A 72,089-nucleotide genomic window follows, 5' to 3' on the forward strand; every position below is an offset into this window, starting at 1 on the left:
TTGCATACATTAGTTGATCCCTTACCTTCTGTGCTGGAAAAGCTCAGCTAAGGCTTGGGAGAGTATTGCTCACTTGTTCCTACTCATATTTCTTTCTTGCCAAGGTAATGATTTCCTCTTGCTCAAGTGAAAATAATACAAATGGTCTTGGAAATAAACAAGATTAAAATTCTTGAGAGTAACATTTTCCCTCTTCATTAAAAAAGCTTTCTAGCAAATGTATATAATCTCTATTTTATTTATTTCTTAATTTATTAAATATTGAGGTGCCCATTAATGGTCAAATAACTTTGATCAAAGACTGGATTACCAAACAGAAACACAATAAATTTCCCAGTAGGTATATTTGAAAAGCTAATCAAGTTGTGTTCCTTATGAATATGTCTTGGGCATGGGGTGTGTATCAATGACTTGGCTGACAGGATTGAAATTATGGTTGTTAAATTACCAGATGCAACCATAGATGAGGATGGATCTTGTATCACTATTTCATTAAAATATTAAAAGTTGCTTATATGAGTAAAACAATATATTACAATTAAACATAAGAACTAAAACTATAGTTAAAAAGAACAGAATCAAGTTATTCCTAACCAAAATAATAATGTCATTGTCACTTAGTTTAAAAGGTAAAATTAGTTTCCAGGAGCCAAGATGGGGGAGTGAAAAGGTAGTCGCTCTCACTCTCCCCTATCAGCCTCTGAAAACCCAGAAAATATCACCCCAGAAAAAGAAAAAAAAACCTTGGAACACCTGAACTAGAAGAAAGACAGGGAGCAGCAGTGCAGCAGCCCAGCAAAAGGGGTCTCCCAGTGCCTCAGCAAAAGTAAGGGAGGCAGAACTACAAGGGGCCCCAGGCAGATAAATACCCTGTGGCATTCATCTGAAAGGAGGTAAAGAAAACAAGCAAAAGGCTTATTAAAGCCCCAGCCTTGCTGATTCCAACCCAACACGAGGTGAGCGGTCAGAGCCCTGCAGCCTCCAATTGTGAAGAAATCCTGAAGTCCAGGTGGTAGAGCAGGCAAACAGCAACACCTGGACATCCTGGTGCCTCAGTGAAGGGGGGGTAAACCGGTAGAACCTAGCTCAGAAAACCACCAGGTGCCTCGGCACTCCACTGCAAAGGAATCTCCCAGTGCATTAGCAGAAAGGAGGGAGACAACACTACAGGGCGCCCCAGGCAGATAAACACCCTGCAGCACCCATCTAAAAGGAGCTGAAGAAAGCTAAAGGAAAGGAAAAGCAGGCAGCCTAGAATTGCCTGAAAGTTACACCCTTGTTGATTCTAGCCCAACATGAGGTAAGCTGCCAGAAACCTGCAGCCTCCAATTGCTAGCATAAGAGGCCCCAGCATGCAAAGCCAGTGACCAAGACCTAGGCTCCCAACAGAAGAAGCTTGGGTCAGTACCATCTGTTCCCCAGCAGGAGACCTCAATCTCTTTAAAGGTCAGGGAATAAAGAAACACCATGAGTAAAAAGAAATCTACCATAGATTCATATTATGAGAAGAGTGAAGATCAAGACAGAAATTCTGAAGAGAACAACATTGTCAACAAACCCACATCTGCCACAACAAAAGGGAATATGAACTGGTCTGAAGCCCAAAAAGCCTTCATAGAAGAGTTCAAGGAGGATTTTAATAGTCAAATGAGAGAGGTAGAAGAGTCCTTCAAAAATGCAATTGGCCAAGTGGAAAAAAAAATACACTGAAGAAAACAAGTCCCTAAAAAACACAATTGGCCAATTGAAGAAGGAAGGACAAAAACTAACAGAAGAGTACACTGAAGAAAACAAGTCCCTAAAAACCAAAATTGGCCAGTTGAAGAAGGAAGTACAAAAACTAACAGAAGAAAACAATCTGTTAAAAACTAGAATTGGACAAATGGAAACTAATGTCTCTATGAGAGAGGAAGAATCAGTCAAATAGAAGCAAAAAAATGAAAAAATAGGTGAAAATGTAAAATACCCCATCAGTAAAACAACTGACCTGGAAAATCAACTCTGGAGAGATAATTTAAAAATTATTGGACTACCTGAAAATCATGATGAAAAAAAGAGCCTGGACAGTATCTTTCAGGAAATCATAAAGGAAAACTGCCTGGAAGTCCTAGAACCAGAAGGAAAAATAACCATAGAAAGAATCCACTGATCACCACATGAAAGAGATTCCAAATTGACAACACCAAGGTACGTAATAGCAAAATTCCAAAATTACCAGATGAAAGAGAAGGTGCTGCAAGCAGCCAGAAAGAAAGAATTTATATATCATGTAACCACACTCAGGATTACACAGGACCTTGTAGCTTCTACATTAAAAGACCACAGGGCATGGAACATGATATTTTGTAAGGCAAAGGAGCTTGGAATGCAGCCAAGGATCAATTACCAAGCAAAAATGAGCATCATTTTTCAAGGGAGGAGGTGGATATTCAATGAAATAGGAGACTTCCAAACTTTCCTGAGAAATAGACCAGATCTGAACAAAAAATTTGGTCTTCAAGCACAGGACTCAAGAAGGACTTAGAAAGGTAAATGGGACAGAAGGATATAATATGTTGTTAATGGGGGGGGGGGCTGTTTAACCCCCTACAAGAGAATATGAGGCTTGCAGCCCTTGAGAACTGCATTGTTATTACACCTTGTTAAAGGAGTATACATAAAGAGGGTGGATATTAATTGACTTTGATGTAATGATTAAAAAAAAATCTAATCAAGTGGGTTAAATGGATCCAAATAAGTGGATCAATATGATCTTAGAAAATGTACTGAGAAAGGAGAAGGCAGACAAGGGTAAATTACATTACCGGAAAAGACACAAAATCCTATTACAGCAGAGGGAAAGAAGGGAGGGGGGAGCATTGTTTGAACCTTACTCTCATCAGATTTGGCTCAAGAAGGGCATAATATAATCAGTTAGGTATAGAAATCTAACTTGCCCTACAGGCAGTATGAGGGAAAAGGGGAAAGAAAAGGGAGGGGGAAGAAGGGAGGGAAGAAGCAGTAAGACTAAAGGGGAAGAAAAGGGAAAGGGATAATAAAAGGGGAAGGGACTGAAGGAGGCGGTGATCAAAAGCAAAACACTAGTGGAGGGGGGAACGGAAAAAGGAGAAAGGAAAGCATAAATGGGGAGGAAAGGATGGAGAAAAAGACACAGATAATAATCATAACTGTGAATGTGAATGGGATGAACTCTCCCATAAAAAGGAAACAGATTGCAAAATGGATTAAAAACCATAATCCTACAATATGTTGTTTACAGGAAACACATTTGAAAAAGAGTGACACATACAGGGTAAAGGTAAAAGGCTGGAGCAGAATATATTATCCTTCAGCTGAAATTAAAAAAGCAGGGGTAGCAATCCTGATCTCAGACAAAGCAAAAGCAAAAAATAATATAAAAGAAATAAGGAAGGAACTACATCCTGCTAAAAGGCACCATAGACAATGAAGTAATATCATTACTAAACATATATGCAACAAATGGTATAGCATCCAAATTCTTACAGGAGAAGCTCAGGGAGTTACAGGAAGAAATAGACAGCAAAACTATACTAGTGGGGGACCTGAACCTCCCCATCTTGTCCCTAGATAAGTCTAAACACAAAATAAACAAGAAAGAAGTTAAGGAGTTGAATAGAACATTAGAAAAGTTAGGTAAGATAGACCTCTGGAGAAAACTGAATGGGGATAGAAAGGAATATACTTTTTTCTCATCAGTACATGGCACATACACAAAAATTGACCATGTACTAGGGCATGAAAACCTCACAATCTAATACAGAAAGACAGAAATATTAAATGCATCCTTTTCAGATCATGACGCAATGAAAATTATATGTATTAAAGGGCCATGGAAAGATAGACTAAAAAATAATTGGAAATTAAATAATTTAATCCTAAGAAATGATTGGGTCAAACAACAAATTATAGAAACAATCAATAATTTTTACCTTCTGTTGAGTTCTGTTTCATCTTTTTGATGGTTCCTCCTATTGGTTTTAATTTTTACTTATAACTTCACTAATGTGAAAATATGCTTAATAGGTATGTCAATGCAAAGCCTATATCAAATTGTGTGCCATCTTGGGGAGGGTGGGGGGAGGAAGCAAGAGAAAAATTTTCAACTCAAAAGCATATGGAAGTGATTGTTGATAAATCAAAATAAATTAATAATTTTTTTTAAAAAAAGGTAAAATTAGCCCTTACTATATCTCCATTCCCTTCATACCTGTTAAAACCTCACTATGCTTTCTGCACTGAAATCCTCAGAATCCTTACTCATAGGTCTATATGTCTTCCCCTCAGAGTCCTGCTGGTGACTGTGTATCTTTTTAGCTACAATTTCATTGGTAAATAGTAAGAATGATATTTATATTAATGTGCAATGCCCATCACTTGACAGCTACTCACTTCCTTTGATCTGAGAAACAAAATGGAAGATTGTTAGTAGAACAAAGTAAATGGCCTTAGGTCACAGCAAAGAATATGATTAGAGAGAAAGGGGGCATAGTAAGACTTTATAGCACTCACTGTTGAAAGTGACTTTCTGGGCAGAGCCAAGATGGTGGAGTAAAAGCAGTGATTTGCTTGAGCTCTCCCCTAAACCCCTCCAAAACCTTGTAAAAAATGGCTCAAAACAAATTCTAAGGCAGCAGAACCCACAAAAAGACAGTAAAACAAATTTCCAGCCCAAGATTACCTAGATGGTTGATTGGAAAAGTATATCATGCTGGGCAAGGAGAAAAATGTAGTTTGGTGTGAGTGCACAGGCAAAACAGGCCTCAGTAAACCTGGAACAGCCCTCAGAGGACTTAATCACATACAGCTGTGGCAGTTTACAGACTTCTCAACCCACAAATGCCAAAGACAACTTAGAAGGTCAGTAGAAAAAGTCTGTGAGTGCACTGAGAGAGAAGCTCAGTCCCAGCCCCAGTTCTGGCATGCACTCCAAGGTGGTGGCTGCTTCCAGAACTTCTGGCCCACACACTAAGAGGGAATTGAGTGGATGATTAGAGGTGGATTGCAGGTATCTCTCTGCTGGTGCAGGGTTCTCTTCCTTTGCCTGGGCTCGGATCTGGGTCACAGTTTTGAGTGGTAGTACTGGGGAAGAAGGAGTGCTGGTGTGGTGGAGCTTGTAGTGATGGTGAAGAAGAATTCCTCCTCACAGTTTCAAGGCAGAAAAGAGTGCTTGTGGTCACTCATAGACTAGAACACAGGCCAGGAAAGGAGTAAAGACCTCACCCCTTATCATACCACCTTGGAGGAAATGAAAATTTATAGGCCTCTACAAGTATCTCTGAAAACAGCTACACAAAACCCCTGAAGTTTGGGACAGTACATTCTCCACACTAGAAGCAGACCCCTACCTTAACAAAGCATTTATAACTCAAGTAATTGGCTAGGATAATGAGCAAACCTTGCAAAAACAGTCATACCATAGAATATTTCTTTGGTGACAAAGAAGATGGAAACATAGAACCAGAAGAAGACAATGCAGTTAAAGCTCCTATATCCAAAGCTTCCAAGAAAAATATGAATTGGTCCCAGGCCTTGGAAGAGCTCAAAAAGAATTCTGAGAAGCAAATAAGAGAAGTAAAGGAAAAACTGGGAAGAGAAATGAGAGTGATGCAAGAAAATCATGAAAAGCAAGTCAACAGGTTGGTAAAGGAGACCCAAAAAATACTGAAGAAAATATCACCTTAAAAAATAGCCTAATCCAAATGGCAAAAGAGGTCCAAAAAGCCAATGAGGAGAATGTCTTCAAAAATGAAATTGTCCAAATCAAAAAGGAAATCCAAAAGCATACTGAAGAAAATACTTCCTTAAAAATTAGAATGCAGCATTTGGAAGCTAGTGACTTTATGAGAAATCAAGACACTGTTAAAAAAAACAGAAGAATGAAAAATAGAAAACAATGTGAAATATCTCATTGGAAAAACAACTGAACTGGACAATTGATCCAGGATAGATGATTTAAAAATTATTGGACTATCTGAAAACCATGATCAGAAAAGGAACCTAGACATCATCTTTCAAGAAATTATCCATTAAAACTACCCTGATATTTTAGAAACAGAGGGTAAAATAAAAATTGAAAGAATTCACCAATCACCTCCTGAAAGATCACCTCCCCAAAGGAAAACTCCTAGGAATATTGTAGCTAAATTCTAGAGCTCCCAGGTCAAGGAGAAAATATTGCTAACAGCCAGAAAGAAACAATTGAAGTATTGCAGAAACACAATCAGGATAACACAAGATTTAGCAGCTTCTACATTAAGGGACCTTAGGGCTTCAAATATAATACTATGGTGGTCAAAGGAGATAGGATTATAGCCAAGAATCACCTACCCAGAAAAACTGAGTATAATCTTTCAGTGGAAAAAATGGATATTCATTGAAAGAGAGGATTTTCAAGAATTCTTTTTTTTTTCAAGGGGTGGGAAGACAAATTTATTGTTCTGGAATTGAAGGCTGTGCAAATCATAAAGCGCCATATAAATATTAGCTGCATCATCATCATTGTTACCTCACTCTCCTTATCTTTTCCCACAGGTCTCAAGTAGAAACAGTCCAAAGACAAGTGAATATAGGATTGAGTTGTTTGTATGTTTTTAATTTTTATGCTCTGTGGACATTTCCTCCTCCCCTTCCCCTGCAATACCAGTCTTTCTGAATATTTTAAACTTGTTTATCGTATGCTCTGAAAATGTCTATCAATCCTCTTTTTCCATTTTGGAGAGGAAGTGCTCATCTTTGTATGGCTGACTTGGGATCAGGAGTTCAGTGTTTTGTTAACATCATCCAGGTCCTTATTTAGATACCTTCTGGATCTGTGATCCATTTACTATGACAAAAGTATACATTAAGACTGGTATGTAGGTGCAAATTGCTCTGCAGGTGTTCTTCCTGTGAAGTTTTTACTTCAAAATATCAATCAGAATCTTAACACATTCAGTATCAGCTTTCTCCTGTAGAGCTTCAGACTTGGTGTATTTAGACTGAAGGAGAAAACAAGGTAATTTGAAGTGTGGTATCAATTCATTGATTTAATTTGATCTCTCAAAGCTTTCAGTCTCGATGCTTCCTTGGTCACAGCAAGAATTTTACATTTAGTAATGGAATACTATTGTGCCATAAGAAATGATGAGCAGGAAGATTTCAGAAAAACCTGTACTTACATCAACTGATGGTGAGGGAAGTGAGAATAATGAGGAGAACATTGTACACAGTAACAACAACATTGTGGGATGATCAACTTTGATAAATTTAGCTCCTTTCAGCAATACAGTGATCTAAGACAATTCCAAAAGACTCATTATGGAATATGTTAACCACATCCACAGAAAGAACTATAAAGTCTGAATGCAAATTGAATCACACTATTTTCTCTTTTTTGTTTCTTTTTCCCTTCTCATGGTTTTCCCCTTTTGTTCTGATTCTAATTCTTTCACAATATGATTAATGTGGAAATATGTTTAATATGATTATACATATATAGCCTATATCAATTGCTTGCCATATTGGGGAGGGGAGAAGAAAGGGAGGGAGGGAGAAAAAAGTCTGGAACTCAAAATCTTATAAAAGTGAATTTTGAAAATAAGTAAATATGTGTGTGTGTGTGTGTGTGTGTGTGTGTGTGTGTGTGTAAATAATATTACATTTATTGAATCCAAGATATTTTGGAGTTGCTGGAGTAGAGAGTAAATGTGTTATGAAGGTTAAAAAAAGGCACGATAAAACAATGGAATGGGTAAGTATGAAGAATAGAAAGTGATACTAAAGTTGAGTTGGGATGATTGGGTTTTTTTTATTATTTACTTCTGATTACACCCATTCCCAATCTGCCCTCCTCTCAATTATCCCCCTGCTCTTGTTCCCTTTTCCCCCTATTTTCATATTTTCCATATCCAAATGAATGTGTAAGTTATTCCCTCCTTAAGCCAAATCCTATGAGAATAAGATTCACTCATTCCCTCTTACCTTCCCCCATTTCCCCTCCACTGTAATAGTCTTTTTTTTTTGTTTTTTTTCTTTGTGAGACTATTAACCCCATTCTACCTCTCCTTTTCTTCTTCTCTGACTATAATCCTCCCTCATCCCTTAATTTTATTCTCCAGATAATACCCCTTAACCTTCAACTCACCCTGTGCCATCTATCTATCTATATATAAATACATATAATTGTTTTTCCTCCAACTACCTTAATGCTGACAAAGGTATCATGAGTTATAAATATCATCTTTCCATGCAGGAATGTAAACAATTCAATCTTAATAAGTCTCTTATGATTTCTCTTTCCTGTTTACCTCTTCATGTTCCACTTGAGTACTGTATTTGAAAGTCAAATTTTCTATTCAGCTCTGGTCTTTTCATCAGGAATGCTTGTACATCCTCTATTTCACTGAATGTCCATTTTTCCCCTGAAGGATTATACTCAGTTTTTCTGGGTAGGTGATTCTTGGTTGTAATCCTGTCTCCTTTGCCCTCTGGAATATTATATTCCATGCCCTGTGGTCCTTTAATGTAGAAGCTGCTAAATCTTGTGTTATCCTGATTGTGTTTCCACAGTACGTGAACTGTTTCCTTCTGGCAGCGTGTAATATTTTCTCCTTGACCTGGGAACTCTGGAATTTGGTTATAATATTCCTAGGGGTTTTCCTTTGGGGATCTCTTTCAGGAGAGATCTGTGGATTCTTTCAATTTCTATTTTGCCCTCTGGTTCTAATATATCAGGGCAGGTTTCCTTGATAATTTCTTGAAAGATGATGTCTAGGCTCTTTTTTTGATCATGGCTTTCAGATAGTCCAATAATTTTTAAATTCTCTGTCCTGGATCTATTTTCCAGGTCAGTTGTTTTTCCAATGAGATACTTCACATTATTTTCTAATTTTTCATTCTTTTGGATTTGTTCTATCGTGTTGTGATTTCTCATAAAGTTACCAGCTTCCAATTGCTCTATTCTAATTTTTAAGGAAGTATTTTCTTCAGTAATCTTTTGGACTTCATTTTCCATTTGGCCAATTTTTCTTTTTAGGGCATTCTTCTCATTGACTTTTTGGAACTCTTTTGCCATTTGGTTTAGTCTATTTTTTAAGGTGTTATTTTCTTCAGTATTTTTTTTTGGTCTCCTTTAGCAAGCTGTTGACCTGTTTTTCACTATTTTCTTGCATCACTCTCATTTCTCTTCCCAGTTTTTCCTCTACTTCCCTTACTTGCTTCTCAAAATCCCTTCTGAGCTCTTCCAAGGCCTGGGACTGATTCATATTTTTCTTGAAGGCTTTGGATGTAGGAGCTTTGACTTTGTTGTCTTCTTTTGGTTGTGTTTTGATCTTCTTTTTTACCAAAGTAAGATTCTATGATCTGACTCTTTTTTGTGCTGCTTTCTCATAATCCTGGCCAATTACTTGAGTTTTAAACTCTCTGTTAAGGTAAGAGTCTGCTTCCAATGTGGAGAATGTACTATCCCAAGCTTCAGGAGTTTGTACAGCTGTTTTCAGAGATACTTGTAGGGACCTATAAATTTTCAGTTCTTCCAAGGCGGTATGATAAGGGGCAAGGTGTTTATTCCTTTCCTGGCCTGTGACCACAAGTATTCCTTTCTGTCCTGAAACAGTGAGGAGGGGTTCCTCTTCACAGTCACTACAAGCTCCATCATGCCAGCTTTCTTCCTCACCCCAGCACCGCCACCCAGAATTGTGACCCAGATGCAAACACGGGCAAAGCAAGAGATTCCTGCCTCAACACTGGCAAAGAGATCCCTGCAATCCCTCTCTGATGAGCCACTGGATTCCCCCTCAGTCTGTGGGCTGGAAGCTCAGGAAGCAGCTGCCCCTCCACAAGGCCACGCTCTTGTGGAATGGAGCTGAGACCCTGCCTTCCTCTCTCATCACCGACAGCAACAGACTTTTCCCACTGACCTTCTAAGTTGTCTTTGGCATGCATGGATTGAGGAATCTGGAAACCTCCACAGCTGCCCAAGATTCAGTCTTCTGAGGTCTGCTCCAGGCCAGCCAGACTACACTCCACTCCCAGCCCTGCACAATGTACCTTTCTGACCAATCATCCAGGTTGCCTTGGGCTGGAAATTTGTTTCACTCTGTCTTTTTATGGGTTCTGCTACTTCAGAATTGGTTTAGAGCCATTTTGAGGAGTATTTGGAGGGGTTTGGGGGAGAGCTCAAGCAAGTCACTGCTTTCACTCTGCCATCTTGGCTCTGCCCCCCTCAAGCATTCTTGGTGAAAAGACTAAAGCTGAATAGAAAATTTTACTTTCAAATATGAGACTCAAGAGAAACATGAACATTTAAATAGGAAAGAGAAATCATAAGGGACTTATTAAGGTTGAACTGTTTATATTCCTGAATGGAAAGATGATATTTGTAAACCATGAGACCTTTGTCAGTACTAAGGTAGTTGGAGGGAAAAATTATGTTAGTATGTAGATAGAGAGATAGATAGATAGATAGGTAGGTAGGTAGATAGATAGATAGATAGATAGATAGATAGATAGATAGATAGATAGATAGATAGATAGATGATAGATGGATAGATAGATAGATAGATGGCACAGGGTGAGTTGAAGATGAAAGGGTGATATATGGAGAATAAAATGAAGAGGTGACAGGATTATACTGGGAAAAGGAGAAATGGAAAGATAAAATGGGGTAAATTATTTCATATAAAACAGACAAGGAAAGGTCTTTACAATGGAGGGGAAACAAGGGAAGGTGGGAGGGAATAAGTGAATCTTATTCTATTGGATTTGGCTTAAGGCGGTAATAACATACATTCAGTTGGGTATGAAAATCTGTCTTACACTATAGGAAAATAGGGGAAAAAGAGCAAAAGAGAGGAGGGAGATGATAGAGGGGAGGGCAGATTGCAGGAGGGGGTAATTAGAAGCAAATGCTTCTCAGGAGGGACAAGGTCAAAAGACAGAACAGAATAAATGGGGGACAGGATAGGATTAAGGGAAATATACTTAGTTTTTCACAATATGACTACTATGGAAGTGTTTTGCATGACTACACAGGTATAACCTGTATTGAGTTGCTTGCCTTCTCAATGAGGGTGAGTGTGGAGGAAGGAAAGGAGACAACTTGGAATCCAAAGTTTTAAAAACACATGTTAAAAAAATGTTTTCACATGCAACTGGGAAATAAGATATACACAAAATGGGGTACAGAAATCTACAGTAAAATTAATGGGGAAGGGGATAAGAGAAAGGAGGAGAGATAGAAGGGAGGACAGATTAAAGGTGGGGGTATTCAGAATGTATGCCATCTTGGGGTAGGGGGAGGGACAAGATGGGGAGAAAACTTGGAATTCAAAATACTGTCAAAATGAATGTTTAAAACTAAAATAAATAAATTAAAAGGTGAAAAAAAAAACAAAGAAAATAGTGCCTTCCCCCTGAAACTACAAAGAAAGGAAGGAAGGAAGGAAGAAAGAAAGGAAGGAAGGAAGGAAGAAAGAAAGAAAGAAAAGAAAGAAAGAAAGAAAGAAAGAAAGAAAGAAAGAAAGAAAGAAAGAAAGAAAGAAAGAAGGAAAGAAAGAAGGAAAGAAAGAAAGGAAGAAATAAACTGGCTTTCCATGCTATATACCTTTCTATATGTTAGACTGGCTATTGCCAGATGAAGTGTGAGTTTTCCTCTGAGGACTATGTAAGAGAGGGTAGAAGCACCAACATTTTTGATTTTGAATTCAGATCAGATGCCTCATTCTATTCTTCTATGCTATGAGTCAGGGCCTCTGACTCCCGAGTCTACTTCTGCACCTAATGACAAGTCCTATAGGAAGTATGAATTTGACGTCCTTAGTGTCTGACATCTTACGTAAACTATTCTTATGCTACTTTACTTTCTCAAGGGAGAACTCAGGACTGTATATAAATATGTAGACATACATACATACATATCTATGTGTATATATGCATGTGTGTATGTATTTATGTATGTATGTATATGTATGTATGTATTTCTTGGAATTCCTAGATCCAAATCAAACCTATGTCTCAGGGAAATTTGGGGTATAGGGAATATAGGGGACTGATGGTTTTGTATCCAGTTGTTAGATATTAATGGTTTATTATTATGCACTGTATTCTTATTAAATAGAGTTTATTGATTGATGCTATGCAAAAATAAAGATGCTGTATATAGCATTCTAACATTTGTGTCTGCTTTCACTGAGCATCAACCTCAATATGTCAGTGTTACATTATTAACGTTCACTGAAATTCAACATTTTCTAAAAATGGCAGTGATAGGTAGTAAGTGTGGGATGATTGTCAAGTTCTGATTGGGTAGATACATAAAACTGCATAATCTTGACCACTAAATGGTTCTGTCATATAGTAAAATATTGGTGTGAGGGATAGAAGTTTGCTGATTCTCTCATAAACCAAGAAAAAAAAAAAAGCATGACATTTATTAAATGTTGTATCCTACTAGAAAATGTGCAAACTGCTAAGGTGCTCATGGAATACCCCAAAAAAGTAACTGTCAGTACCACCTGGTGTTTAAATGAGGGTCTTATTGAGGATCAAATTTATGTATGCATTTGTGTGTGTATTTTTTTCCTTCTCAAAGCTTCCTGAGAGAAGCTAACAAGTCTTACTAAAATTATATATATTTTCCTAAAATTTTATTTTAAAGAAAACTCTGCAATTGAAAACAAAATTATCATATTGATACTTTTTTGTGAAGCACTTAGCACAGTGTCTGACATATAGTATATACCATATGAATGTTAACTACTATTTTTAATACATATTTCACCATGGTTTTCCACTTCTCTCCATTTTGAACTCCTTCCTATGTGACAAAGGAAAACAAATAAATAAAAAACATCTTATAGAAATCATATCTGTCAATGAATGCTATATTATTTCCTAGTAGTTTTCCACCTTTTTGCAGTAATTTCTACCTACATCTGAGCTTCATTATTGTGAGCTTAATGTTCTCTAAGGAAGTCACGTGTATCTGTGGGAAGCTATCAGCATCAGATGATCCAAAATGTGCTTATAAATGACAATATTTTCATAGAATTCGGAGCCTCTAGGTGTTAAATTGAATTTCTTTATTTTACAGATAAGGAAAATTAGTCTCAGTTTGGGTTAAGTGAACTATCCATTGCTAGTAAGTTAAATAGCCTCAATAAAAATTTCAGTTTTATGACTGACAGTCTTTGTTCTTTCTCATTCTATATTGAAGAAACTTATTCAATCATATTGTGAAAAGAGATGTCAGGCATCACATATAGTCATAAGGTTAAGATACTTTTGTGTGGTAGACTTCAGAAATCTTATCATGTAAGTTGCCAATTAACTGAACTACATCATGGAGCTGCCTCTGAGAAGCTAATCAGTGTTTTGAGGATGAAGGTATTCTAGCTTAGTTTAAGTATGCACACACACACACACACACACACACATACACACACACACACAAATGAACATTACAGATATCTTGAAAGGTAGAGCTAATACAGAGGAAACAGGTGTGGGTAGAGGACAGATAACCCTGCAACCTTACTCTCATCTGGGTTGAAGAGGAAACAAAGTACATATGTATGCATGTGTGTGTATGTACGTATATATATGTGTGTGTGTGTATCCTTTGAGGAGGGTGGGGAGGGACTTTTGAAAGGGTGCACAGAAGAAGATTAAGAGGATGGGGGAGAAGATAAGGGAGGGAATTTTAGAGAGTTGAGTATAATAAGGAATAAGAAGGTAAGGGGAAAAGATAAGGTAACAGGGATAAGGTAAAAAGAGAGGGAGAGAAGGAAAATAATGAATAAAAATAAGTTGGCGGGAAGTTCACAAATAGTAATTAGAACATTTTTCAAATCTATGAGAACACAAGTCATTCCTCAATTGATAAATGGTCAAAGATATGAACAGGCAGTTTTCCAATGAAGAAATTAAAACAAGTTATAGCTGTATAATTTATTTTCTAAATCATCACTGATTAGAGAAATAAAGATTAAAACAACCTTGAGATATCATTTACATCTACCAGATTGGTTAACATGATAGAAGGGGAAAGTGAAACATGATGGAGATGATGTGGAAAAATTGGGACACTAATTCATTGCTTGAGGAATTGTAAAATGATCAGAGATTTTGCAGAACAATCTGTAATTATGTCCAAAGAGTTAATAAACTATATATACTTTTAGACCCAGCAATACGATTCCTTGGTATTTTTCTAAAGTTGATTACAGAAAAAGGAAAAGAACCTATATATTCTAAAATGTTAATAGCAGCTCTCTTTATGGTGGCAAAGAACTGGAAATTGCAGGGATGTCCATTAATTGGGGAATGGCTGAACAGGTTGTGCTATATTGTTATGATGGAACACTACTCTGCTATTAGAAATTATGAACTCAATGATTTTAGAAAAACATGGAAAGAATTGCATGAAATAATGAAGACTGAAAAGAGCAGAATCAGTAGAACATTGTATGTGCTAACAAGATTTTTTTTCCTTTTTCCCTCTTAATAGTATTTTACTTTTTCCAATTACACGCAAATATAGTTTTCAAAATTCACTTTTACAAACTTTGAGTTCCAAAATTTTTCTCCCTCCCCCTTCCCCTCCTCATAACCCAAGACAGCAAGAAATGTGATATAAACTATAGAAATACAATCATATTGAACACATTTCCACATCAGTCTGTTGTGAAAGAAGAATCATAACAAAAGGAAAATACCAATGAGAAAGAAAAAGAGAGAGAGAGAGAGAGGAGAGAGAGAGAGAGAGAGAGAGAGAAAGAAGAGAGAGAGAGAGAGAGAGAGAGAGAGAAAATAGTGTATTTCAACGTGATTTAAGACTCCATAGTTCTTTCTCTGGATGTGGATAGTATTTTCCATCATGAGTATTCCGGAATTGTCTTACATCATTGTATTGCTGAGAAGAGCTAAGTCTTTCAGAGTTGGTCATCGCACAATGTTCCTGCTACCATGTACAATGTTCTTGTGATTCTGTTCAATTCACTAAGCATGTAAGGCTTTCCAGATTTTTTTGAAATCAGCCTGTTCATCATTTCTTACAGCACAATAGTATTCCATCACATTCATATACTACAGCTTGTTGATCCATTCACCAACTGATGGGCATCCCCTCAATTTCCAATTTACCACCACAAAAATGCTCCTATAAACATTTTTCTACATTTTCTACATTCTATAAACATTTTTCCCCTTTTTTATGATCTCTTTGGGATATACACCTAGAAGTGGTATCACTCGATAAAAGGGCATGTACAATTTATAGCCCTTTGGGCATAGTTCCAAATTGATCTCCAGAATGGTTGCATGAGTTCCCAATGCCACCAACAATGCATTAGTGTTCCAATTTTCCCACATCCTCTCCAACATTTATCATTTTTCTTTTTTGTCATATTAGTCATTCTGATAAGTGTGAGGTGGTAACTCACAGTTGTTTTAATTTGCATTTCACTAATCAAAAGTGGTTCATAGCATTTTTTCACATGAATATAGGTACCTTAATTTCTTCATCTGAAAACTGCTTGTTCATACCTTTTGACCATTTATCAATCGGGGGATGACTTGTATTCTTATAAATATGATTCACCTCTCTATATATATTTAAACATGAGCCCTGTAATAGAGACACTGTAAAAATTGTATTCCAGCTTTTTGCCTCCTTTCTAATCTTGGTTGCATTGGATTTGATTGTACACAAACATTTTAAGTTAATGTAATCAAAATTATCCATTTTGCATTTCATAATGTTCTCTGTCTCCTGTTTGGTCATGAATTCTGTTCTCCACAAATCTGACAGGTAAACTATTCCTTGCTCTCCCAGTATAATTATAGTATTAGCCTTTATATCTAAATCATGAGCCCATTTTGACCTTATCTTGGTATATGATGTAAGATGTTGGTTTCTGCCATACTATTTCAAGTTTTCCCAACAATTTTTGTGAAATAGTGAGTTCTTATCCCAAAATCTGGGGTCTTTGGGTTTATCAAATAGTAGATTACTATAATCATTGACTACTGTGTCTCACATACCTAACCTATTCCACTGATCCACCACTCTACTTTTTAGTCAGTACCAAGTAGTTTTGATGATCACTGCTTTAAATACAGTTTCATATCTGGTCTGGTTAGGACACCTTTCCCTTGCATTTCTTTTCATTAATTTTCTTGATATTCTGGACCTTTTATTCTTCCAGATGAATTGTCATTTTTATTATATTATCTTGGCCTACCCATGAGCAACTGATATTTTTCCACTTATTTAGATCTGACTTTACCTGTGTGAAAATTGTTTTTTAATTGTGTTCATATGCTTCTTAGATTTGTCTTGAAAGGTAGACTCCCAAATATTTTATATTGTCTACAGTTACTTTAAGTGAAATTTCTCCTTCTATTTCTTGCTGCTAGCCTTTGTTGGTAATACATAGAAATGCTGATGATTGATGTGAGTTTATTTTACATTCTACAACTTTGCTAAAGTTGTTAATTGCTTCATATATATATATATATATATATATATATGTATGTATATTTATTCATTTATTCATTTATTTATTTATCTATTTATTTATTTATTCATTCATTTATTTATTTATTTATTTATTTGTTTGTTTGTTTGTTTGTTTTAGGTGATTCTCTAGGATCCTGTAAGTATCCAATCACATCATCTACAAAGAATAATAGCTTTGTTTTCTCATTGCCTATTCTAATTACATCAATTTATTTTTCTTCTCTCTCTACTGAAGCTAACTTTTTTTACTACAGTATTGAATAACAATGGTGATAATTGACATCCTTGTTTCATCCATGATCTTACTGGGAATGCTTCTATCTTTTCCCTATTTCATATAATGCTTAGTGATTTTTTAGATATGTGGTACTCGTCATTACAAGGAAAACTCCATTTATTCCTATGCTCTCTAGTGTTCTTAATAGATATACATATTTAATAGATATACATATAATATATGTATTATTATATTAAATACAATATGTAAATATATGACGTAATTACACATAATGTTGTATAGTATAGTATAACATAATATATATTATATGTAATATAATAAATAATACTGTATTTTTTCAAAAACTGTATCTCTTGAGAGAATCGTATGATTTCTCTTAGTTTTGTTATTGATATGATCAATTATGCTGATAATTTACCTAATATTGAACCAGCCCTGCATTCCTGCTATAAATATCACCTGGTTATAGTGTATTATCCTTGTGACAACTTGCTGTAATCTCTTTGCTAATATTTTATTAAAATGTTTTTTGTAACAATATTCATTAGAGAAACTGGTCTCTAATTTTTTTTCTCTGTTTTGGTTCTTCCTGGTGTAGGTATCAACACTATATTTGTATCATAGAAAGAATTTGGTAGGACTCCTTCTTTGCCTATTTTCACAAATAGTTTATATAGTATTAGAATTAATTGTTCTTTAACTGCTTAGTAGAATTCACTTGTAAATCAGTCTGACCCTGATGATTTCTTTCTTAGGGTTTTCACTGGTAGTTTGTTCAATTTCTTTTTCTGAAATGTGGTTATTTAAGTATTTTATTTCCTACTCTGTTAATCTGGGCAATTTATATTTTTGTAACTTTTCATGCATTTCACTTAGATTGTCAGATTTATTGCCATACATTTGAGCAAAGTGACTCCCAATTATTTCTTTGATTTATTCTTCATTGGTGGTAAAGTCACCCTTTTCATTTTTGAAACCAATAATTTGCTTTTCTTCTTTAATTTTTAATTAAATTAACTAAATATTCATCTTTTCCCCCCTTTTTCATAAAACCAGCTTTTAATTTTATTTATTAGCTCAATATTTTTCTTGATTTCTATTTTATTAATCTCTCCTTAGGTTTTCAGAATTTCTATTATGGTATTTAATTGGGGATTTTAAAGTTTTTTATTTGCATGTTCAATTCATTGATCTCCTCTTTCTCTGTTTCATTCATGTAAGCATTTAAACATACAAAATTTCCCCTAACAACTTTTCTGGCTGAATTCAATAAGCTTTGGTATGTTTCTCATTATTGTCATTCTCTTTGTTTGAAGTTATTGATTGCTTCTATGATCACCTTTTTGAGTCATTCATTCTTTAGGATTAGATTACATAGTTTCCAGTTAATTTTTAGTCTATCTTTCCATGGCTCTTTATTACATGTAGTTTTTATTGCATCATTATCTGAAAAGGATGCATTTAATATTTCTGCCTTTCCGCATTGGATTGTCAGGTTTTTTTGCTCTAATGGTCAATTTTTGTGTAGGTGCCATGAGAAAAAGTATATTACTTTGTTTCCTCATTCAGTTTTCTCTAGAGGTCTACCATAGCTAACTTTTTTCTAAAATTATATTTAACTCCTTAATTTCTTTCTTGTTTATTTTATGGTTAGATTTATCTAGTTTTAAGAGTGGGAGGTTTAGTTCCCCCACTAGTATAAATTTGCTGTCTATTTCTTCCTGTAACTCCCAACTTCTCCTCTAAGAATTTGGACACTATGCCACTTGGTGCATATGCATTCAGTGTTGATATTACTTCATTGTCTATTGTACTTTTTTTTTTGCAAGATGTAGTTTCCTTCTTTATTTTTCAATATGATCTATTTTTGCATTTGCTTTGTCTGAGATCAGGATTGCTGCCCCTGGGTTTTTTTGTTTTGTTTTGTTTTTGTTATTGTTGTTGTTGTTGTTGTTGTTTTGCTTTAGCTGAAGCACAGTATATTCTCCTCCAGCCTTTTGCCTTTACTCTGTGTGTATCTCTCTGCTTCAAATATGTTTCTTGCAAACAACATATTGTAGTGTTCTCATTTTTAATCTACTCTGCTATCCATTTCTGTTTTATAGAAGTACTCATTCCATTCACATTCATAGTTATGATTCTGTCTGTGTCTTTTTATCCATCCTATTAACCTCCCCCATTTATACTTTCCTCTCTTCTTTCAACCTTTCCCTCCTCACTAGTGTTATGCTTCTAACCACCATCTCCCTCAATCTGCCTTCCCTTCTAATAGCCTCCCTCCCTTTTCTTTTCCCTTTCCCGTACTATTTCTGCTCTCCCTTCTGCCCTTCCTTCTCTCCACCCCTCTCTTTTCTTTCCCCATTTCTCCTACTACTTCCCTATAGAGTAAGATAGATTTCTATACACAACTGAATGCGCATGTTTTTATGTTCCCCTTTGAGCCAAATCCAATAAGTAAGGTTTTCAAACAATGCTCATCCCCATTTTTTCCTCTCTACTGTAATAGGTCTTTGTATCTCTTCATGTGATGTAATTTACCCTATTCTGCCGTTCCCCTATCCACTTATCCTAATACAATCCTTTCTACACTCCTTAATTATTTTTTTTACCACCACCTCAAAGTCAATATATACCCACACCCTCTTTCTTTGTATATCCTTTCTAACTTCCTTAATAAATATATAATTATCAAGAGTAACAAGTATCTTCCCATGTAGGGATGCAAATAGTTTACCCATATTGAATCACATTTTTTTCTTTCCTGTTTACTTTTTTATCCTTCTTTTGAGACTTATATTTGAAGATAAAATTTTTTTGTTTAGCTCTTTTTTAAAAAAAATTCAAGAATGACTGAAAGTACTCTATTTCATTGAGTGACCATCTTTTCCTATGAAAAATTTTGCTCAATTTTGCTGGGTAGTTGATTCTTGGCTGTAATCTAAGCTACTTTGCCTTCTGGAATATCATATTCCAAGCCCTCTGATTCTTTAATATAACAGCTGCTAAGTCCTGTGTAATCCTGATTGTGGTTACATGGTATTTAAATTGTTTCTTTCTGGTGGCTTGCACTATTTTCTCCTTGAACTGATAATTCTGGAATTTGGTGTCAATATTATTGGAGTTTTCAATTTGGGTTCTCTTTCAGGAGGTGGAGGGTGGATTCTTTCAAAGATTCTGGTTCTAAGATATCAGAGCACTTTTGCTTGATTGTTTCTTGAAAGATTATATCCAGTCTCTTTTTTTGATCATTGCTTTCAGGCAGTTGAATGATTCTTAAATTGTATCTTCTGGATCTATTTTCCAGCTCAGTTTTTTTTCCCAATGATGTATTTTACATTTTCTTCTATTATTACCCTTTTTATTATGTTTTGACTGATTCTTGATGTCTCATAGATTCATTAGCTTCCACTTGCCCAATTCTAATTTTTAAGGAATTATTTTCTTCAATTAACTATTGTAACTCCTTTTCCATCTGGCCAGTTCTACATTTTAAGGAATTGTTTTCTTCAGTGGATTCACCCCTCCCTTTTTGTCTTTTGCATTTTTCAAGAAATTATTTTCTTCAGTCAATTTTTCCTCCTTTTTCAAGCTGTTGACTCTCCCTTGCATACCTCTCATTTCTAATTTTTCTTCTACCTCTCTTATTTGACTTAAAATCTTTCTTGAACTCTTCTAAGAAAATTTTGGGGCTATATATCAACTCATATTCCCCTTTAAGTTTTCAGATGTAGGTATATTGACAATGCTGTCTTCTTCTGATTTTGTGATTTGATTTTCTTTGTCACCATAGTAACTTTCTATGGTCAATGTTTTTGCTTCTTGCTCAATTTTTGCCTATTTTATGGCTTTTAAAGTTAAGCTTTCTTGCCAGAGCACAAAGAGTATGGTCCCAACCTTTTTGTGCTGGGAATCAGGGGCTTGAGCACTGGCTTTTGTGTACTGGGGCCTCAGGTTCTGTTGGTGAGAGGATGTAGGGGTCTGACAGCTTTCCTGATGCTCAGCTGGGGTCCTAGTGGTAGTGTCTGGAATATGCTGAAGCCAGGAGGAGTTTTTCTGCATTTCCCAGGGGCTATACTGGAGCACATACAGTTCTGTTCCCTGGAGGATGCTTGCCCACCCTGGGTTGCACTGAAGCATTTGGATGTCCAGCAGCTGGAGGACACCTGCCCGCCCAAGGCAACTCTGAAGCATATGTTGATTCTCAGAGCTGAAGTCTTCTAGTTTCCCACCTATTCCAAGGCACATTGTGGGGGGCAGTCTTGGGGTCAGTGTTTGCCACACTGGGGCTCAGACTCTCCCACTGGTTTGCTGAGGGGCTTGCTGCTGGCTTGCTTGGATAGTTCCTGGCCTCAACTATGCTCCTTTTTTATCCAAGTGATATGGATCTTTCTTTCCAATCCTTCAAGTCTCCATAGATAAAATTATGCTCCACCCTTTCTCTCCACTGGATCCATTCTTCCAGAATTTGTTCTGGAAGTGATTTTATTGTTGTTTGAACATGAATGTGGGAGATATCCAGCAATTTACTGTTTCCTCTGCCCTTCTGGCTCCCAGAAGTCCCTTAGCAATATTGTGTTAAGAATGACTTTGGGTAAATAATTTATTTTGTATATCATAAATACCCAAGTTAATTATAAAGAACATGTGATGAAAGACATTATCTACATCCAGAGAAAGAAGTGATAGATAGAAATATGCATAGAATAAGTTTATACACACACACACACACACACACACACACACACATATGATTTTGTGTCACATGGTATCCATCTCTAGGGCAAGGGGAGAAGGGAAGGCAAAAAAAGAAAAAAATTACAAAATAATTTTGTTGCATGTTGGAAAGGAATAGCAGGCTGTGCATCATTGTAGACTTGCAGTTTCATGTAAAATTGTCTTTTTTATTGTACTGTGTTATGAAAATGCTTATTTTATTCCATACATTAAAAGTGAACTTAAAAAAGAGATGTCATTGTGAACCTCAACTAAAGGAATAAAATTATCACTAAATGAAAAGTGATAAATGGATATAAGGGAAAATAAACAAGAATTGAATTTTTGGGTAGAAGAGGTGTAGTCCTTTTTTATCTCTCTCTCTCTCTCTCTCTTCTCTCTCTCTCTCTCTCTCTCTCTCTCTCTCTCTCTCTCTCTCTCTCTCTTTTATAGAATCTTTAGCTTCTCTCAAAGTACAAAAGATTCTTTTGCCTAATCCTCTCCAAGTACAAAACAATCATTCTCCTTCCCTCTTGAAATTATTTTTGAATAATTTTATATGTACCTTGATTTACTTGTCTATTTGCATTATTTACCTCTAGTACAAAAGTGATCTTGAGGACAAGGATTGTTTTACTGTTCTCTTTATAGCTATCACAGCTAGCAACATTCTTTACACATAGTAGATGCTGAATAAATATGGGTTGACTTGCATTGAATTGAATACCAATAATAGTAGGAATTCTAGTTCGAAAGGGTAGCAAGAAAAAATAAATGTGATCATACCAAGATATTTTCAAATGTGTCCAGAAAAATCCAAATGTTAGATTCTACTCAATGTTTGGGTTAGCAATGGAAAGCCAAATGTTGCCATTTTAAGAATACTTGTTTGCTTCAGCTGATTTTGGGTGTTATTTAAAATTCAGGAAGCAAAACAGGAACTGATACCTAGTAGTGACACATTGAGAAGAAACTGATTTTTTTAAAAAAGCTTATTAAACACTAACAAGTTTTAAATACTGCTTTACCAGTTTGATGAAGTAACTGACATCTCACCTTCCTTCTGTAAGTGACAAGCCACCTTTTTTCTTCTTTTTGATAAAGTATTTTGACTCATCTTTGCATCTGTAGTGACTTTAAGATCTAAGAAAGAAAAAAAAGCTAGATAAATTCTCTGTTTAAATTCAGTTTAATTGAAAACAATTTATAGATCAAAACAAGGAAATGAAGCAAAATCGATTTTGAGGAGAAGACAGAAAGGTGGGTGGAAGAGTTGTAGGTAATTCATAAAAAAAGACATCAATAATTAAAGAAAAATTCTAGTCATATGGCATTACACTGGAATACTGCATTTCTAATATGTGCTTGTATTGATTCACTGTGGGAGCTAGGTGACACAGTAGGTAGAGTGCATGACTGGGAGTCAGGGAGAATCATCTCCATGAGTTCAAATCCAGCCTCAGACACTTACTAGCTTTGTGACCCTGGACAAGTCACTTAATCTTGTTTGTCTCTGTTTCCTTATCTGTAAATCAGCTGGAGAAGGAAATGGCAAGCCACTCCAGTATCTTTGCCAAGAAAAACCTAAATGGGGTCATGAAGAGCCATATATGACTGAAAATGTCTGAACAATAATGATTTCACCAGATACGGATTTTTAAGAGTGTTTGATTGAAGAATCAGAAGATTTGAGATTAACTCCCAGCTCAAATATATGTTTTTGCTTGTTTACAGAATGCAGAATTAGGGAAAATAGGTAAAAATTGCAATGAAGGAAAGACTTTGCAAAAACTAGGTCTATTAAATATTGGACTAGACTTCCCTAGTTAGTGAGTTCTCTTTCATTAGAGGTCTTTCCAAAAGAGCTCCTTAACTACTTGTTGAGTTTGTTTTGAGAACAATTTTTTCAGGCTTGGTTGAAAATGAATGGCCATTGAGGTCTCTCCTGTCTCTAAGATTATTTTAAATATAGCTTACTATAGATGTCTGTCCTCATTAATGTTAGGGGGAACAACATGTTTAGAAGGCAGAAACTCAGGACACCATGTGCTCTATAATAAAGTGGAAATGACATTTAAAGGGAGGTAGTGAGAGGAGTGGCTCAGCTTGACCAAATTTTGAGAGAAGTCTATACTGTGCATAAATTTAAAGGCATTTCAGGATCAGTTTTCAAAATATCTCAAAGATGTGAAGATTCCAAAAGAATGGAAAGTATTACAAAAGGTCTTCTCAAAAATATTGGTAGAGAATATCTCTGATGTAAAACAAAGATCAACTTCCACTTCTGGGAGCCACGATGGTGGAGTAAGAGGTGAGTCTGTTTTACCTTCCCTCATCAACCCCTGAAAGCCCAGAAAATATCACCCCAGGAAAAACCCTGGAACAACTGAACCAGAAGAAATATGGGGTACAGCAGTCCAGTAGCCAAGATAGCTTGAGGAATTAACTGGAAAGGCCCCTCTTACCTTGGGGGAAGGGGAGTTTTACAGAATGGGAGGCATCCCAGCAAGCTAGTGGAAAGCCCACCTCAGCATACCAGGAGGAGATCCTGAAGCGCAAGTGGTGGAGCAGGCAAACGCCAACACCTGGACCCCTGAGTGCCTCATTGAGTGTGGGGGAACTGGTGGAAACCAGCTCAGAAAACCACCAGTTTCCTAGGTATACTACAGCAACTGGCTCTCCCAACACTTCAGTGAAACTAAGGGAAGCGGTGCTCTAAGCGGCCCCAGATGGATAAACACCCTATACATCCATCTGAAAGGAGCTAAAGAAAGCAAAAGGAAGGAAAATCCTGGGTGAGCAGGAAATCTCCAGAAGCCACATTACCCAGTCCTACCCCTGATTCCAGCCCAAACCAGGTAAGCTGCCAGAACCCTACAGCCTCCCACAGCCAACATTGGAGGGCCCAGCACAAAAAGCCATTGACTAGGCCCTAGGCTCCCAACACAAGAAGCTTGGGTCATTACCCTCTGCTCCCCAGCAGGAGAACTCAATCTCTTTAAAGGCCAGGAAATAAGGAATTACCATGATCAAAAAGAAACGTATGATAGATTTTATTATGGGAAGAGTGAAGATCAAGGCAGAAATTCTGAAGAGGACAACATTGTCAACAAACCCACATTTGGAACCTCAAAAAGGAATATAAACTGTTCTGAAACCCAAAAAGCATTCTTAGAAGAGCTCAAGGAGGATTTTAAAAGTCAAATGAGAGAGGTAGAAGAAAAAATTAGGAAAAGAAATGAGAGGTATGCAAGAGAAAGTCAATAGCTTGGAAAAGGAAAGACAAAAATTAACTGTACAAAGCAAGTCCTTAAAAAATACAATTGGCCAACTGGGAAAAAAAGTACACTGAAGAAAACAAGTCCCTAAAAAATCCAATTGGCCAAATGTGGAAGGAGTTACAAAATCTAATAGAAGAAAGCAATTTGTTAAAAATTAGAATTGAGCAAATGGAAGCTAATGACTCTATGAGAGAGCAAGAATCCAACAAAAACAAAAGAATGAAAAAATAGATGAAAATGTAAAATACCTCATTGGTAAAACAACTGACCTGGAAAATAGATCCAGGAGAGACAAATTAAAAATTATTGGCCCACCTGAAAATCACAATGAAAAAAAGAGCCTGGACAGTATCTTTCAGGAAATCATAAAGGAAAACTGCCCTGAGGTCCTAGAACTAGAAGATAAAATAGCCATAGAAAGAATCCAACAATCACCTCCTGAAAGAGATCCCAAATTGAAAACATTAAGGAATATCATAGCTAAATTCCAAAATTATCAGGTCAAAGAGAAAATACTGTAAGCAGCCAGAAAGAAACAATTTAAATATTATGGAACCACAGTCAGGATTACACAGGACCTTGCAGCTTCTACATTAAAAGACTGTAGGGTGTAGAATATGATATTCCATAATGCAAAGGAACTTGGATTCCAACCAAGGATCAAATGCCCAGTGAAAATGAGCATGAACTTTCAGGGGAGGAGATGGATATTCAATGAAATAGGATACTTCTATACCTTTCTGATAAAAGGACCAGAGCTCGGGGCAGCTAGGTGGTGCTGTGTATAGAGCACCCACCCTGGATTCAGGAGGACCTGAGTTTAAATCTGGTCTCACACACAGAACACTTACTAGCTGTGTGACCCTAGGCAAATCACTTAACCCCATTGCCTAATGCCCCCCCCAAAAAAAGACCAGAGCTTAACAGAAAATTTGATCTTCAAATACGAGGCACAAGAGACATAAAAAGGTAAACAGGACAGAAAGAAACAACATGTTATTAATAAGGACAAACTGTTTACATCCCTACAAGGGAAGAACACACTTGAGAACTGTATTGTTATTATACCATGTTAAAGGGGTATACATAAAGGGGGTGGGTATAAATTGATTTTGATGTAATGATGAAAAAAATCTAATCAAGTGGGTTAAATGTATTCAAGTAAGTGAATTAATCTGATCTAACTAAGAAGATGTACTGAGAGAAGAGGAAAGGAGGAGGCAGACAAAGGTAAATTACATCACAGGATAAGGCACAAAAAACTTATTCCAGCAGAGGGAAAGATGGGAGGGAGATGAGCATTGTTTGAACCTTACTCTCATCAAATTTGGCTCAAGAAGGGAATAACATAATCAGTTAGGTATAGAAATCTAACTTGCCATATAGTCAGTAGGAAGGAAAAGGGGAAAGAAAAGGAGGGGGCTAATAGAAGGGAGGTGGGACTGAGGGAGGAGGTGGTCAAAAGCAAATCATTAGTGAGGAGGGAAAAAGAGAAAAAAAGCAGAAATGGGGGGAAAAGGATGGAGAGAAAAACACAGATAGTAATCATAATTGTGAATGTGATATATGAATGTAATGGAATACTATTGTGCTATAAGAAATAATGAACAGGCAGACCTCAGATAAACCTGGAAAGATGTGTATGGTTAAATGCTGAGTGAAGTGAGCAGAACCAGGAGAATGTTGTACATAGTAACAGCCACATTGTGCAATAACTAATGTTGATAGACTTAACCCCTCTCAGAAATACAAGTATCTAAGACATCTCCAAATGCCTCATGATGAAAAATGCTATCTACATCCAAAAAAGAACTATGGAGTTTGAATGCAGATCGAAGCATACTATTTGATATTTTTTTCTTCTGTTGTGTTTTGTTTCCTCTTTCTGGTGGTTCCTTCTATGAGTTCTAATTCTTACTTACAGCATCACTAATGTGAAAATATGTTTAACAAGAATGTATATGTATAGCCTATATTAGATTGCACACTGTCTTGGGGAGGGAGGTAGAGAAGGAGGGGGAGAAAAATTTAAAACTCAAAAGCTTATGGAAGTGATTGTTGATAAATTACAATGAAATTTAAAAAATCAATATTTTTAATGACAATAACAAGTGATGTTAAATAGATGTGAGTTCTGTAATACCACATTCCCTGAAGAATTAAAGTTGAGGGTAATCCAAAATGAAGAATTTCTAGGTGATGTAATTAGTCTGCAACACATCCATCAAGACATGAGTTTGAGAATACAGTAATGGATGTCATCACAGTTAGATATGAAACCTGTTTTCAGGGGAAAATATGGGTTGTTAGCTCTTTGAAAGGAAACTCCATCCAGGTGTTTAATTTACTTCCTAGTTTGATTATCCTTTAAAAATTTTGGTGGACTTCTGGGAATGGACCAAGATGGTAGCGAAAACTCTCAGATGAGTTCTCCTAATATTCTCTTCCAAATAACTTTAAAATAAAGCCTCAAATTGAATTCTGGAGTGGCAGTCAACAAAAGGTGATAGTGAGACATTCTTCTAGCCTGAGAAAACAGGTTAGAAAGAGAGATCTGAAACAGCAGTGGTGGGACCAGGTGGTGGTGACAGAAGCAGTAGCAGCTTTGTAATGGGACCTGACAATGGGTGAAAATGAAAACAGCAGCATAAAAAAGCCTGAAGCTTGAAACAGTCCTGCTTCCACTCCCCCCACCCTTGGTCATGTCAGGAACAGAGTGCAACTTTAACATAAAGTTCAAAGTGAATAAATAGGGTGGAAAAATGAGTAAACACAAAAAAAAATAATGTGCCATAAGAAGCTACTATGGTAATGGGGAAGATTAAGACAAATCCAGAAGAAAAAAGATAACTAAAAGCCAGAAACAAAGCCTTAAAGCCTTAAAGAAAAATGTGAATTTGACACCAGCCCAACAAGAATTCTTTAAGAAATAAAAATGATTTTCAAAATCAATTAAAAATGGTAGAGTAAGTAATTAGGTAAAGAAAAGAAAGGAAGAAAATTTTTTGGCAATATAAGTACTGGTTCAGTCATAGATGTTGATGAGAAATAATACTCAATTTCCCTAATAAATTCTTCAGTAGAACAGTAAAAGAAAATGCGGAAGTAAGGCCACAGTTGGGTAAGATCTGCCTATTCAATCTTCTTAGCTAACTTGGTATTCTCAATTTTCTTGTCACCAGTATCAGTGCATATGATAAGCTACACATTCACACACCTTTTAACTACTCCTTTTCATGATTCATGAGAATAATTTCTCATGGTCTGAAGAAGGGAACTGCAGATATGGCAGATTTCAGGTCCTGCCACAGTCCAGTTGTGGCCAAGAGATGATTGCCACCTCTTCCTTCTTCTCTTCTTATTCCATTCAAAATTCTCCAAACTTCTGCCATTGTGAAAACCATTGTCCCTTTTGTCTGAGAACCATTCTGATAGTGTCCTGTCTTCTCAAACTGGAAAGAATTACAATTGTTAGCGGCAGTTATGCAAGAAATCATAAAGCAATTAATTCTCTAAATTAGCCTTGTGCTGGACTATCATACCTCTCTCCTTAGAAATGATATCAATAATTTCCTGACTGATATAGTTTTTAGAGCCTTTAGTCTCATTTTCATAAAAATTGACTTACACAAGTTAAAATTCACTGTCATACCATAATATTCTGTGACAATGCCTATTATTTTATATGCTTTAACTAAGGTTTCAAAAATACAAAACAAAAGACGATAGCAATCATGATCTCAGACAAAGCAAAAGCAAAAATGCTTATAATTAAAAGAGATAATCAGGGAAACTATATTTTGATAAAAAGTTACTATAAACAATGAAGTAATGCCAACAGTAAGCAAATATGCACCAAATGACATAGCATCCAAATTCTTAAATGAAAAGTTAAATGAGTTACAGGAGGAAATAAGCAGTAAAACTATGCTAGTGGGAGATCTCAACTTTCCCCTCTGAGAACTAGATAAATTTAAGGAAAAAAAATCAACAAGTTAAGATGTGAAAAGAATTACAGAAAAGTTAGATATGATAGACTCCTGAGGAAAAAAAAATGAATGGGAATAGAAAGGATTATACCTTTTTCTCATCTGTATATGGCACCTTCACAAAAAAAAAGACCATTATTAGGACATTAAAACTTCCTAACCAAATACAGAAAAGCAGAAATATTAAATGCATCCTTTTCACATCACAATGCAATAAAAATTACATTCAATAAAGGTCCAAAAAGACAGACTAAAATTAATTGGAAACTAAATAATCTAATCCTAAAGAATTAATGGGTTAAAGAATAAATCATAGAAATTATCAATAATTTCATTAAAGAGAATGATAACAATGTGGCAAGATGCAAAGTTTATGGGATTCAGCCAAATCAGTACTTACAGGAAAAGTTATATCTCAAAACATTTACATCAATAAAAAAGAGAATAAGCAAATGAATGAATTGGACATGCAACTAAAAAACTTAGAAAAAAAAAAATAAATCCTCAATTAAACACCAAATTAAAAATCTTAAAAAATCAAAAGAGAGATTAATACAATAGAAGAAGATGAGCATATAAATAAAACTAGGAACTGTTCTATGAAAAAATAAAATAGATAAACTATTGGTTAATTCAATTAAAAAAAAAGAAAGAAGGAAACCAAATTTCCAATCTCAAAAATGAAAATTTTTTAAAAAGTGAATTCATTATCAGTGAAGATGAAGTTAGTACATTTATTAGGAGATATTTTGCCCAATAAATCTGACAATCTGAGTGAAGTGGATGACTATTTCCAAAAATACAAATTGCCCAGGGTAACAGAAAAGAAAATTGAATAAATAACCCCATCTTAGAGAAATAAATTGAATGAGCCATCAATGAAAATTCCCTAAGAAAAATTCCCAGCACCAGCTGGATTCACAAATGAATCCTACAAAACATTTGAAGAACAATTAATTGCAATACTATATAAACTCTCTGAAAACATAAGCAAATAAAGAGTTCTATAAAATTCCATTTGCAACACAAATATGGCGCTGATACCTAAACCAGGAAGAGCTAAAACACAGAAAAAACAAGACGAAACAACATAAAACCATAGAACAATTCCCTTAATGAATATTGATGCAAAATTTTTAAATAAAATTCTAGCAAGGATCTTACAGCAACATATCTCATGGATCATATACTATGAGCAGGTGGAATGTATATGAAGAATGTAAGGCTGGATCAATAATGGGAAAACTATCAGCTTAATTGACCATATCAATAACAAAACAAACAGAAATCATATGATTACTTAATAGAGGCAGTAAAAGCTTTTTGACAAAATATAACATACATTCTTAATAACACTAGAAAGCATAGGAATACACGGAGATTTCCTTCAAATGATAAGTCAAAATCTATCTAAAACCATCAGAAACCATTATCTGTAATGGGGATAAGCTAGAAGTCTTCCCAATAAGATCTGGGGTGAAACAAGGGTACACATTATCACCACTATTATTCAGTATAGTACTATAAATGTTAGCTAAAGCAATAAGACAAGAAAAAAGAAATTGAAGGAATTAAAATACGCAATGAGGAATAAAATCACCACTCTTTGCAAATGATATGATTATATACTAAAATAATCTGAAAGAATTAATTAAAATACTTGGTGAAATAATTAACTTCAGCAATGTTGCAGGATATAAAATAAACCAGACAATCACTAGCATTTCTATACATTAATGACCAAGTATAGCAAGAAGAGACAAAAAAGTAACTTCCATTTGAAAAATTGCGGACAATATAAAATACTTGGAACTCTACATGCCAAGACAAAACCAGGAACAATATGAACACAATTACAAAATACTTTTCACATAAATAAAATTAAAAATAAACACTTGAAGAAATATTATTTGCTCATGGACAGACTGAGCCAATATAATAAAAATGAGAATTTTACCTAAATTTACTTACTCATTCAATGCCATGCCAATAAAATTACCAAATTGCCAAAAATGTATTTATAGAGCATGGGGAAAAAAATAACAAAATTCATTTAGAAAAAAAGAAAGGCAATAATATTAAGGGAAACAATGAAATAAAAATGTGAAGAAAGGTGGCCTAGCAGTACAAGACTTCAGACTGTATTGCGAAGTTGAATCATTGAACAAATCTTGTACTGGCTAAGAAATAGTATAGTGGATTAGTGGAATAGACTAGGTACACAACCCACAGTAGTAATTGACCATAGTAATCCAGTGTTTGAGAAATTCAAAGATTCAAGGTTTTTGGAGAAGAGCTCACTATTTGACAAAAACTACTGGGCAAAACTGGAAAGCAGTTTGGCAGAAACTCAGTACTGGCTAATATCTCACACCATACACCAAGATAAGGTCAAAATAGCTACATGATTTAGGAACAAAGGATGATATAGTAAACAAATTAGGGGAGCGTTGGGTATTTTATTTATCAAATTTATGGATAGGCAAGGGATGTATGAACAAACAAGAGACAGAGAACATTATGGGATGTAAGATGAATTATTTTGACTTCATCAAATTAAAAATGTTTTTGCACAAACAAAACCAATGAAGTCAAGCTTAAAAGGAAGATGGGAAAAAAAACTTTTTCAACAGGTTTTTTGTGATAAAGGTCTAATTTCTCAAATATGTAGACAAATGAGTCAACTTTATAAGAATAAGAGTCATTCTTCAATAGATAAATAGTCAAAGGGTACAAACAAGCAGTTTTTAGAAGAAATCAAAGCAGTCTATAATCATATGAAGAAATGCTTTACATTATTATTGATGACAGAAATACTAATTAAACCAATTCTGAGTTACTAATTCAAACTTATGAGATTGATTAATATGACAGAAAAGGAAAATGACAAATATTGGAAGAGATGAGGAAAATCTGTTGGTGGAGTTGTAAACTGATTTAACATTCTGGAGAATAATTGGGAACTATGCTCAAAGGGCTATAAAACTGTGTATTCCCTCTGACCCAGCAATACCACTGCCAGTTCTATACCTTAAGGAGATCAAATAAAAAGGAAAAGTAAAATAGTATACATGTACTAAAATATTTATAGCAGCTCTTTTGTGGTGGCAAAGAATTAGAAATTAATAGGATGTCCATCAATTGGATGATGGCTGACCAAGTTTTGATATCTGATTGTGGTGGAATAATATTGTGCCAAAAAAAAAATGATCAGAAAGATGTTTTCAGAAAAACCTGGTAAGATTTACATGAACAGATGCAAAGTGAAATAACCCAAACCAGGAAAGCACAGTACATATTGTAACAGCAAGATTTTATGATGATTTATTGTAAATGACTTACCTATTCTCAGCAATACAATGATCTGAGACAGTTGCAAAGGACTTATGATGAAAAGTACTATTCACCTCCATAAAAGACTGATGCACTCTGAATGCAGATTTAAGCATACTTCTTTTAAAAAATTCTTTTTTGGGGGAGGGTGGAGGTCTGCATTTTCTTTTGCAACATGGCTAATATGGAAATGTTTTGCATGACTTCATATGTATAATACATATCAAATTGCTTGCCTTCTCCAGAAGGAGGAGGGAAAGAAGGAGGGAGAGAATGTGGAATTCAAAATTATAAAAAAAGGATTTTAAAATTTTTATTTACAGATAATCAAAAATATGAAATAAAGACTTTAGGAATGCAAGTGTTTCTTTTTATACTTTCTACAAAATTATCTTCTTTGTCTAAATAGCTTATGTTTAGTTGTTTTAATAAGGTGTTATAATTTTCATGATAATAAAGAATAAATAGTGCTCCATTGTGACACCTACCATGGCTCACAGGAACACATTGCTAAAGCAAAAACAACATTGTAGCAAAGCTCCTGAAAATTCAACCCTATACAATATAACCTGATACAGTCATATGTTACATATGCTGATGTAATGAAACATTTTACAGCATTATATGAAATATTTCCTCCCTCTAGGAGTACTATCTCCTAAGTTGAGAGATGCTTAGACAAAAACATTCTTTTGGTTAAATCAAAAATACTAACCAAACATGTTGGAAAGCTGATATAGATAGTGTAACTAAGAGACATGCTGTAAAATCATGAAAAATATTAGATGCTGTAGACCCTGTGTGACAGGGATATAGTTTGAAGAGGAATAGGATCAGCTGAAAATCCTAGAAAGTGCAGGTGCTAAATTCTGGTGTAAGTGGATATGGGTAGATGTAGAGATGTAAACTACTTGCCACACTCTACAGCCTAGTGAAGTACTAGATCTGTGATAAGAAATTCAGGAAATAGTATTATAGCAAAAAGGGCAGCATATAGGCAGCTGCCAACACAGAAGACATAGTAAATGTTTGAGTGAATTAACTTCAGTATTTAAAAAGAAACCACTAATAAATTGGTTGTTTCACATCAGGACAATTTCCCATAGTAACAAATTTATACATCATGATTACTTTCACTTGACGAAACCAATCATCCTTGCTAGCTTTTATGCAATGTATCTTCTCTCTTTCACAACTGATTTATTAGAGAAAACCATTAGTGTAAAACATTTACACTAGTTTATTCCATCTCTTTCTTTAACTAGTTTCTGTTTGATTTCTGACTTCATCACGTCATCATTTGCCTGAATTTGATCTTTCCAAAGTTACAAATGATGTCACAACTGCCAAATCTAGTGGCTTTTTTCTCAACCTTGATCTTTCTTGATTTCTCTGTGGCCTTTGATATTGTTGATCACTCTCCCTTCCAGATTTTCATAACATTGTTCTCTCCCAGTTCTGATTTTACGTATCTGACCATTACTCAGTCTCATCCAGTTCATGCCCCCAATATATGCACATCAGCAATCAATGAAGGGTCTTTAGGCACACTAATTTAGGTAAAAGTCACTTAAATTTTAGAGTAATATCCTGTCTCTGTCAGTCTTCTGGCTATCTAACCACAGAACCATAAAATGAATGTCAGTTTAGCTACCTTGGAGAATATGTAGTGACAATACACATTTTTTAGCTGAGTAAATGAAGGTCCACAGGTAGTACTGCCTATAGTCACACAACAGTGAATGAAAAAATCAGTATTAGATCTCAGATCTCTTTATTCCAAATCCATTGTTCTTTCTATAAGGTGCTGCAAAACTAGCACGCACTAAAGGTGAACTCCTTGAAATAATCAAGGCCCTTCTTTACCTAAATGTTGATGCAATCAAAATCACATAAAAAAGGGAAACTAAAAGGTAATGTGTCTCCAGAATTGTTCGGAAAGAGGAAACTCTTTGCAAAGAACTATAATCCAAAAGATTTATCAGTGCTATAAGCTTGTTTTGTTTTATTGTTGTTTGTTTTTAATACCACTGCAGAGGTCATGTCAAAATGGGGAGAAAATATTTCATCAATAAAATGTTACTGGCTGGTTGACCAATTGATCAGTATCAGGCCTTTCAGTGATCATTTCAATTGGTTAATGCTGATTGGTGGCTCAGCCAAAAAGTTACTAGAGAAGTTTCTGGTTGCTGCTTCAAAGCTATAAGACCACAGTGTGGGCATGAAAAGTGGCAAGGCTGCTTTGGATTTTTGGAATCAACAAAATAATCAAACAGATGCTTACATATATAACTTATCAGAGGTGTATGTCCCCAAGTGAGGTTGAACCCTAAAGCTTTCAACAAGTATTAAGTGCAAGGAAAGGCAAAAGTAGTCCCTACCCTCAAAGATTTCGTATTTTAATGACACAATCACACACACACACACACACACACACACACACACACACACACCCCATAATAATAACTTGAATGGGAATAACTGGATGGGAATCTCAGAGGTGAAGGTATTAGTAGCTGGTTTTGAGTAGGAAAGAAAGCTCTATTGCAGATAGTGAAATTAGAATTGAATCTTTAAGGAAATCAGAGAAACTAAGTGGAGGAGGTGAAGAGGGAAATTAATTCAGACATAATGTGACAGCTAGTGCAAAAGCATGGGGGGTGTCATGTGGGAGAAACAGAATTCAGAGTAGATGAATTACACTGAGTGTAGAGGGTGTGGATGGGGAGCCAAGTATAATAAGATTAGAATGGGCAAGGTTCTAAAGAGCTTTAAGTACTTAAACAACTCTATATTTGATCTTGGAAGTAATTGGGAGCCAATGAAATTTATTGTGTATGGAGTAACATGTTTGGAAGCTTACTTTGGGAAAATCAATTGGAGAGACAGAGTAAAGATTTCAGAGTAGCAGGAAAAATTATAGTTTAGCTCACCTAATACAACTCTTCCATAAAGAACTAGAAAAATATACCAAGCTTTGTCCAGATTGGGAAATTGAAAAAAAAAATCATGGTCACTTTTTCTCTAGCCCAGGTCAGCATTGAGAGAGAGAGTAGTTTGGGGATGCTCCTCCTTCCAGAGGATTACACAGAAGACATTGAAAAAGAACCCAGGCTATGCATAGGGACAGGAAGAGTCAGGGTAAGAAGTCTCAGGATCTCTTGCATACTACCTTGCTCAAGGTTATAGATGCAGGGCAGAATGCGAAGGGCACCTGAATATACATGGGGAAGAAAGAAATCTTAGTTATTGGGCTGTGTACTGAGTGAGGAACAAGTTAAGAGAAGTTGTGGGCCTCTCAAACCAAGAACAGAGCAGGGACTCAATTCTAACCTCTAGCCATGTCTGAAATCCTCCAGGTATATAAAGGGCAGGAGTCTCAGGTAGAAGAGGAGGCTGTAGTTCTGTTGCTCTGGACCTACAGAACTTCCCAGCTACTTGATAGTGGGTGAATCCAGTAGCAATCCAATGGAATTTTCATCAAGGGACCTGTTTGTTTGTTGCTCAGACCCAAAGTTGGGTAGGAACTTGTAGAACAGGAAGGTAGTAAGATTTTGCTCCAAATGACACCACTTTGGAAATACTGAAAGATTGTAGGGTCCCAGCTTGAACTCTCTTTGTAATCTAGGGATAACAAAAAAACCAGTACCCCAAGAAAGCAGGAGAAGGTCCCAAGAACATAAAAGCTCAGCTCACACAAGCTCCTTAGAAGTTACCAGAGCCAGATCCTAATATGAAGCTCAAAGTCAGGAAGTAGGTTGGGAAAATGATATATGTATCTTCTCAGAATTCTGACATTATTAGGATTATCATCAGAAAGGGGGCCTAAGAGTGGTTCTGTTGTGGTTTCATGATCTTAAGAAAAGAAAGATAGAGGAAGAGGAATATATGGACAGGGGAAAGAAAGAAGATGGAGAAAATCATCTCATATAATTGTTGTAGAGAAGTATGTCTATATAAGAAGGAAGGGGTGGGTGCAGTGAACCTCAGCCCAAGGTGAAATGACCAAAGGAAAGAAGAAAACATGCACACACAAACACACACATATACATAGATGGATGAACATGAGTACACATATAGAAATATATTCTTTCCAATAGAAAAAACAATACCAAAAGGATTTAAGGGAAGTAAGACGAAGTTAAATGTTTTTACAGGGAAACAATAAAACCATAATAGTAAGGGACCTTGATTTACCCCCTGTAAGAGCTAGATAAATTTAATCAAAAGGAAGTAAAAAATAAGTGGAAGACTGAATAGAATTTTAGAAAAATTAGATATGATAGACCTCTGGAGAACATTGGATAAAAATACAAAAGATTATCCACACACATAAATGTATGCATATATATATATATATATATATACATATATATGTATATGTATGTATATATATATGTATACACACACACATATGTGTGTGTGTGTGTGTGTGTGTATACATTTTTATATATAGGCACACACAAGAAGCCATATAATAACCATTCAGAAATACAAAACAGCAGAAATAGTAAATATATATTTTAAATCATATTACAATGAAATTATAATACATTGTAAGTTTTTGAATCAAAGATTGAAATTTATCTCAGACTAATTTAATGCTAAAGGATGAGTGGATGAAAGAATCAGTCATAAAATCCATCAATAATTTCATTAAATATAACAACAATGAGACAACATACCAAAATCTGGAGGATGAAACCAATGCAGTTCTTGCTGTTGTTGCTCAGTTCTGTCTTACACTCTGTGATCCCATTTTAGGAAAACGATACAGATACTGTAGTAATTTGCCATTTTCTTCTCCAACTCATTCTACAGATGAAACTGAAGTAAAAAGGGTTAAATGGCTTGCCATGGGTCACACAGCTAATGAGTGTCTGAGGCTGAATTTGGACTCATTTACAGGAGTCTCCCTGATTCTAAGCCCAGTGCTCCATCCACTGTGCCACCTAGCTTCTCTAAGTAGTTCTTACATACACACACATACACACACACACACACACACACACACACACACACACACACATGCACACACACACATTATTTAGTGTTTTATTTTCCCTTTATTATATGTAAAAAAACCAATTTGGACATTGACTTTTAAAAATTGTGAGTTTCAAATTATCTCCCTCCTTCCCCACCCCCTTTCATTGCAAAGGCAAGCAATTTGATATAAGTTATACATGTATAGTCATGCAAAATATATTTTCATATTAGTCATGTCGTAAAACAAAACATAGACAAAACCCCAAGAAAAATAAAGTTTCAAAAAAGTCTGTTTCTAACTGTATTCAGACTCAATCACTTCTTTTGTATGGGAATGGATAGCATTTTGCATCATAAATCCTTCAGAGTTGTCTTAGATCATTGCATTGTTGAGAATAGTTAAGTTATTCACAGGTGATCATCTTACAATATTGCTGCTAATGTATCCAATGTTATTCTGGTTCTGCTCATTTCACTTCACCTACACTGTTCATGTAGGTCTTTCAGGTTTTGCTCAAAGTATTTGCTCATCATTTCTTATAGCACAATACTATTCCACCACAATCATATACCACAACTTGTTAGCCATTCTCCAATTGATAGACATGCCCTCAATTTCCAATACTTCCACACCAGAAAAGAGCTGCTACCAATATTTTTGTACATATAGGTCCTTTTCTCTTTTTCCCTCTGTTGGGATATAGAAGTACAGTTTTATAGGATTTGGGGGCATAGTTCCAAATTGCTTTACATAATGGCTGAATTAGTCCACAACTCCATCAACAATATGTTAGTATCTTCTCTCAATTTTCCTACATCCCTTCCAATATCTGTCATTTTCCTTTTCTGTCCTATTAGCCAATCTAATAGGTATGAGGTATTACCTGAGAATTGTTTGAATTTGCATTTCTCTAATCAATAATGATTCAGAGCATTTTTTTCCATACGATATGGATAGCTTTGATTACCATCTAAAAACTGTTCATGTCTTTTGATCATTTATCAAATGGGAATGCCTCATTCTTTTTATAAATTTGACATAGTTTTCCATATATTTGAAAAATGACATTTTATCAGAGAAACTTGCTTCAAATTTTCCCCCAGTTATGATTGTTATTTGCCTCTACTCTATTTCCCTTATTTATTCTATTCTCTCTCTCTTTTCATTCTGTCCATCCTCAAAAGTGTTTTGCTTCTGGGGGCAGCTGGGTGGCACAGTGGATAGAGCACCAGCCCTGAAGTCAGGAGGACCTGAGTTCAAATCCAGCCTTGGACCAAACACTTGACACTTACTAGCTGTGTGACTCTAGGCAAGTCACTTAACCCTAATTGCTGAAAAAAATTTTTTTTAAAAAAAGTGTTTTGCTTCTGACTACTGCTTCCCCTAATCTGACCCCCCTTTTATCATCTATCCTTATCTCCTTCATTTTAAAAATACTTTTTGAGCTTTTCCAAGGCCTAAGACCAATTCATATTTTTCTTAGAGGCTTTAGGAGTTTTGACTTTCTTGTTTTCTTATGAGTGTATATGTTAATGCTCCTTGTCACCATAGCAATTTTCTGTAGTCGGAATTTTTTCTGTTATTTGCACTTTTTTCTAGCTTGTTTCTTGACTTTTAACTCTTTGCTAAAATAAGGCTCTGCTACAAGGGTACAGAATGCACTGTACTAAACTTCAGCGTTTTGTGCAGCTGTTTTCAGAGATATTTCTGTGGACCTGTAAATTTTCAGTTCTTCAAGGTAGTATGATCTAAGGAGAGCTGTGTTTACTTCTCTTCTGGCATGTGCTTTGGTCTGTGAGTGACCACAAGCACTCTTTTTTGCCCTGGAACTGTGAAGAGTGTCTCTAATCCACTTCAGCTGCAATTTCTGACATGCTAGGCTACTAACCTTGGGACTGAAACCCTGGACTGTGACCTGGATCCAAGTATCAGCAAAGCAACACAGTCCTGCCCCCAGTGGAAGTAAAAGAGACCTCTTCTGACCAGTTGTTTCACCTACATTGTCATCTGTGAGGTGAGAGCCCCAGAAGGAGCCACTGTCACTGCTGCTGCTGATTCAATCACTCCCAAGGCCTGCTCCTGGTTTGCTGAGGCCTGTTCCTATACTGTCATAGCCTGCACTGAAATTCACTCAATTCTCACCCTGGTGTGACAGACCTTTCCTGCTGACCCTCCAAGTTGGCTTTGGCTGGAAAATTTTTTAAATTTATCCTTCTGTTGCTCCAGAATTTATTTTGAGGCATTATTTAAAGATGCGCAGAATGGCTTTGGGGAGAGCTCAGGCAAGTCCCTGCCTTTTCTCCATCATCTTGGCTCCATCACTGAAAATGTATATCTTTAAACACTTCCATCAATAAAAGAGAAAAAGTACGGATTTAAGAATAGGGACTACAGCCAAAAAAGTAGAAAACTAACAAATTAAATCCCCCTGCATTATGCAACAAATTAGAAATCTTAAAAAAAATCAAAGCAGAATTTAAAAAATTGAAAGAAGAAAATATCTAATTAATAAAACTAGGAAATCTTTTAAAATAGACAAATCATTAGCTAATGTTTAAAAAAAGTACAAATGTCAAAAATGAAAAGGTTGAATTCACAATGAAATGAAGATAAATTAATTTTTTAAAAATTAATAGGAATTATGCCAATCAATTATATACCAATAAAATGGAAAATATGCATAAATGGATTAATATTCATAAAAATTAAATGCCAAGATTAAGGGAACAAGAAATAGAGGACTTACATAAACCTTTGTTAGAAAAATAAATTAACTTCCAAAAGGAGAAAAAAAATAACAAAAATGTAAGATGCATTTGCAAGTGAATTCTATCAAACATTTAGTGAACAATTAATTTTAATATTGCCAAACTATTTGAAAAAAAAACAAACAATATATATATATATTTTACGCATTGACAGGAATCCTGTCAAATTTCTTCAGTGACTCTAATGTGGACTTCATACATAAATCAATGACTGTCAAAACAGAGAAAGAAAACCACAGACCAATATCACTAATGAATGTTGATGCAAAAAAACCCAAAACCAAAACAACAAAAGCACAAGATGCATTTGCAAGTGAATTCTATCAAACGTTTAGTGAACAATTAATTCCAATGTTATGAAACTATTTGAAAAAGAAAAAAGAAAAAAGAAATCCTGTCAAATTTCTTTTGTGACATTAATGTGGACTTCATTCATAAACCAGGGACAGTAAAAACAAAGAAAGAAAACCATAGACCAATATCACTAATGAACATTGCTGCAAAAGAAAAAAAAATTAAAAAGAAAATCAACTTCACCACTGAGTAGATAATTAATTTTTATAAGTAGCCCAATTATAAGGTTGTTGGAACCACTCTCCCTATGACAGTTTTTATGATTCTAGAAATAGTAATAATATCAATAAGAAAAAAGAAAGAAATTCAATGGAAAAGATGGGTAAGGAGAAGATAAAACTATGTCTGTTTGCTAATAATATGATGCTTTCATTGGAAAACTCCAGGGAATACAAAAGATACTAATTAAGGCAGTTAATGGCTTCTTCAAAGTCTCAAGCTACAAAATAAATCCTCAAAAGTCAATAACCTTTTTATATACTAATAAGAAAATCAAAGAAGATATAAGAAAAAAAAATTCCATTCAAAATGCATAAAATAAATATATATATATTGGTCAATCTCTCAAAGAAAAAAATGCATAAAGATAAAATAACAGTCAATCTTAATAAAAGAATCATCTAAATATTTGGAGGAATATTCATTGCTCCCGGGCAGGCTTTGCCAGTATAATAAAAATTACAATACTATCAAAATGAACTTATACTTTAAAATGAGATACCAATTAATCTATCAAGTAGATATTTTTAAAAGCTTGATAAATTAATAACAAAGCTAATTTTGAAAAAATGCTCTAGAATATCAGCAAAAATGATGAAAAGTAAGGACAAATGAAGAATAGCATTTCTAGATGTCAAACTATATTATAAAACACTGTCATCAAAATCATCTGGTACTGATTAAGGAACAGACATAGATTACTGGAACATACTAAGCAAGAGAGTTTCAGAAACAATGGAACACAATAACCCAGTGTTTGATAAAGTGGAAAACATAAGATATACCTTATACTACACACACACACACACACACACACAACACACACACACAAACACACACAGAGACAGAGACAGAGACAGAGACAGAGACAGAGAGAGAGAGAAGAGAGAGAGAGAGAGAGAGAGAGAGAGAGAGAGGAGAGCCAGAAACAGAAACAAAGATTATGATAGAGACAGAAAAAAGATAAAGAGATAGAGACGGACACAGATATATAGAGACAGAGCTACACAGAGAGACACAGAGAGATGGAGACTAAGACAGAGGCATAGAAAGACATGAATCATTTACATACAGATGATAGTTTAATACATGGGAGTTAATGATATCATCAGATGTAATAATATACAGCAAAGAGGTCAAAGGGCTTTTGGAAATTCCCAAGGTTAGTGAGTGTTATGCAAATGAAAATCCCACCATGGAAAATGAGGAGTTGTGGTAAGAAAAATAAGAGAAGAATCAGGAGAGAGTAATTTCATTAAAATCCTTGAGAGGAGGAAAATCCATACTTCAAAGAGATCAAAGAAAAATGAAAAAGAACCATATGTAACAAAATTTATAAAAGCTCTTTTTGTTGTAGGAAAGAGATAGAAAAGGGTGAGTCCATTAACTGGGAAATGACTGAACAAATTATTCTATATAAAAGTATTATAATAAGGGGCAGGTAGGTGGCATAGTGGATAGAACACCGGCCCTTGATTCAGGAAAACCTGAGTTCAAATCCAGCCTCAGACATATAACACTTACTAGCTGCGTGACCCTAGACAAGTCACTTAACCCCATTTTCTAACCAAAAAAAAGTATTATAATATAATTGTTCCATAAGAAAGAAAAAAAAAGAAATATTTCAGAGAAATCTAGGAAGACTCATATAAAGTGATGAAGAGTGAAGTGAAAATACAAGAATTATCCAGTAAGAACAACATTGTAAAGAAAAACAACTTGGAAAAAGATTGAGAACTCAGATCAATGTAACAATCAAATATAACTCCAGAAGATGAAGGAAGAAGCAGACATTATGGACCCAAGTTGCAGAATTACACATATATTTTTGCACATGGCAAATTTGTGGATTAGTTTTGCTTAACTCTCCTGATTTGTTACAGCAATTTCAAAATCCATGTTTTCCCCTATCATCTCTCCCTTCACTTTTGTTTCGCAAAGGAATAGGAGATAAATGGAAGCTCTCTAGTATATTTCTCATTTCTTTCAGTGAAACATGAGGTAGGTTTCTCAGCTGAGATGGGGAAGGGGCATTAGAAGTTTACAGAGAGATGAAAGGGTTTTGAACAATTACTGGGGTGAGTGGGAAAATGAATCGGTTAAGGAGGTATGAAATACTTCCTTAGCCACAGTAAGTACTCAGTTGAGGTTATGCAATATCTATTTACAGTAGACTCAGTGAGTATGACTTTGTAATTTTCCCCATCTTTGTTCAACAATACGGAAGTGAAGACTGTAAATGGTGGGAGAAATTCAAGGCTATGGCTCAACTAAGAGAGAATAATGATGAAAAGATTGGGGGCAAGGGACTCAAAAACAGGTGATACTATAGAGTTGAAATAGTTCACCAAAGGGTCAGATTGGAAAAGGTAATAGAGTGCATCCAGTATATAGGTATTTTATCCCTTGTAGGGGCATAGAATTAGCACTTTCTGGATTACAGTTTCTTTCTTCAGATGTGGTGTAGCCTCACACAAATGGTGGCATCTTACTCCTTTTCCCTCTCATAGTTCTCTGCTTGAGCATTGTCTATCAGAAAGCAAGTATCTTGATTCTTGTATCTTCACTACTCTGCTATGGGGTTGGAATGGGGTACAGAGTTGAGTTCAGTCTCAAGCTTATGGGTTAGATTCCGCTGCCCCATAAAAAGTATGGGTGTAGGTGTGGGAAATGGCATGGAGAGAATGCATTAGGGATTATGGTTTAACCTTCTTTGATGTTGGTTCATTGGATCGTTACCATGTTATGTTTCTTGGTGTCTTACATAATGGAGACTGGTAACATTGCTTTATCTTGTTATCATAGTAACTATTTTTAAGAAGTTCAAGAGGTCACGAGGATCAGACAAAATGTCTAGTCCTCAATCTCATTCAGGTCAGAAATTGTAAGTCAATTTAGAGTATTTTAAAATGGGTCAATGATAAATTTGGAAAAGGCAATTTTAGCCAGACTGTATAGGGCTTCAAAGGCAGTAAGAGGGGAGGAAGTGAAGTCACCAGGTGTTGATTCTTTTCTCAAGAATTTTAGCTAAGAAAAGGAGGAAGGATATGAGTTTATAGCTAGTGGGGATAAAGTAACATAGTGAGATTTTTTTTTAATGGAGCTATACATATAAACATGTGGGCAGCAAAGAGGTTAACAAGTAAATAGCAAATGATTGAAGATTTTTTTTTCATCAAACATACAACATTTATTCAATTAGACATTGCTTCATTAACTCTGTATTGTGGATGGTAGACTATCTATTGGAAGCATGAGGGATGAGCTACTGATTCTTTGTACTTAAGCCACTAAGGACTACATCATTGGTCTGAACCTTATTCCTCTGGAGCAATTCAGTCTAAAGGATAGTTTAAGGAAAACTTAGCCTAACATGGAAAGGACCTTAAAGTATTTCTCCTACAGCATCATACTTCTTGTTATAAAAATCCTAAAGATCTTTTAGAAGTTCTTCCACTACTTAAATGGCTTTAAGGCCAATATTAGAAGATGCTAATCTCAGGAACAAAGGAAGTCTGTCAGAGGCAGCACTGGAGAAGGGTGAAAAAGCTAAAACAGAAAGATATCAGGAAACCATAAAAACAATAAGCAACAAAATGACCCTAAATTCTTAGAGGAGCAAGTGGCCTTCTGCCACCTGAGATTGAGCAGTATCTGGATGGCAAGTACAAAGGGCAAGGATTTAATCAATGCAAGATGATGGCATAGATCCTGTAATGATAAAATATGGAAGAGAATGAAGAACAGAAAGCTCATGATTCTTCTCTCTTCATCTCTCCATTCAGGAAGACAAAGACTGAGAGATAAATGATGTGATCCATACCAAATCTTTTCAGTTCATAGTGGGTCTTCCAATATAAACTGGTGATAATAAATTGCAGCAGAACCAGGAGAAACTTTTCATGTTTCTCTTGACTCTCTTTACTTGAAAGTCAAATTTTCTATTCAGCTCTGGTCTTTTCATCAGGAATGCTTGCACATCCTCTATTTCACTGAATGTCCATTTTCCCCCTGAAAGATTATACTCGGTTTTGCTGGGTAGGTGATTCTTGGTTGTAATCTTATCTCCTTTGCCCTCTGGAATATTATATTCCATGCCCTGTGGTCCTTTAATGTAGAAGCTGCTAAATCTTGTGTTATCCTGATTGTGTTTCCACAGTACATGAACTGTTTCCTTCTGGCAGCTTGCAATATTTTCTCCTTGACCTGGGAACTCTGGAATTTGGTTATAATATTCCTAGGAATTTTCCTTTGGGGATCTCTTTTAGGAGGAGATCTGTGGATTCTTTCAATTTCTATTTTGCCCTCTGGTTCTAATATATCAGGGCAGTTTTCCTTCATAATTTCTTGAAAGATGATGTCTAGGATCTTTTTTTTTTTATCATGGCTTTCAGATAGTCCAATAATTTTTAAATTATCTCTCCTGCATCTATTATCCAGATGAGTTATTTTTCCATTGAGATATTTCACAGTTTTCTTTTTTTTCATTTTTTTTGTTTTGTTTTATAATGTCTTGATTTCTCAGGAAGTCATTACTTCCATTAGCTCAATTCTAATTTTTAAGGAAATATTTTCTTCCAGTGAGGTTTTGGACTTCCTTTTCCATTTGGCCAATTTTGCTTTTAAAGGCATTCTTCTCCTCATTGGCTTTTCGGACCTCTTTGGCCATTTGGGTTAGTCTTTTTTTATTATTTTTATTTTTTACTTAATTTATTTATTTTTAGTTTTCAACATTCACTTCCACAAGACTTTGAGCTTCAAATTTTCTCCCCATCTCATTGCTCCCCTACCCCAAGATGGCATACATTCTGAATACTCCTACCCCTAATCTGCCTCCCTTCTATCTCTCCTCCCCTTCTCTTTTCCCCTTATCCTTCAATTTTTCTGTAGGGCAGGATAGATTTCTATACCCCATTTCCTGTATATCTCATTTCCCAGTTGTGTGTGAAAACAATTTTTTTAAAAATTTGTTTTTAAAACTTTGGGTTCCAATTTTTTTCCATTCCTCCCTCCCCACCCATCCTCATTGAGAAAGCAAGCAACTTGACACAGGTTATACATGAGTAGTCATGCAAAACACTTCCATAGTAGTCATGTTGTGAAAAACTAAGTATATTTCCCTTCATCCTATCCTGCCCCCCATTTATTCTATTCTCTCTTTTGAACCTGTACCTCCTTATAAGCATTTGATTCTGATAACCCCCTCCCCCAAACTGCTCTCCCCTCTATCACCCCCCTTCTGTCTTGTCCATCCCCCCCATTTTCCTGTAGGGTAAGATTGATTTCCATAACCAATTGAGTATGTTGTGTTGTTCCCTCTTTAAGCCAAATCTGATGAGAATAAGATTCATTCATTCACTCTCACCTTCCCCCACTTCTGCTCCACTGTAAAAGCCTTTTTTTCCTGTTTTGTGTGAAATATTTTACCCCATTCTACCATTTCTCTATATCTATATCTATAGACGGATCTATATCTATATCTACAGACACATCTATGTATATCTATCTATCTATCTATCTATCTATCTATCTATCTATATACACACATATAATTTTTTTCCCCTCCATCTACCCTAATACTGACAAAGGTCTCATGAGTTACATATATCATCTTTCCATGCAGGGATGCAAATAATTCAATCTTGATAAGTCCCTTATGATTTATCTCTCCTGTTTACCTCTTCATGTTTCTCTTCAGTCTTGTATTTGGAAGTCAAATTTTCTACTCAGCTCTGGTCTTTTCATCAGGAATGCTTGCACATCCTCTGTTTCACTGAATGTCCATTTTTCCCCTGAAGGAGTATACTCAGTTTTGCTGGGTAGGTGATTCTTGGTTGTAATCCTATCTCCTTTGCCCTCTGGAATATTATATTCCAAGCCCTGTGGTCCCTTAAGGTAGAAGCTGCTAAATCTTGTGTTATCCTGATTTTGTTTTCCCAATACTTGAATTGTTTCTTTCTGGCTGCTTGCAATATTTTCTCCTTGACCTGGGAACTCTGGAATTTGGCTATAATATTCCTAAGAGTTTTCCTTTGGGGATCTCTTTCAGGAGGTGATTGGTGGATTCTTTCCATTTCCAGTTTGCCATCTGGTTAAAGAATATCAGGGCAATTTTCCTCGATAATTTCTTTAAAGATGATGTCTAGGCTCTTTTTTAGATCATGAATTTCAGATAGTCAGATACAGATTTCCCAGATCCAAGCACAGGCAAAGGAAGAGAATCCTGTACCAGCAGAGATTCCTACCATCCCCCTCTGATCAGCCACTCAATTCCCCCTCAATCTGTTGGCCAAGAGCTCCAGAAGCTGCTGCCACCCTCGGGCTGGGTGTGATGACTGGGGCTGAGATGGAGCTTCTCTCTCACCCTACTCACAGACTTTTCCTCCTGATCTTCTAAATTGTCTTTAGCATTTGTGGGTTGAGAAGCCTGGAAACTGCCACAGCTGCCAGTGATTCAGTCCTCTGAGGCTTGCTCCAGGTTCACTGAGGCCTGGTTTGCCTGCATGCCCATGCCAAACTGCATTCCTCTCCCCACCAGGCACAATATACCTTCTAATCAACCATCCCAGTTGTCTTTGGCTGGAAATTCATTTCACTCTTTTTTGTGGGGTTTGCTGCTTTAGAATTCGTTTAGAGTCTTTTTTTACAGGGATTTGGAGGGATTTGGGGGAGAGCTCAAGCAAGTCACTACTTTTACTCCACCATCCTGGCTCCACCCCCCTAGTCTATTTTTTAAGGTGTTATTTTCTTCAGTATTTTTGGGGGGTCTCCTTTAGCAAGCTGTTGGCTTGTTTTTCATAATTCTCTTGCATCACTTTTTTCTATTCCCAGTTTTTCCTCTACTCCTCTTTCCTACTTCTTTAAATCCTTTTTGAGCTCTTTCATGATCTGGGACTGATTCATATTTTTCTTGGAGGCTTTGAATGTAGGAGTTTTGACTTTTTTGCCTTCTTCTGCTTGTATATGTATTTTGATCTTCTTTGTCACCAAAGAATGATTCTATGGTATGACTTTTCTTTGTGCAGTTTTCTCATGTTCCCAGGTAGTTACTTGAGTTTTAAACTCTTTGTTGAGGTAGGGGTTTACTTCCAGTGTGGAGAATATATTGTTCTAAGCTTTGGGGGTTTTGTGTAGCTGTTTCCAGAGATACTTTTAGAGACCTGTAAATTTTCAGTTCTTCCAAGGTCATATGATTAAGGATGAGGTGTTTACTCCTTTCCTGGCCTAGGCTCTGGTCTATGAGTGTACATAGGGCTCTTCTCTGCTTTGGAACTGTGAGGAGGATTCCCTCTCCACCATCACCACAAGTTCCACCATTCCAGCACTCCTCCTTGCCCCAGAACCACCCCTCAGAAATATGACCCAGATCTAAGTACAGGCAAAGCAAGGTAATCCTACCTCAGCAACAGCAAAGAGATCCCTGCAATCCCCCTCTGATCAACCATTTGATCCCTCTCAGTCTATAGGCCAAGAGCTCCAGAAGCATGTGCCACCCCATGGCTCCACCAGGACTGGGGCTGAGGCCAAGCTCCACTCTCACAGTAGTCACAGAACTTTCCTACTGACCTTCTAAGTTGTTTGGCATTTGTGGGTTGAGAAGTCTGGAAACCACCATAGCTGCCCTTGATTCTATCCTCTGAGGACTGCTTCAGGTTTGCTGAGGCCCAGGTTTTACCTGAGTAACCCATGAAGAGCTGTGCTCCTCTCCCACCCTGGTGCAACAGAGCTTTCCAATCAACCACCCAGGTTGTCTTTAGCCGGAAATTTGTTTCATTCTGTCTTATTATGTGTTCTACTGCTCTAGAATTTGTTTAGAGCCATTTTTTGACAGGGATTTGGAGGGGTTTGGGGGAGAGCTCAAGCAAGTCATTGATTTTACTCCACCATCTTGGCTGTGCCCCATGATTGAAGATTAAAGAATGATTGGGGATGATAATTCTATAATCATCAGACAAGAGGAAATGGGATCAAAATTACATGGAGAGGGATTGGTACTGACATAGAGAAGGAATTAGAAGATTTTAGGAAGTGGTAACATAGTAAGTTAAGAAGATACAAGGTTTGTAATAGCCATTATAGAGATTGGGATAGCTAATCAATTAAGGAGGAATAAAAGAATTGCTTTCCTTAAGTGAGGACCCAGGTGAGATTAGATAACAGAAAATTTAATGGACTGATCAGAATATTTTTATGATTTTCTGTAGCTTCACTTAGCATGTACATAGAACCAAATAGACTTAGATAGTGGTGTATTCCATGATTATGGTTTGGCAGGGAGTGGTCAGTAATAGGATAGGAGCTAAGAGATTCAGTAATAGAAGAGAGTGCAGATTTGAATTGATTCACTAAGTGGCTATCGTAGAGAAGGGAGAAGATTGTAACTATTGCAGAGAGGATGGCCTAGGGAAAGATCTAAGGAGTGAAGACAACAAAGGGTACAGTGAAGATTAATAATGGGATTACAGGTATTAAGACAGAAGGAAAATAGAATTATAAAAACAATTGACCAGACAGAAGATTTTTGGTAGCTTGTACACATTAAAATGGAACATGTGGGTGATGGCAAAATTTGGTCTGAACATTTTTTCTATAAAGATGAGGTAGAGATTACAAGCATATCATTGAAACTGAATAGACTGAGAAATTGGGGCATGTGGGTATTTGAAGAAACCTCTCTCTGTCTCCACCTCTTCTCTCTGTCTCTCTCTGTCTCTCTGTCTCTCCCTTTTCCTTTCTCCTTCTCAGAGTGAAGACATATCTATGAAGCAAGCACCAAACTCATCAAGAAAGAAAGTAAAACTTCCTGGAAATCAGCTGAAATCTCATTGTCCCACCTTGGGTAGTGAGTTGGGGGGCACAGAGGGTATGACAATAAAATATGGTCAGAAACAATGACTGGAGAAGCAATATTATCAGGAATTAGCCAGGTCTGAATGAATATCAAAAGACAAAAATGGTAGGAAAAGCTTTAGGATAAAAGAAAAATTGCTAATTATGGAGTAGAAGGATCAGAAGTCACAATGGGTAAGAACAGCAGATACATAATAGGGATAGTAGAAGAAGGATTAAACTGGATGGGAGGAAAGGATTGAGCAGCTGGGGATGAGGAGAGAACTTAGTATATTTATGGTGGGAGAGAAGGAGATCATGATCATTCAAAAATGAGTAATATAAAGAGAAATTGATCCTGACAGAATATCAGGGATTGCAGAGAGTTCCATCAAAGAAAGTATATCATTACATTGCTTAAGATCTTCCTTCAAGTTCCAACATTTTCCCACCTATTAATGTTATGTCCTAGAAGGCTTTTCTTATAGAAGGCAAGAGTAGGCAAGATAAGGCGTGAAAGGGGCAGGAAATGACAGTTTGGGTGGGGATGACAAAGTCTAAAAGGGAAAATATTGAGGTCAGAGGATGAATGGTGAGGTCAGTTTCTGGAGCTGTTGAGTTATGGGAAACTTTGTAAAGTTTTTTGGGCCAAAGACTATTAGGTCTGCTGAAGAAAGCTATGAGGACTAAAACAGAAAGGGGGGGGGAGGCAGAGACTGGCTCTGTCCTGGAGAATACTTTGTGGTAAAGTTCTCATATTTCCACATAGTTCTTTGACTTTAATTTGCCATTTCTTAAGTTGTCTCAATGAAAGATACACTTTTCAGAGTTAACTGCTCTGTTGGCTTTCTGAATTAAAAGAGGGTTAGTTCAGGCATCATATCCCTAAATATCCTACAGCCAGATTTTACCTTGTATGAGCTGACAATTGAAGTTCCAGATTCAAGGCACAGAGACTTCATGCTGGAATCAGAAAGATTGACAATATTCTTCATGTCTTTTCCCCTGAATTTACTATAATATTCTTAAGTACACATCATGAGAAAATAGAAAAATGCAAATGTCTCTAATATAAAAAAAATCAAATACTGCTGGTAATTCTAAGAAGCAATTATCTTGGAAAGAAATCTTAATAGCTACATTTTAAAAGAGGTCCTTTATTAGGCCTACTTTTTTTTTCTCCCTACAACTAGTTAATAGCAGATTTGGATGGACACTTGTGCACTTAAAATGAAAGGTAAATGAGTTCAAGGGACCAATTACACCCACAGTCATTTATATGTACAAATTTAAACTCATAAGTGATTTCAAGGGCATAAAAAGCATGAAAAACAAGTAATTCATAGCAAGACTCTAATAAAATGAGATTTCCTTAGAGGTCCCATGTCCCCTCCACATGTGCCAATTATTAGTGCATTTGTGGGCTCAGTAGGATCTGTCTCTTTGTCGCTTTAGAAAATGCAGTTGAAACCTATTGCATTGCTTTCCAAAGTTACTACCACTATGTTCCCCCTTACTTCTGAGTGTAGTAAATGTATTTTTATTGGCATATTGTGTTCTACATACAGTATTGGACTAGATAACACTTGTTTTCATAGGAAAAATAGAATTCGTATTCAAAACACGTACTTTATTCAAACTCACCTGTGGAGTATCATATTTAATACAGTGTTACTTCAGAATGGCCACCAGTCCATTTATAAAAGTCACAATTGATGCCTGAATCCATTTAAGTGATGTACTGAAGAAGGAACTATTATATATCATGTATATAATATGTCTATTGTACAAAGAACTCAGTGAAAGTGAAAAAAACAAATAAATTATATTTATGTTAAAAAATTTGCGTGCAATTTGAAGCTAAGAGCAAGGGTTATAGATTGTTTGCATCAACTTTCCCTGTCCCTAGCACAACCCTTCCACATTCTTGCTTATTCTTTTTGGGATTTTGTGATACTGTTCTATCCAAGTGTTTCTCTTTTTTGAAAATACTTTTCAGCTTCCTTTTCTCTTTCATTATCTAATTACCTATCTTTTGCCCCCTCTTAAGTTGTATGTGTGTGTGTGTGTGTGTGAGGGGGTGTTCCCCAAGGATCTGTCTTAGACCTTTTTTGTCTTCTCTATTCATTTCCTAGTGTCTTATCAGTTCCCATGGATCAATTTTCTTTTATGGGTATCCCTAATCTCTATGCTCAATTGAAATCTCATATTGCCAGTAATCTCTTGGACATCACCATCTAGAAGGAAGTCAATGTCTTTCTACCTAAGCCCACCTGTGCTCTAACCTAAGGGAAATCCTTCAAATTATTCAGCTTTATGTCCCTGGAGTCATTTTACTTATTCTCTCCTCTCTTCCTTATCTAGTCAAGTGCCAAGTCTTGCTAATTCATGTTCATGGTATCATTGCATTAATTCCTTTTTCACCACCCATATGCCTGATATCCTACTTCAAGTTCTGATCACTTTTCTCCTGAATGATTGTTATTGTGTGTTAAATATTTGTTTAAGGATTAAGTGCTACATGAAGTTGGTCAGCTGTTTGGGGGTAATGTAGCTATTTTTTAAAGCATACTACCATAACCTTTTTCCCAAACATTTTAAATACCATATTAGTTGATCTACCTGGTTACAGTTACTTCCCCATTGAACACATTTTTCCCATTGCATTGGTGATCATTAGATCAATGATTACATTGATCACAATTCTGGCCATATTGCCTACTCACTCAACAAATTATGAATGGCTCTCTATTCCTTTTAGGATGAAATGTAATGTGCTTGCTCTGATATTTTGAGTTCTCCGCAAGTGAACTTCCATCATCTTTTTCAGTATTTTTCTTATATTTTCTTTTATACACATCCCATTTCAAATTGTTCAACTAGCTGTTCCATGAGCACAACATGACATTGTATATATCCTCCCATACCATATCTACAATGGATGTCCCTCTCCCTTCTGTCTTGTAAAAACCCTAGCATCCTTTACTTTACATCCTTTACAAAGGGCATCAGTTCTTTAACACAGACTTTCTTGATCTCTCCCATTATCCTTTCTTTATTTGCTCTTAATTTACTTGTGCACCAGATATGTCACTCTAGTAGAATTAAAATCATTGAAGACAAGGACTCTGATTTTTGTCTTCGTACCCCTGAGTCAATCAGAATGATTGTATTTAATATTTGTCGAATTAAATTGGATTGGATTTAAAAATAATATACTCATAGGTTTTTAAATTAATTTATTTTTTAAATTAATTTACCAATGGAATGAATATAGGACACAGTCTTCTTTAATGATTGAGAATTATACACACATATATGCATATATTGTATTGTATGTATATATGTGTATATATATTGCATATATGTATACACATATACACATGTATATGTTTACATATGTGTATGCACATGTGTACGCATACACATGCAAATATGCATGTGTATATTAATATATGGAGAGAGAGGAGAGAGGTGGGAGAGGAAGGAGAGAGAGAGAGAGAAAGAGAGATATCTTGTCTGCTTGGCTGCCCTTTTCTTCTACCTCAAAGTAAAATGTGTTCCAATATTCACAGGAATTCAGGAATTTCTAATCTTTAATCAGACAGTTCTCTGGAGATATGTATGCCATTTTGTCCCACAAAAAATTAAAATAAATTTCTTGCTATTAGCCTTCTCATATTTTGTTGGTTTCTGTTAAGTAATTACCCTTCTGATTCTTGTCCTATTCAGAAGTCAATTTTTATAATCATAACTTTTTCACACACACACACACACACACACACAACAAATCTTTATTTACTTAAATTCACATATGAGGTCTGGGAAATTTTTTTGGAATTTCTAATTCCACCAGTAATTTACAAACACTAAAACTTCTATCAATAATGTCTCCACATGTTGTCAAAAATCTAAATGTTTGGGAATGCTAAACTGTTATTTGAAATTTTAATTTTCACAAAAAATATCTGAAGCCATAGAAGTGCTGTTAGGCTTAGACAAAATAAATAACATGAACAGAAATTTTCAATCCAATTAACAGGTTTTTATACTCTGTATATATTATGTGATTTTACTATTGGTTTATAATAATTCTCCTTGGACAAAAAGAAAGTGTGTCAAGCTTTTATTTAGAGAATCAAAGCAGGGGTTAGAAGGGATTTTAGTGGCTCATGAGTTCATACCCTTCAATTTCCAGTTGATAAAACTCAGGTTTGGGAATGTTTAATTGATTTCATTGAGGTCACTTAATTAGGGTCAAACCCAAGGTTGAACCCAATCATCTACATTTGAAGAAATAAGTCATTATAACCCCAAAATAATCCATGCCCATCTCCCTCACTTTACTTCCTCATACGCTATCTTTTCATTTATGGCACCATTGCAGACATTAAGAGCCTCTTCTCTTAATTCTTTTTTAATACTTTGTGAAAGATTCCTTATGACAAGTAAAACTGCAAAAGCAAATATATAAATATATATGTGCATATATATATATGATATAGAGGAGAATGCTTCAACTTTAAGAAAGTACTAAAATGTATTTTGTTCCACCGTTTATAAAGTAGATGATCATAGATGTAGGAATGGAAAAAATCTGAAAAGCCACATGTTTCACTCCCTTCATTTTACACGTGGGAAAACTGATGCCTAAGGATGTTTGATGATTTGCCCAAGGTCACAGAGGTACTAAATATGTGAGGAAGGACTTGGATCTAGGGCCACTGTATTCTATTAGCTTCAAAGTAATCTTGAAAGTAAAAAAAAAAAAGGTCAGTTTTTGTCTGTAAAAAACATATGTCTTGGCAGAAACTTGAAAGTAAGAAAGAAGTCTTTCCAAATACAGTATATAATAATTGGCAATGTAGAAGAACATTTTGCATGTGTGTGCTTGCATGCATGTGTGTGTGTTCTAAAGACTGATCATGGACTTTCACTTGATTGCAAGATTCTGGATGCTTGGATGATGGGTAGCTTTCTTATGGTGCATCCACAGGCTTCTTCAGCTTTTCTTCTTTGAAGAGTGATGTCATTATCCATAAACATTTATTGAATACCTTTTCTGTATAGAACTCTATCCTCCTTACATTACAATAGCAAGGACATAAAAATCATCTTTGCATACAGGCATAATAAATAAGAGTTGGTAATGCCCCTGCATATTGAAAGAATAATATTTGATCTTGACCTAGAAGAAATCCAAATTAATTATTTACACATTTTTATTTGTTTCCCTGCCTTTAAAAAAATAAGCTGGTGTTTCACATATGGCATTTTCTTTGTGGGTTGCAACAAGAAAAAAAGAAATCGATTATTTTAAAATAGATTTTGTATTTTAGTGATAGTGTCTGGATTAGGACCAGTGGTGGTTGTTATGGTAACCTCTTTGAAAAAAGAGAACAAGCTGCCTACTGTAAGTACAACTTGTTAGCTCAAATTGTTTCAGGGATTCTTTTTTTTTACATCATTCTTTTGCAAATAAAACAAGCCTCACACACACACAAAATCTATTCTGTGGAAAACTGTAACAGAGCCAACTGTGACTACTTCTGTATAAACATAAGGTTTAGAGGAGATGCCAACCTATCATCCACAGAAGTACTTTCCATCATCAGTACATTATTTGAATCGTCATCATAAATAGCAAATCATAGTTATTCAAAATTGCAATCTCTTTTGATCTCTGCCTTAGATTCAGAGACATAACCACCATTTGGGCAAACAATAGGGACAACTTTGTGACAATTGAAATGTATCTTCATTTACCTGACCTGGCACAGTTAATAAAGCACTGAGTTTGAAATAAAAAAGACTCATCTTCAAGGGTTCAAATCTGGCCTGAGACCTTTATTAGCTAGGTGACCCTGGGCAAGTCACTAAACCTCAGTTCTTTATCTGTAAAAGTGAGCTGGAGCAGGAAATGACAAGCCACTATAGTATTTTTGCCAAGAAAACTACAAATGGAATCATGAAAGGTTGGACACAATTGAAATGATTCAGCAGCAACAATTTTATCCCTATCCTTTCTTTTCTTCATTCACTTGGTAGAAAAAAACTTTCCCCTCCTCCCAGACAATTTATATCTTTCTATATTCCCTTCAAAATGACTCATTTGCAATGAGAAGTAAATTAACTGGACTAGTTTAAATTATTAAATCTTCCAGAGGCATTTGGGTTTTTATAAGGATTCTGAAGCATTGAACTGAAATGGTAATCTGTATTTTCAAGTGTGAGTAAACAAGCACAGTATTCCGGTGGATATGTGCAATTCCCTTAAAACTATACTTCAACTAAAACATTAAACCTTCTGTATTTGTTCTTGTAAAGTTGAATCTCAATAAAATGATGGCCTTAGTATCATAAATTTACACTTAGAAGAGATTTAATATGTCATTTTGACTACCATCTTCATTTTACAAATGTGAAAATAGCCCAGAAAAGCTAAATGACTTCCCTAAATCCACACAAGTAGTAAGCAGTTGAGTCAGGATTTCAACTCAAGTTTTATGATGAAAAATTCTTCACATTTTCCACCAGATCAAGCTTCCTTTTTTATGTCAATCAAAGATTTTATCAATCAATGAGTACTTGTTAACTCCAACTATCTGCTAGGCATTGTTTGTGTGTGTGTGTGTGTGTGTGTGTGTGTGTGTGTGTGTCTTTGTGTGTTGGGGTAAGTCAATAGGAAAAAAGCATTTTTTAAAGTATACTAGATTCCAAACTCTGAGGTAAGAGCAAGGAATATAAATCCAAAAACAAAGATCACCCTTACCTTCAAAGAGTTTATGTGCTAATCTGAGATGGCCACACATAAAAGGAAGCTGAAAATAAAGGTTGGGTGCAGCTGGAGGCAAGGTGTAGTAAAGAGTCCTTCCAGTCGGGAGTGTTGCCTCATTTTCCTAGTGATTCTGGGTGAGATGGAGAAGCTGAAGGGGCAAAGAAACTTCTAGGATATAAAGTCCGAGGCTAGGCTGAGCTTCCCATGTGAAGAGGTTTCTATGGTATGGTGGAGAACGTCCAGAGAGTCAGGAGTGCATCCCGGAGAAGAATGAGCTCCTTGTTGCACCATTTTAGAATTTAGCCCAATGCCTGGCTCACAATGTGTGCTTAATCACATTATTAAGACCAAAAGCTAACTGTAATCCCTTTACATTTTCTATCATTCTGTAATAATGCAGCCTCTTGTTCTTAGGGTCTCTTCAGGGAGATCTTGGCTGAAAATGTTCCTTCTTGGATAGTCCTTGGTGTGCTAGACATTGTAAAAAGAACAAACATATCTGTTCACAAGAAACTTACATTTTATTCTAAAACTTAAAATTATGAACTTGAGAAATATCAACCATCCCAAATTTTGCAGTATAAAAAGAAGAAAAGAAAAAGAGTTTTAAATATAAAATTGTAAACTGTTAAAAGTTTATATTCTATAAGAGGAGACATTAGCATATATAAATATACACAGATAAATACAATACAGTTTTGGAGTGAAGGTGCTATTAGTGGGGGAATCTGAAAAGTTTTCATGTAAAAGGACACACTTGAGATGAGCTTTGGAGGAAACTGGGAATATTAACAATGAGAGGTGAAGATAGAATATATTACAGGGAAGAAGTAAAGCTTTTTCAAAGGAAATGAAATAGAAGATGTAATGCCTGGTGTGAGGAACAACAAGAATACCAGCTTGGCTGAATCATAGAGTATTATCAAATGAAGTGATGATTCTCAGGTCAGGTAGAGTGCTCAGTGGATAGAGCACTGAGCCTGGAGTTAGGAGGACCTGAGTTCAAATCCAACCTCAGACACTCATCTGTGTGACCTTGGGAAAGTCATTTAACCTCTGTTTGTCTTAAACCACTGTAGTCTCTTTGCTATGGACATTGTAGTCTACAGGGTCACAAAGAGTTGGACATGAATGAATTGATGGAACAACAACAATGATTCTTAGGGTTAGAAAAGATTATGAGGTTGGAGCTATGCTATGAAGAGTTTTAAATAATAAACACAAGAGGTCATATTTGGTCATAAAGTCAATAAGAGGACAATGCAGTTTATTGAGTAGAGGAGTGACCTATCAAACCTTGCTTTAGGAAAAAACACTTTGGAAGCTATGTAGAGGAAAGCTTGGGGTGAGGAGTTGAGGCAAGAAGATCAATTAGAAGGATATGACAGCAGGCCAAGCAAGAGTTGATGAGTGCTTGAACCAAAATTATTGATACGTAAGGAGAAAGATACAGTATATTTCATGAAAACAGAATGTATAAGACATAGCAACTGAATGGATATGTGGAATGAGAAAAAGACTTTGGCTTTAAGGTTATGAATTTGGGTTACTTGGAAGACAGCATTTCCCACAACAGGAGTCAGAAAGTACCTTTGGAAAATTCTCATTTCAGCTTCACCTTCTCTTAGGTGATGAGAAGCTTTTGCTCAGATCATAGTACTCCAAGGAAAGAGGCAACATCACCATCTGCCCTCTGAAACCATATAACTCCGTTTTATATGGTTTTTGGTAGGAGTGCTTTGCCCTTACATTTGATCTTTTCAATTTCAGATGAGGGAGACTGAAGTCTGACCTGGTGAATTCAACAGTTCATGAAGGTTCCCCAGAACCAAGAGTATTCCACCACCCTGAAGAATATGGAGTGAACTTTGGAAGTGACCTTCTGGATATAGTCAGGTTGAAGCTGAGACAAAGACTGATCTGGCAGTGAAGACATATCTGAATATGAAGTGGATGTGACAAATGTTATGTAGGAACTCAATGAAGTTTTTGAGCCTACTCCCACCTGCAGAATAAGGTGGTGGAAAGGACAGTATTCCCCCAAAGTGCTGGGGAAAGTATTTGTACTTTGTTCTTTCTATATCTACAAAGTAAATGTCCTTTTCTAAAGATAAAAGAAAGAATGAAGGAAAAAACAGGAATAGAGAAATTCGGAATAGAGAGGTGTTTTAGGGGTGGATAATATGCATTATTGATTTTGAAATGTCAAGTTTGAGATTCCTGTGGGGAATTCAATTCCAAATATCTAATAGGCAGTTTCTAATGTGTAATATATAGATCTAGGAGTCACTAAGAGAGAGATAGTAATCTAAATCATAGGAGGTGGTGAAGTCACTAGAAAAGAGAAAGTTGAGAGTCTGCATTCTTTTCAGAGTCTAAGGTGAATGTGGAAGAAATGTATCCAAGAAGCTTCATATTTTTCAATGACAAAATACAATTGTATTTTTCAATTTTACAATACTACTGCAATTAAAATATTTTTACAAGGCAACATTTTCTGAAGCAATGATGACTACTTAGCCTAGATGTGCCATAGTGCTGTGTATCCCAAAAGTAGTTTGTGGGCTTTTTTTCTTTCCATAAATAACTTTTCTATAGTTTACTATAGGTGGCTAATCATTAATTCATTTAATATTTGTTGTTTTATTAATCATAACAAGCTCATTCAATTTTGATGTGGTTGTAGATGGAAAAAAATACATCTTCAGAGGGAGAAAATGCAGAATAATGCAGAAAACCTCGTGGTTCTAACCTATTCCTAAAAGGGCATTCATCATGTGAGGACAGAGAAGGACACAGGAGATGAACAATGAAAATTAGAACCTACTAAGAGTTTCTCACTATGTAACAGAATGAATCAGTAAAGGGAGTTCTTGAAAAGATTGGATTTGTTTATTAATTATTCACAAACTGAGCTAGCAAGACTTTATAAAGGAAGCTTAGATTGAGTTAAAATCTGTACATATTTCTAATTGGACCCTACTTTTATAATGAAAGAGCTACTTTATTCCCTGTGAACCCACCCCCATGTTTCAGGGCAAAATGCATTACTAAACCCCTGACCTAAGGGTTTAATCCAGAACTATTGGACCCTTTCATATCCAAATAGTTCTCTTGTTCTGTGGTTTTCACAGTTTGCAAAAGGGTGTGCTGTACCCCTGCACTTAAAGCCCATGATACAGGCAACGTGGCAGACACACAGCTCACGTAAAAGAATGTATCTCATTTTCACCAGAGTATTAGGAAGTTATTTAATTAGAAGGGATTTCTAGAAAGTGAAGTCCCTACAAATTGGGATGGGCTTTGTTACATTGATGTTCTGTCTAGTGTTTAGGTCATTAATAAGACATCATGCTTTACTTTTGTGACTTATGAAAATCAATCTAATAACTTGTTATATAATTACTTTGGTATAATTCCATAATTAAATTTGGTGTTAAGAGGTCATTGACATAATTATAATGGTTTTGTTTTTTTCCAAATTGCTCCGGTTATCTAAGGATAGTAGTAATGAGACAACATAGTTATAGCAGAGAGATGAAAGGCTATTGCTTAAAAAGTGATTTCTTACTCTTTTCAGAAGAATGAGATAGTGGAAAGTACACTAAAAAATAAGCTAGGATAGTTTCTGTTTTTGGATCTAACACTGCTGAGCTATGTAAACTTGGGTGAGCTATCCGGGATCTGTGAGCCTCAGCTTCCTCATTTACAAAATGAAGAGGTAGATGATCTTTAAATTTTCTTTATGTTCTGGCATTCAACATTGCTGGGATATTAGTAGAGTGTTTCTTCACAACACCATCATGAATTGTTCGTTTCTTTAATATGGAAACATTAAGACAGCAAGTTATTCAGGACAAATATTGGGCATCAAGAGGGGCAAAAATGTTAAAAAGAAAGAAATCGAGAGTGAAGTAGACAGTGATTTTGCATAAAGAACATTAAAAAGTAAACAGCAACCAAGAAAATGCAAGATTTCCTCATCAGGCTTGCACTTAGTACCATGATTTTAGAGCTTACTTTAAGCTGCTCACTTTCATCAACTCTCATCTTTCTAAAAGTGACTTTGTTTAGTAGTCATTTGTGTAAATAAGAAAGAAATGTTCCATTTGTCTGCATCAGAAGGCTGGGTCATTCATTATCATTTGTGATATTTTCAGTGGAATAAAGATAAAGAGCAAAAGAAGAGGTTGTGCTTGGAGAAAGGGGGGGAATCCTTCATATCTCATAAAGACATTTCTTTGGAAAATATAAAATTTCATGCTTGTTAGAGACCTTATGTAATGTGAACTTATATGTTAAAATAAATTATGACTTTTACTACCACCTGCCTGCAAAGCTTCCACTTTCACAAACCCCAAAATGCCCTTTAAGAAAGTATTTCTCTCTGTTCATCTAAATGTCACATGGGAAAGCCTTACTGCACTGCTGTTGGTTCAGCCTTTAACAGCTCTGGAATTTTGCTTTGACAATGAATGCCAGGGAAACCACTTTTGTGCACTGCTGAATATTTAAAGATGTTGATTTTCATGGAGCTGACATATAATAGGTAAAAATATTGCTTGTTGATCCAGCTGCTTCCTAAGCTTTATTATACATTTCAACTAACAGTATCTGGATTAAAACCTCATTTCCACTCTTGAAATAGCATGACATTTTCTACACCCAGCTTCCTTCTGGCTAGATATACATCTGTTCCTTCAAATCATTTACAAACAAAATCAAAGGAATAGATTTTCCAGTTGTACAGCCTCAAAATGGCCATTGCCCATTAATAGAGGCCTACATTTTCTTGATCTGCCATCTCAACATTAACCAAGGAAAAAAAGTTCAGACTCAAAGCTAGGCAGGGAGACAGATGGATGTGTTTTGTGTACCTATGAAATGATTGCTAGCTTTGACAGAATTGTATTTGAGAAATTTAATGACTCACTTAATGTCAGGGGATATTGCATTCTTATTATAAGTAATAAAAGATCCAGAAGGAGTAAAGACTCAACATCTAGAGTTTTAGCATTTTAAAATATACATGCAAATATTACTAACTTATTATGTTTACCCCTGAAGCTATATAATGCAACAAGCTGCAATTACAAAGTAAATAATAAAGGAAGTAAATGTATAGTATATAATGTTCCTGGAAGTCTGAGCTAATAGATGGTATGTCAGGTTCAAATCCTGTCTAAGTAATATATTAGTTAATATTTTTGGGTAAATTACTTAAATTATTGGACCCCTAGTTTCTTCATCTGTGAAATAGGAATACAAATACTGGAAATGTTTTTTACAACACATAGAAGCAATTAATATTTGGGAGTATTTATTTTTATGCATTATTTTCTTCCATTTACATAATATCAGTGTGATAGCTCTGAATTTTTTTAGAAGAAAAAATTCAGCAATAAATAGAGGACCTTTTATTGTTATACTTAATACCAAAGATTGAATTCCATTGTGAAATGGGTGGGCAAATAAATATTTGTATGCATTTAAAATGGATAGTGTTTAGCACAATAAGCAAACACAAATCTTTGGAGATTTAGGGTGAAATAAATTGAAATTGTTAATATTCAAGTAAATAAATTTTTTTTGTCTTGTACTAAAAAATTGTCTGGATGATGAACAGTGTGCTACTTATGATGCATTTGGTGTGAGATGTCACTTTGGAATTCCGCAATCATTTTTATAACATGTCTATCTATTGCATACCTCTATATTACTGGTTCTCTATTTCAATTATGGCTATATGAAATGAAACCTGATTTTCATTAAGCACAAGACCTCTTTGATAGTAGTTTATTTATAATAAAATTTTTATAACATTTATAAAAATATTTATAATGAATAAACACATTTATCAGAATATGTTTTATATATATATTATTTGAACCTTATAACAAGACTGGAAGCTAGTTCTTATTATTATTTTCATTTTAGAGATGAAGAAACTGAGACAAAAGAGGTTAAATGACTTGTCCAGGGTTAAACAACTAACGAGTACATATAATTACAATGATATCAGTACATTTTGAAATTGTGTCTTCCTAACTCCAAATCTAAAACTCTGTACACTATTCCAATTAAGCAAATGGCAACTAGAATCTTAGTTCAGCTTGACACCTAGAAATGTTATTGAGTCCATGAATCTGCCTTCATGAGACCCTATCTGAGATTGTTTGAATGCAGAGAACAGGAAGCCATGGCACCATAAATGACACTCTTAATTTGGATTCAGAGGGCCTGGATTCAGATCTTAACTTTGCCACTGTATGGCTTGGACAATCATTAAACCACTCTGAGTTTTAGTTTCCTCATCCATAAAATGACAATGTTAGACTAAATTGTCTCTATGGTTCTTTATAGCTCTAAATACTATGAATTGTCCACAACAGTGATTGATTTTGTCTCCTTATATAGAATTTAGTAAAGTAATGCTCTTAATTTATAATGATGAGGCTTCTGAATCTCAAAAAGACAGGTATTTTATCTTCTTTCTCTAGTGACAAGGATGATTTTATGTGAGGACATTCACTGTCTTTGCTTAAGAAGCCTTGCAAACTATTCCATATAAAGATCACATTTGTAGCCTTAGTATCAATAATAGTGAATTCTTATCAACTGAGTGACTCTCAGAGGGCAGCTCAGAAGGGTTAATACAAAATGATCAACTCCACGTCCATGAATCCCATGCTCTCTTCATTATTCTTCTGTCTGTTTCATTTAGCTTATGCTGAAGTGCTTCTGAGCCTAAATTTACATGTAATAAATAGATAGATAGATAGATAGATAGATAGATAGATAAAATATTTTTGTTTTTGTTCTTTCTATCTGCTGACATATTAAACCCACATTTCTATAACCCACTGTGATTTCATGGTGAGATATTTGCCTTGGGTGACATATTCTATTCTCTAATACAGCCCTCACTTCTAGCATCTCCTATTCCAATCCATACTATGCACAGCTACTAGGATAACATCAGCAAGTTATTTTTCTGCTCAAGAAACTATAATGTTTCCTTGTTACCTACCAGGAGAAATGAAAGACAAGAGCTTTTCTATGAAACTTAAACTCTTTAATGAAATTATCAAGACTCTGCTCCATCTGTTACCTCCCAACTCCACTTCAGGAGCAGAAATTATTTCCCTAAACCAGCTCACTACACCAGACACAATAATAAGTGTGCATCCACACTATTTCTTTGTTTGTGCTTCTTTGACCTTTTCATTTCCTCAAAAAAAAAATTTATTTCTTACTTCTAGCACTTTCATATTCTTCCCAGAGTTAGCCTTATAATTTGGTACCAGGGACATTTTGGCCTTCAACTATAAAAAAGCCTTGCAATCTCTCATGATGCCTCAAATTCTGAGGTTGTAGGAGTGAGGAGAAGGGGAGTCAGGCATTTGAACTTAGTAAACGAAAACTCTGAAGTATGGAAATAAAGGATTCAATTTTTTTCTGAGCTCTTCCAAAAAGAAGGTAGAGAATTTCCAAACCAATTGAAAATGATTCAGGTTTTTATCTTTTGTATAAAGGAGACTGAGAAAGGCAAAACATTGGAGAAAAGACTGGATTCCAAACATGAATAACCAATTATATCTATTTTTAGTGATTGAGATGACATGTATACATACAGGATCCAAAACAATCTTAAGAATTAACTACCATAAAGTGATATGTATTCCCAGTTGTAAAAGATATGCTTGCAGAGTTAGAAATGAAAAAAGTACTATTTTAAAATAACTGTGCACAGAGAATATCCAAACTAATGTCATCCTTGGTTTACATATGGCTAGGGGAGAAAGTTCTTTCAAATGTAAATGTAGGTGAAAAAATAAAATGCGGCAGATTTCTAAAAAGTTAAACATCACTAAAATAGCTGACCATGGGGCAATCACCCAAAAACAGACAAAAGACTTGTGAAGAAGTAGATGAAGTAGGAGGAGTTGAATGATTGAATGTGGGTGGTTTTATGAGTAAGGAACAGTGAGAGACATAACAAGAAATGTTAGTCACGAGGAGCACCAATTTTGTGATATTTTGTAGAAGAGCAGTGCCTTGTGTTGACGTATATTACGACCATATGGTATATAAAATAGGTAACAGAGCAACAGAATTAAGGGACAAAGAATGAGTAGGTAAAGATGCACAATTTGTCATCAACATAAGTGATGAAGTCAATAACAAGACTGATGAGGGGGAGAAAATTGTGAGCCAGGTGCTGAACCTGCTAGTAAGGTGGAATACATAGTTTATAGAAAATAATAATAGTGATTCAGGGAGGATGATACATGTGCATTAATTAACTTCAAATCCTATCCTGCCTATAGCTTGTTTGCATATATTTGGCTATTTTTCCCTTTACCTTTCTTTGAATCCTTAGCACATAATGCAGTAATACTTAATAAGTGTTTATTGACTGATTGACTAAAATCATAAAAAATTGAAAGAGAATAGCGGTTCAAAATTCACATCAAGAAACCTCTTCAAAAAATATACCTTTTCCATCCCATCTGATTTTTTTCCTCTAAGTTTATATTAAATTAACTTGTTCATTTATTGAAGCATATTGTAGTGGGGGTAGATTAAAACATTTCTGATCCATTGATTCCCCCCATCTCCCAGCCCAACTGATGAAATCACATAAATTAAAGGACAGATAACAGACAAGATGATAAGGTCTCAATCAATGTGCAAAGAAGGGCTCACACTCTGATGCTACTTTAGGAGGTATGAAGATCTCTGTTCAAAAATTGATAAAAGTTAGAAGACACTTGGGGAGCTAGGTGGTGCAATGGATTGAGCAGTGAAGCTGGAGTCAGGAAGACTGAGTTGAAATCAGGCTTCAGACATTTATTAGCCATGTGACTCTGGGTAAGTCATTTAACCCTGTATGCCTTAGTTTCCTCATCTGTAAAATGAGCTAGAGAAGGAAATGGCAAACCACTCCAGTATCTTTGCCAAGAAAATCCAAAATAGGGTTACAAGGAGTTGTACACAACTGCACAACAAAAGAGACACCTTCCTGTTGATTAGCCAATTATGTGCAATACTTTTAGAGGCCTTTTTCAAGAGTTAAACATTCTCTAAGGAAGGTGTTCTGACAAGAGAGCTTTGAGGAATGCAAGTTATAGTAGGACAGAGCTAGCTATGTAAGAAAAAGTCATCTCTTGAAGGATATTTTTCCCTTTTGTTGTTTTCTTTCTAACTCCACCCCCCATCAAAAATGACATCTAATAGGAGAAGTTACCATGTCCCAGCACGGATCAGTCCCAAGGAATATAGCCCACATAGTCAGGTAAAAGATGACTCTGTGGTAGCTGACGTCTCTGAACAGAGAAGAGCCAGCCCTGAATGTCAGGAGTTGAAGTATATAAAGAAACATGCCTAGGGATCTCAACTGAATAATTTAGCTGAGGTATAGACTGCACCTATAGAAATCAGGATGAGGCATCACAAGAAGGGTAACTACATTGAGGCACTACACTGTTGGAGGTTTAAGTTGCTTGGGCCATTTTTACTCTCTGTGTGCCTCTTTCCTAGCGTATTTTATGTTTGTGTCCACTCTTCTCATTTACATTGTGTGGAATGAGAGAGTATCCTCTGAGTGTATAGGAGAAAACTGATTACTATTTTTTCTTGTCATGACATCTCAGTAAATGCCTTTGTTTTGATCTAATGATGTCTACTGATTAGCTATTAAAGGTAAGAGCATCATTGGGGGTTTGTAATCTATAGTATTAGATTCATAGTTACCTAGAATAGTTTGAACCTTGAGGGATTCACCCTATAGAAATTCATCCTTTGAATATAAGTTTAGGGGCAACTCAGAGGGGATATTACAACGTTGTTATCAAGAAATTACATAACAGTAATGTCATAAAACAAATGTATTTTTAGAAATAAAATGATGAACCAGTGAACTAGCTATTAATAGCTAGGGATAACCAATGTAGAGGTCATATACTCTATTGATATTCACAAAATGGGGAGGAGAGAATAAACATTTATTAAGTGCCTACTATGTGCCAGGCACTCTGTTAACCACTTAAAAATGCCACCTCGTTTATTTACACAATGTCAAGAGAGCTAGAGGAAGGACAATAAATTACAATCCTTGTGTCAGGTTTATGGAATCATACAGACAACCATTAAATGTGAAAAATCATGGATAGACTGCCACCTTCATCTGTAAGAAAAAAAATATATATATATATGTATATGTGTGTATATGTATATGTGTATGTATGTGAATATATGCATGTATGTGTGTGTGTGTGTGTGTGTGTGTGTGTGTGTGTGTGTGTGGAGAGAGAGAGAGAGAGAGAGAGAGAGAGAGAGAGAGAGAGAGTAAGGATATACACATATCAATATATGTTCCATTCTTACTACACATCATTCCCTTTTATGAGCACATTGGTCTAGTTAAAATGACATCTTTTTACCCTTGTACGTGGAATTTTCTGTGCATGTGGAATTCCTTCTCCTGCCTCTATTCTTCCCCCACTCCCAGCTATCCCCCAAGCCTGGAATGAACTGTCTCCTGATTTCCAACTAGAACTACATGTTTCCTTTAAGGCTTCACTCAAGTGTCACCTTCAATATGAAAGTATTCCTCACCTCTCACCTGCTAATGACTTCCTTACCCTGGTCCACCTTCTTCTCAAAATTATCCTGTATCTCTCTAATGCCATCATCCCTGAATTGATCATAAGCAACATGAGGGAAGAAGCTATTTCACTTTTGTTTTCAAGTTCCTAGTGCTTACCATATTTTTGGTGAATAGTAGGTATTTAATGATGCTAACTAATAGATTATCTTAGAAAAAAGACTAGAGACTGAATAGGTCAAAGTGTCTAATATCATAGAAATGATAGTTTTATCCTAATCTGTCCAAGACAAATAATATTGGGAGCATTGTATTCAGTTCAGCGTGTCATATGTGACTTGATATTGTCATCCCAAAATTATCTAACGAACTGGGAAAATTTAGCCTCAGTACAATGTATTCCAGGGATGGTGGGAGGGGAAATTGATATCTTGAATGAGTATTATAAAGGAGAATTATGTGTTGTTGTTGTTATTGTTGTTGTTGTTGGTGGTGGTGGTGGTGGTGGTGGTTTTTTTGTTTGTTTGTTTGTTTTGCTGTGTCCCTTAGCAGAGAACTTGGAACAATGGGTAGTTTTTTTTTTCTCCAGAGAATTTGGTCTTGGTTCCATAAAAGAGAATTATTCCTAAAATTATAAATTTCTAACAGTACAGCAGGTGGCCTGGACATGTAGCAGGTTGTCCTTCACTAGGAGTGAGCAAGAGTGCTCTGGTCGGTCACATGCCAAGGCTATCACAGAAGGGGTTACTATTCAGATAGAAGTTGAATGAGATGATCTGAATTCTGAGATCTGTAATTCTATGAAGTCGGCCTTGCTTATAGGCTGAAATGTTGTAGCTTTCTTATCCCTCCCCCCAATACAGTTTGCATTTCCCTTTAGAGATATTATTTGTTTCGATCAGATCATTGCTTTCCATGAGTCACTATGATACTATCTCCAGAAGAATATTAATGCTAGAGATAAGATTTTGCTGTTCTAAGTAGTTTTGGGATCTTGGAAATCATGGTGTCCAGCCTGATTTCCTTCTACTCAATTCTATTCTAAGTTCATATCTATTTGAAGTACTTCTTCAAGAGATGTATATTGATGCACTAATATTTCAGGTTGTCTAGCTAAGCCGAATTACAACAATAATAATAAAACACAACAACAACAACAACAACAGCAACAAAAACAACACCACAAGTTTTATTTTCTTAGAATTCCAAAAGGAAGTGGAATTCTCTATAGATACTGAAGTTCTCTAGCTGTTCCTATTTGCAGATGACACTCTGCAGATTTTGGGACGTTATGAGGTTTCTTTAACTGTTTTTTTTCAATAAAAGCAAATTTCAATAACTTTTATAACAGATGATGTTGTATGTTGGGCAGTATCTTTAAGGCTTACATCATTATAAAGTATATTATATACTCAGGGCCAAATAGCCTCTGGCATTTTATTCTAGCTTGGTTAGGAATGAGAGGTACTAGTGCAAAATCAAATCTTATAATTTGCATTAATACCTGAGAAACATAATGAATGAGGCGATGGATATGCATTTGAACTATTTATGTAGGAAATGATGTGACTCACCCATGCCTATCATACACACACACACACACACACACACACACACACACACACACACACACGCACTGCTTTTTTCCTGATACAATGTAAGCTCTTTTGAGAGAATATCTTTGTTTTTTGGCTTTGTATCCATAGCATATAGAATAATGACTGATATCTAGTAGGTACTAAATGTTTGTTGATTGATTGATTTGTTTGTCTTATTGTTCCTCAGTGAATTATTAGACTACTTTATGAATTACCATATATTTCATTGAGTTTAGCATTTTGGAATTTGATGCATTAAATATATTGTCATCTGCAAAAAATACTTCTCAATCTTCAAACCTCACTTAATGTATTAGATTCTATTCTTTCCTGACAATAACTTTCAATTTATCTCATAGATGCAAGATTCCCCAATTTATGAAGTATTGGACAAAAACTTATGCACAAATGCTAACCTTTGTATTGCACCTATAACATACATATACAGCTTTGAGATTAACTCAGCATAATTAAACAATATGTTCTGATCATGCAATCTGCATGGTTTATTTATGTGTAAGTTAATTCTTGATATAGTTTATATCATCAAGTCTGCTAACATATAATTATGTTTAGCAGGTATTTATTGTTATCAGTCTTTTGGTTTGATTTCACCTCATTCTGATTGATAATTTGATTTTAGTCTTCCTTATTTTTGCTAGTGTAATAAATCACGATTTTATTCTTTTTAAAAAAATTGGCTCTGAGTTCTATTGATCATTTCTATAGCCATTTCTTTTTCATTTGATCTATTTCTCCTCTAATTTTTAATATATGGCTTTGTGTCTAATGCTATGACGCTCATTTATGAATTTACTAGCATTCTAAATTATATAATCATTCCATTAATCACACTTTTCTACATGTGAAGTATGTTCTCAGAGATAAGTTTTGGTTTTGTTTTTTAAATTTTCTCCCTTGGAGACCTGCATTAGCTCCATGATAGTAGTTCGATGTGAATATCTATCTCATTGTAGTAAGTGGGATTTACGAAAAATCTTATTTGTACAAAGGCAGTTTTAGCAAAAGATTTTTCCTTTTTTTAAACATCTAGTGACCTGTACTTGAACCTAGACAGTGGAATTTCAATATTTATCTTTATTTGTTTTTGTAACATACAACGAATATGTTAACAACTAAAGAGATAATTTGCTTATCTCATTCCCCCCCAAACACAATTTCATATAAAACATGTTGTTATGGACTCATTTAGTAAGGAGTCCATCTAGATCAAATTCATAATAAAATCATGATATTGTGCATTCACCAACAACTAACCTGATATACAGGGATTAAATTAGGTCATCCCCCTGCCATTTAAGATTTATATTGATTTCTTTTTGTTACTCTGTTATGTCTCTCATTACCTCAGTGTTTCCATGGTACTTCAAAATCTCCAAAGTCAATTCAAAACACTTTCACAGAATTTCTATCTTTATTCATTTGTTTGTTTGATTCATTTATTTATATTTTATATGTATTTATTTCTATCATTTATTTTTGATCCATTCATTGGTTGAATTGTCACTAAGTGTTCATTGAAGTATGCATAGGAAGCAGCATGATGGAGAGGAAAGATTATTGGTTCCAGAGCCAAAGGACAATGGGGGTGAAAATTCTATCCTTGGTAGAACTTGTGTGACTTTGTTCAATTCACTCAACTTCCCTGGGTTTCAGTATTTTTACATGCGAAGTGAGGGGGTACGATTGGCTGTCTTATGAGGTTCCTTCAATTACTAAATCTAGAATTTATTATTTATGTCTGTATCATTTGTACCTAATTAACTATAAATCCAATTTTAATTACATTTTTATTATCTCAAAATATGTTTAGCTATTCTGATTTCAAAAATTATTTAAAATTTATCAAATTATTATATAAACATTATTAAATGACTAAAATATAATTCAGTGATTCCTTCATATTTTTATTATTTCTCTGTGTACTAGCACATGATATATATTTGTATCATATTTTGATAAGAAGCATGAGCATTCTTAAATTTTCTAGTTCAGAAGAACCCATAAGTCTTTTATTTTTTAGCTATTACAATAGTTTGCTCAGTTTTTTTTCTTTTTTTTTCCTTCCTATTAGATTTATTTAAACCTGAGAGTGGAACATTCAGACCTCTTACAATTGTGTTGTTGCTATCTATTTCTTTATATGATTCTGTTACCTTTTCCTTTGTGCATTTACATGTCATGCTATATGGAAAATCAATGTTTATACACATACATAAATTTAATGACACATTTAATCATGGTGTGATTTACTTTTTATCTTTCTTGATATTATGAATTTTAAATTTTGCTTTGATAACATTATTTCAACTTTTCTATGGAATGACTGGATTATGATATATTTTATTCCAACTCCATATTTTTATTATGCATGTTTATTTGTGCTTAGATGTGTTTCATCTATAAAGCTGTGTTCAAATTTTGTTTTCTTATTCAATTAACACTCTCATTTTGTTGCCTTCTTTATAAAATCCATTCATTGTTAAGATTATGATTGTTAGTGTAAACTTGTGGTTTGTTGAATAAATCAATCTAATAGCCACCTTATTGAAAGTAAATTGTACTTCAACAAATGGAAGATGTTCATTAATTAATAAATATGTGAATTTGCATAAATTTAAAAATTACATAAATTACACAATTGATATACAGTAAGTACAAAAAATCCTTGGTCACCTGGAGTTCTATTGCACAAGAAGCCTATTTGGTTTGGCCATAAAAAGTTAGTCATTCCATTTAGAGGTGATCTCTGAAATATCAATTCAGTTGAAGCCAGATGGAATGAAGCAAGCACAGCAGAGGAGGTAGTTCCATACTACTATTTTTTTTTTTGAAGAACTGGGTGGAGAAAATTACAGCTTTAGCCATGTTCTTGGTTTCTTCATAACTCACCTGAGATGGTGAATAATCTTGAAATCTTTAATGGGTCTGGAGGATTTGGGAAATCCCATTTTCCCAGCAGTATTCTAATATAGTCCTATAGGACAATACAAGCTAGTAGCAATGCTTGCCCTGGGTGTCAAAACCAGATTATATATAATAAGGAAGGAAGATTCAGGTTTCACAAAGAAGTTCCATCAAGCCTAAGGAGAATTTCTTCAGTTCCTCACAAATGGAAGAAAACCAACCAAACACTATGTTACCCTTTGTAATACGTACTAAGCTCAAGCCAGAAGCAATCTATAGGACTCATCCCTTACCAATTTTATCAAATAGTTTACATACTTTGGGGATTAATTGTTCCTTAAATGTTTGGTAGAATTCACTTTTAAATCCTTCTGGTCCTGGGGAGTTTTTCCTAGGGAACTCATTTATGGCTTATTTATTAATTTTTCCTAAGATAGGGTTAAGTATTCTATTTCTTCTATTGTTAATCTGGGCAGTTGATATTTTTGTAAATATTCATCCCTTTCATATAGATTGTCAGTAATATTGGCATTTAACTGGGCAAAAAAACTCCTAATATTTGCTTTAATTTCATCCTCATTTGTGGTGCATTCACCCTCATCCTATCTATATGTCAATTTGGTCTTTTCTCTCTTTTTTAATTAACCAATGGTTTATTTTTTATTGTTGTTTTTTTTTTTTAACTAGCTCTTAGTTTTATTTGTTAGTTCATTTTTTTTAAGTTTTCAGGTTTATTAATCTCTTCTTTGAGTTTCAGGATTTCCAATTTGGTGTTTCATTGGAAATTTATTTTTTTTTCTATTTTCTAGGTTTTTTTTTAAGTTTTATGGCCAATTTATTGGCCTACTCCTTTTCACAGACACATAAAATTTCCCTGAAGTCCTGCTTTGGCTGTATCCTACAAATTTTTTCATGTATCCCATTTTTGGCATTTTTTTTTAGG

The sequence above is a fragment of the Phascolarctos cinereus genome, unplaced genomic scaffold, assembly GCF_003287225.1.
Source record: "Phascolarctos cinereus isolate Bilbo 61053 unplaced genomic scaffold, phaCin_HiC Scaffold_726;HRSCAF=1367, whole genome shotgun sequence".
In the NCBI taxonomy this organism is placed as follows: Eukaryota; Metazoa; Chordata; class Mammalia; order Diprotodontia; family Phascolarctidae; genus Phascolarctos; species Phascolarctos cinereus.